This window comes from Gordionus sp. m RMFG-2023, chromosome 1 (assembly GCF_954871325.1).
Source record: "Gordionus sp. m RMFG-2023 chromosome 1, tfGorSpeb1-WG-v2, whole genome shotgun sequence".
NCBI lineage: Eukaryota > Metazoa > Nematomorpha > Gordioida > Chordodea > Parachordodidae > Gordionus > Gordionus sp. m RMFG-2023.
In genome coordinates this window covers 17528501-17579453 of record NC_088775.1, presented here as the reverse complement: position 1 = coordinate 17579453, position 50953 = coordinate 17528501, and the positions used below count along the sequence as shown (strand labels likewise).

At 27.5% G+C, this 50953-nt stretch overlaps 1 protein-coding gene and 1 long non-coding RNA gene across 2 annotated transcripts; one reads left to right on the top strand and one right to left on the bottom strand.

The window, feature by feature from the left end:
- Positions 1-25455: 25455 nt before the first annotated feature.
- On the bottom strand, positions 25456-26718 carry LOC135932080 (large ribosomal subunit protein bL28m-like). The gene is made up of 5 exons (XM_065469426.1): positions 26492-26718; positions 26341-26451; positions 26155-26296; positions 25956-26111; positions 25456-25912 (listed from the first exon to the last, which is right to left on the bottom strand). Exons 1-5 carry the CDS (start codon positions 26677-26679, stop codon positions 25733-25735), a joined length of 777 nt encoding a protein of 258 aa, XP_065325498.1. The 5' UTR covers positions 26680-26718; the 3' UTR covers positions 25456-25732.
- Positions 26719-33133: 6415 nt separating this feature from the next.
- Positions 33134-33933, top strand: LOC135922268 (uncharacterized). Its single transcript, XR_010570821.1, has 4 exons — positions 33134-33209; positions 33254-33603; positions 33648-33758; positions 33798-33933. It is a non-coding gene; the product is annotated as an uncharacterized LOC135922268 (long non-coding RNA).
- Positions 33934-50953: the final 17020 nt, after the last annotated feature.

Sequence of the window (50953 nt, the reverse complement as noted above, 5' to 3'; positions counted from 1 at the left end):
GTATCATAATTTGAATAATGCATTTTTTTGAAACGTAATAATACAACACCCTTCCACTTAAGTTAGACCCATCATTCTGCGAATGACCAATTTTCTTCGATTCCGGCCTTAATCTTGTATCTCTATATCTATTTTTCTTAGTCCTTAATGTCTTCTAAGTTCTAACAACGGCTGTTCCTTGTCTAGTATTCTTAGTTTGAATTCTATCTTCTGTTGCTTGTCAACCCCTGGTAAACGATTAGTTCTTTATCTCTGTAGGCGATTGACAAATTCATTTAACGCATATTTTTCAACAATCCACAATTGCTAGACAACGATTAACGATTGATACTATTCTTTCTTTACAACTTTCTAAAGTCCATCTTAAATTCTATTAACAAGTTATTCTAGTTTTGGCTTGTTCCTAACGTTCTCTTGTAACTAATAGCTCTTTATCGCAGTAATTGATTATAAAGGGTAATTGATTACTATTGCTTGTAACGATTATCGATGAATTCTAATTTCTTTTTCAACTTTTGTATTTTATAGTCCGTCTTAATTTCTTTTGATAAATTATCCTAGTCTTTTGATTTTAACGGTCTCTTGTAACTAATGATTAGTACATTATCTCGGTATTGACGATAATTGATCTGCGATTCACGATTGTACGAATTCTTGTGCCTATGATTTCGACTTCTCTTACACTAAAGTTTCGATAAACAATTGGCGATATTTGTAAGCGATTAACGATTACAGCATGAGCGTCTTGACAATTTGTTCTACCTAGTCGCTTCTTTCCAACGTTCTCTTGTAATTGATTAGCTCTTTTTACCTAATTTTTGTAACCGTATCGATTTCCGAGTCTTCTACGACAGTTTTCACTTGCCGAGATATCGACTTTGTCTTAAGGTCTCTTTATTCTCACTTGATCTTTGTCTTAAGGTCTCAGGTAATCGCATCTAATCTAGTTCTACCTAAAATAATCTATTTAACCCTTTATAACTTCAGAATCACTTTTTCTTACATTCATTCTCTAATTTTAATACATTGTCCAATTTACCAATAAAATATATAATTATGTCAACTTCGTCTTAATGTATAAGGTAATTGCCTCTAATCTAATTCTTCCTTACATAATCTATTAAATAACTTAACTTCGAAATATTTGCTCACTTTTTCCTCTAAATTAAATCTTAAAATTATAATACGTAGTCAAAATACGCTAAATGAATTATACCATTATGTCAAATTCTATCACACCTTTACCCTCAATGAAGCCCAGACCCATATCTTCATTGAGTCATTTGCAGGTAATCGTTCTTTAGCTATAAATTCACATACTTTGTCAACCAGTATACAGCTGAATCTAAATCTAAAATACTCTTAAATATCTTGAATCTAAAAAAATCTTATTTCTAAATTTTTACCCAAAAATCTTCTCTTCTTGTGGTATTACTTATTTATTTCGTTTATAAATCTTTGTATATGCCTGTCTAGAAAAATAAAATATCTATTTCTTTTCTTCTTTATGCGGTTCACGCCCATTATTTGAAAAAATAATATCTTTTTTTTATTTTTTATTACTCTTTGTAAAACAATTTAATTAAGTTTATCATCACTTTTAACCCAAAATTATGATTCTCATAACTCTCGCAGACCTGTTAAAAAACAAATCCATTGTCTATCATCAACACCTAAAATTATGATTCTAATAATTTGTTACAAAAACAAATCAATTATGTTTATCAACAATTTTAAAACCCCCACAGTTATGATTCACAACAAATCAATTATGTCTATCATCAACACTTAAAATTAAGATTCTCATAATTATCACTTGTTACACCAAACAAATTGATTATGTTTATCGTCAATTTTAAAACACAGAAATTTATGATTCTCATAACTCGAGCACAACTTGTTAAAATAATCTATCTATATTTCTAACGCACTTTTTATTTCACAATTATTTCATTATTTTATACTCAATTCTTCTTTTTTAAAACTTCTTAAATTCTTCTACTACTTTTTTTCATTTTACACTCTACTAAATAGTCTTATTCTAATTAATTATCAAAAAAAATTTATTTTTCTCTTCCGAAGTATTTCATATCCATATCATCATTATTCAAAAAAAATTATTTCTTCATTCTGAACAATATTTTCTTATATCTAAAAACCACATTAAAACAATTTAAAATAGATATCATTTCTTTTTTAGTATTTCCCTATTCTCCTCTTGTTTTTCTTTTTACTATTATTAGAATAACGTTGCCTAATTGACTTCAAATCTTATTAATGATTCAAAATAAAAATCCGATCTCTAAATGAGCTCGATTGCGGCATAAATTTTTTAATGACGAAAACTGTTTCTCTTTATGAAGATTTTTGGTTAATCAACAACCTAATATTATACTACATTCACATATCAGATCCTTGAGGCGGTTTTATCTCTCGCAGCCCTTAAAATAAAAGTTAAACGTAAATCTTGATAAATGTATATTCGTCTTAGTCTCTAATCTTATTCACCGAATTTTTTAAATTATCATTTAGCAAATTATTTGTTTAATTTTAATCTTCGAAATTTATGTTTCTTTTTCTTTGTCATAATTATCTCTAGTAATCAATTATTTAATAACTTAATAATTCTAAAATCTAAAATATCATAGTCTTAGTCAGGGATGTGAACCCTTCGACAAAAAAAAGGGTCCGGGTTCGTAACAGGAATAAAATTTTAAAGAACCCGGGCCCAGGGTTCGGGTCCGGGTTCAGGGAACATAAAAATAATGACTCAAAATAATATTTTTTTAAAATTCATTTATTATTATACTTCAATATATACATATTCATAATTTACAAATGAAAAATTTAAAAATGAAATAATTAATATTTTAAATGATTTATTCTCGCACCATCATAATATCTTTTAAAATATCATGCTTGAGATTTCCACGTAAAGTAGACATATTTCAAAGATGAAAACACGTTCTACCCTTACCTAAAATTTTATAAAATTATTGTACTTGTGTCGCCGGTACAGCCATGAAGATTCTAGATAAGATATATAATTCTGAATATATTGAAGAATTTTCTTCCCAGAATTTTAAAATATTTATATCCTTATTTATTCTCTTAACTTCTGAGAACTTTACTATTAAACAATAGGCATTTTTTGATCCTCCTTTCTATTAAAAGTAAAATTTCAAGATCATCAATGTTGCTATCATTATTATTATTATTATCCCTACAACCAATAGGTATTGTCGTAGCCTACAATATATTGTAAATAATGGAGTTTTGCTTATACCATAAATCCACAAGATGGTCTTTAGCCATTTGTTTTTGCTCAATACTCAATAAAACTTGATATCGAGGGTCTAAATATATAGGAGCGTATACAACACATTTTGTAAATCACTCGAATTTTCATATTTTCGAATATTTCATATAAAAAGGACTGTTAATTTTTCTAAATCTAATCGGCATCTAATCCATATGCCTTAAAATCAAATAAACCTAATTGTTCTGATTGTAATCTTAATATTGTTATTTTTAAAACAACTAATACACTAGTAAGGTCCTTTATTTGGCACCAATCATCTTCCGGCAAAATGACTTCACATGCTCCTCTAATAAAATCATTACAGAAATCTTTCAAACTTAATAATCGTTCTAGCATCATATAAATTGAGGACCAACATGTTGTGCATTATCATTTAAATTAAAATATTATTACTTGTACTATAAAATAATTCACTTTCAAAATAATCAACGTATTTCTATATCATAGCATATTAATAAATTTACATAATAAAATATTATTACACTGGAAAATAATTTATGATATCAATCTCTAAATAAAATGGAAGTCCAGGAAGAAAATTGGAATAAAAACGCTAAGATAAAATAAATGATTCCACAAAAAAAGTTAATAAAATTTAAAAAAATTTATATATTTTTAAAAAATTTTATGACACCTAGAGCCCTTGGACCCTTCACTTTTAAAAAGGGTCCGGGTTCGGGTTCAGCCAAAATACGAGGGTTCAGGAGGGTCCGGGGTCGGGTTCATATCCCTGGTCTTAGTTAGCTTTTATATTCAACTGGTTTTTAGTTTACCAGTAACTTCTAAATATAAAATTTCTAATTATCACCTTTAAATAACTAAAACACAAACTTCTATCTTATCTACTATAAATGCTACCTTTATAATTCTTTGTTTTTAATTTTAGATCTTATATTCCTACACAATTTTGTATCATAATCTTATCAATATTTACAAAAATTAGTTCGAAATTTAAATGAGCTACCTTAAAATAATTTTTCTTTTTTAACCTACATCTTTAAAAATAAACTCTAAATCTCTTTCTTATCCAGATATAAATTTTAAACGCTAAACTTTCTTCTTTTGTTCTTCTCAAAATTTTCGAAATGTTTTTATTACATTATTTTTCTCACTTCTTTATTTTTTCGAATTTTTGCTTTAGAATGCGCGTTTCTTCCCATGTAACCATTGTTTATTATTAGACTGAATTAATTGTTTCAGTCGCCCCGGCACATCCACACTCCAATACCATTGTAGTAAAGAAAATTTTGTACCTAAAAATAAGATAGAAGAAAACTAAAATAAATAAAAATTCTAATTTTTTTTATAATTATATATAAATTAATCAATTATAAATTAACATAAAAAGAAAAATTAACAAAAATTAAAAGAAAAATAATATAAGAAAAAGTAAAAATTTTAGAAATTATTTGTGAAAAATAAAAAGTGAATAACTCCAATTGTTAAACACTTAAAAAAATCTACAATTATCACGTGTTTTCATCTCATTTACTTAGACTGGATGGAGGCTTACCACCCGCCATTATTCCACTCCTTTATGGAGCTAAACTCATCGCCCTCCACAAACCTAATAAAGATATTCGCCCTATCGCTATTGGAACCACTTGGCGCCGATTAACCGCAAAGCTAGTAGTGAGCAGAATATTGTTCACAGTATCTAATCACCTGTGCCCTAATCAATTAGAAGTCAACGTTAAAGGGGGATGCGAGGTATCCTTACACATGACCAGAATGTATTTACAAACAGAACCCAGTGACGATATCCTAATTAAGATAGATTTTTCAAACGCTTTTAACTCTCTAAAACGTACAGCATTTCTTAATCCCATCCTTACCCTTTACCCAGAATACTCGCAATTCATCTTCGATTGTTATGCTAGTCCATCGCATCTTCAATTTGGAGATAGATTGATTCCTTCTAGTAGTGGAATACAACAAGGTGACCCTCTAGGCTCCTTCTTATTCAGTCTGGGCATTAATAGCCTAATACAAAGCATAAATGACCAATGTAAACTAAACCTTCATAACTGGTATATCGACGATGGTATACTAGGCGGCTCACCCAGCGAAGTTATGAAGGCGGTCGAAATAATAAAATCCAGCGAGAGCAGTTTGGGACTGCGAATCAATCAAGACAAGAGCGAATATTGTCCTCTTGGAATCATCGACCTTAACTATGATCCTATGTTCAATCATACACCATTGAACTTCTTAACACATCTCGGATCTCCAGTGGGTAAAGACGAGTCCTTTGTCAAGTTCTTCGCAGACACTCTACTAGAGATATCCCTTATGCGCGGTACACTATCTCGCCTCCCAGCCCACCAAGCGTTCTTTCTATTAAAGAACTACCTCCTAATCCCAAAAATTCTATATACACTCCGATCGTCACGTATCTTCCAATACGACGTCAACCTCGCTGCACACGAGCTAGAGATTAAACACCTTACAGAGGATATACTCAATCTCAAATTCGGAGACCTATCTTGGCTACAAGCTACATTGCCAACCAAATCCGGAGGCATTGGCATACGATCGCCTTCCCTACTCTCTGTTAGTGCGTTCATATCCTCTCGCCTGTCCTGCGAGCCCATCATACACGCACTCACAAAACATCCTGACCCTTTACTTCCCCAGGCAATTGATCTATGGAAATCTCTTTCATTAGTTGATCCTCCCTCATCGACACTGCAGAAGGACTGGGATAAGCCTCTAGTTGGCAACTCCGTTGCATACCTTAAATCGAGGAGCCAACTCGAGGACCATTCTCTACTCTTCTCCATTTCCGCAGACAGCGGGTATGAATTTCTCGAAGCTTTTCCATCGCGAAAACTTGACCAGCTCCTAAGCAATGATGAGCTACGTCACGCCATCGGTCTAAGACTTAATTGTGATATGGTAATACCCTATCACTGCATCCTTTGTCAAACGCCGGTCAACTCCAAAGGCCATCACTCTTTACACTGCAAGCGCTGTAGAGGCAGATTCATTAGACATTCAAAATGCAATAATACTATTGCCAGGGCCCTAAAATCTGCCGGTATCCCATCAACCCTAGAACCCACTGGACTCTACAATTCTGATGGTAAGCGTCCCGATGGCTCTACCATGATCCCTTGGAAGAGGGGGGAATTTCTAACCTGGGATTTCTCATGCATCGATCCCCTTGCCCCTTCCAATATAAATGAGATGCTCTAGTAGACGCCGAGACGAATAAACTCGCTAAATATTCGCCATCGCTTCCGGCCAATTACACATTCCTACCACTAATCGCCACGACTCTAACATCGTTCGGCTCTCACGCCCTTGCCTTCTTTAAAGAGCTGGGGAAACGGATCTCTACTAGGACCGAAGATCCCAACGAGGGTTACTACCTACGCCAAAGATTAGCCCTCAATATAATAAAATCCAATTACCTCAGCTTCATATTCTCAATGACTGATACCCCCTAATTACTTACAATTTATATCTAAATTTTATTCATTAATTAATATTGAATTTATGATTTTATTTTTATATTTAGTATTACATAAATTACTAATATCTTAATATTAATTTATCAATAAATTACATTTTTTCTCTGTAAAAAAAAATAATAATAATAATAACTTAATAATTTTAATAAAACATTATATTTGTTTGAATATTATCATAATTTGAATAATGCATTTTTTTGTAACTCAATAATGCAACAACATTATTTTCATAAATATTTTCTTTGATCAAATAAATTATCCATAATTTAAATTGAATATTTTTTATACTTAATATAGTAATTTCCTAAAAACTTTTTGCAAAGGTGTAATGCTGAAATTTTTTTTTAGATGTCTAAAAAATTGAAAGAATGGCCATAATAAAATTTTATAAAAGCTGGTTTAGGTTAAAAAATTTTATAAATAATATGTGAGCGGGTAAAAAATTTTAGACAAATGGGCGGGCTGTTGGGCCGGTAAGGAAATTTAGACTAATGTGCGGGCGGGCTGGTATATTTTTTTGAAAACATGGAGCGGATGAGCGGGCGGATTAATTTTTTTTAAATACTGGGTGGGTGGGCTTATGGTCCAAAAACCCGCGTAATGCAGACCTCTACTAGGAGTATTCCACCTACCAAGTTAATGTTCACTTATGAGACTCGGACTAAATAGGATTTATTGAATCCTACATCTATTATTAATAACGATATTAAAATCAAGACCACGATTTCTTCAAATAGGATTATTGTCTTAGGGGATAAAGTATGGTTTAAAATATTTGGGGATAACAAATGGGATAGTATCAAACGATAACATAGTGACCTTTTATACGAAGTTGACACAGGTAACCACATCATAAGATGTCATCAGGATATCTGATAGCATGAACAACATCAATGATCATGATCAGGAAGACTCATCAACTAAAATCTTCTTCAAGGAGGAAAAGGATAATGTTAGTATTCCAACAGAGAGACCAAAACACTAAAAAAACCTGAGAAGTTCAGAGATTTTATCTTGTCTGTTGAGGAGGCCTTAAAAAGTTGTCAATAAGTAAAATATTTAGAAAAATGTATGATAAGCAATATATTTCATTAATAAATTAAATTTATATATAAAATTTCGACGTTATCAATATTTAAATGTAAAATTGAGAAAATATGATTAAGCTAAAATAAAATTCAATTTACTAAAAGGTAATATAACTAACACGCGCCAAATAAATATTAAATAAACGTTTAGATAAATATAAAACGCGAATACGTATCTTTATGAAATTCTTATTACAACATTCTTATCTGATTTATTTAATCCAATATTCATTTATTCCAATTCAATATTATTTCAATACATTATATAAAAATGACTATAATAATAACCACAAATGATAATAAACAATGATGATAATAACAACTGAGTATGACAGCAGCTTATTAAAGGAGTTGATAATGACAATTTGAAACATAACTACGAGGAAACAAAACGTTATGATCAAGCTGATGATATAAAGTTAACGTTAAACAAAATGGACAAGAGGCAAACCGTTAAGCCAAGAAATAATGATTTTTATGCCCAAAGAGAACATAGGCGGGGTTTCTTTGGAGGGTGGAATGTTAGATATAAGTTTTCGTTTTAATCTAAAATATTTATTTTATACCTAACAGCAATAACAAAAAAAAATTGTTTCTTAACTTAAAAAATCAGTTTATATTATCGATTTATTTTATCGTTACAATTTACATTTTTTATTATTTTATCACTTAAGTTTAGCGTTGCGTAATCGGAAATACTACGCCTACGCCTAATTAGGCTTAGCCTAATCGGCTAAAACTAAATTAGTCAAAAATTCTGCATCAGCTAATCATATGCCTAGCATTAATTATTATTTATTTCTAGTTAACTAATTTATTTTATTTTATTTATATTTAATGTTAATTTTTTATATTATCAACAAATAAACATATATTATTTAATATTTTTTATTTATATTATTATATTATGAAAATGGATTTATTTATTTGATGTTTTTTTAATTAAAAAAATGATATGCTGCTATTGTAATATTATTTTTGTTACAATTTATTTATTAGTAATTTTCACGCCCAAAATTTTAAGCAAAAAATATTTTTGAAGTTAATATATGCTTAGATAAGAATTTTAAATCTTCTTTGTAAATTGTTAATATGGTTCCAAGGTTAACAAAAGAAAAGTAAGAAAATTGCGTTTATTGAGTTTATTATATTTTTAAATTAATCTAAAATAAGCTAAAAAACTATTATCAAAAAATAAGGTATATATATCTTTCATATTAAATATAAATTTGATTAAACAAAAATAAAAAGTATCAAAATATATTACAAAAATATTTTAAACAAAAGCAAGGTTACAAGCTAAAATCGTAAGTTTTCATTAACATATTAAATAAGGTTATATTCAAATAATACCAATAGTTATTTTTTTTATATTTTTTTTCTCTTTAGCTTTCACCTTTTCTGGTGGTAAGCTCCTTCAACATCTCTCTCCACTTTATGTTATTAATACAATCTCTTTTATCTAATTTATACTTCTTTATATTGGCTCTAACTTTATGGCCCCATTGAAGTTTTGGCCTTCCTCTTTTACGTTTGCCCATCACTTCCAAACTCTTAACTTTATTTCCTATGTAGTTCATAGGCCTTCTCATTGTGTGCCCATACCACCTAAGTCTGTTTACCATTAACTTAGTCTTAATGGGCCTTTAAACTACTTAGTATTCTTGTACTGCGCACTTTATCCTTTCTTGTTACCCCAGCAATCATCCTCAGCATTCTCATCTCCATGGTTTGTAGACTTCTCTCGTCTGATTCTTTGGTTGGCCATGTTTCCGAACTATATAGAATAGTTGGTTGTATTATGGAACTGTAAATTTTTCCCTTTAATTTGTGTGGGATTCTTTTATCAAATAGCACTCCAGATAAAGATCTCCACTTTAGCCACCCTTGATTAATCTTACTCTATCTCTTTTTCTATTGTGCCGTTTGTTTGTATAGTGGAGCCCAAATATTTGCAGCTTTCAATTGCGGATATCTGCCATCATTCATTTATATCAATACTCTCTGTTTCATCTCCTCCTATCACCATATACTCCGTCTTTTCTCTATTTACTTTTAATCCGTGCGTTTCTAGGATATTTATCCAACTCACTAGTCTTTCTTTCATTTCATCCTTAGATTCGGCAAGTATCACAATATCATCTGCAAATATCATATTCCATGGGACTGTTTGAGGTATAGACTGTGCTAATACATCTATTACTGTAATGAAGAGAAGTGGGCTGAACTCCTTCGGCTATTGTGAAGCCTGCTGAAGTACCTGTTGTGCTGGACCATTGTTGTATGGCCCATAAACATATCCTGTATTATTCTTATATATTTTTCGGGAACATTCTTGTGGCGTAGCGCCCACCAGATAAGTTTTCTTGGGATTCTATCAAAGGCCTTTTCTAGATCGAGAAAGACCATGTGTAGCTTTTTGTTCTTTTCCCTGTATTTTTCACTCATTTGCCTAATTGCGTGGATGGCATCGGTTGTTGATCTTCCAGGCATAAAGCCAAACTGAGTCTCTCCTATTTCGATTATATCTCTTAATCTTTTTTCTATTATTTTTTCGTATAGTTTTAGACAGTGTGACATTAGTTTTATGTCCCTGTAATTTTGACAATTATGTGGATCCCCTTTATTTTTGAAGATAAGAACTAGATAGCTCTGCCTCCATTTTTGGGGAACCTCTTCATTTCCAAGTATCTTATTGTATAGATTTGTGAGGAGATGTATTCCATCATCTCCTAGTGCTTTAAGGCTTTCTATTGGAATATCGTCTGGACCCCTAGCTTTGTTGTTTTTCATATGCTTAAGGCATGTGATTATTTCTTGTTCTGTTATAGGTTGTACAAGGTTTTGACATGGGGAGTGTTCGTCTAGATGTAGTGTGTGGGGATTAAAGTTGAGAAGCTCCTGAAAATATTCTTTCCATCTATTCATTATTTCTTTTTCCTTTATTATCAATTTCCCATCTTTATTTTTGATTACTTTCGGAGCTCCGTTTATATCCCTAGAGTTCTTTTCTCGCTGTTTGGCTAATCTGTATATTTTATTTTGCCCTTCTTTGGTATGTAGATCTTCGTACATGTCATCGTATGCCATAGATTTGGCTCTAGCCACCGCTTTTGTAGCTAATCTCTTGGATTTTTTGTATCTTGTCTTGTCATCTGCGTTTTTGGATTTGTACCATATTTTATAAAGGGCTTTTTTCTCCTGTATAGTGGTTTGTACCTCTTCATTCCACCACCATAGTTCTTTATATGATTTGTTGCCTCCTCTTGTCAAGCTTAGTGTCGATTTGGCAGTGTCTATTAATCTGGATGAAAGGTCTGTCCACATTTTTTCACTGACTTGTGAGGAATCTATTGTTTCAATGTTTGCATTGATTGCAAAGGCTCTGTCATTGTTTTTAATTTGCCCCATTTGATGCATGGTTCCAGTTTTATCTTGTTTTGAGTGGATTTATTTGAGATGTGCAAATCCATGATTAGTAGCTTGTATTGTGCGGCGATATCTTCTCCTGGGATGACTTTGCAGTCTATTACATCTTTTAATCTTCTGCGAGAGATTAGTATGTAATCTATCTGTGTTTTCCTTGTACCACTTTCGTATGTTATTAAATGACTATCCTTTTTCCTATAGTAGGTGTTGGTTAAGGCTAGGTCGAAGGCTTGCGCAAATTTCAGTATATGCTCTCATTCATCATTTCTTTCTCCATATCCAAAACCACCATGATGCCTTTTGTAGCTATCTCTTGCTTTCCCCACATGCGCATTTAAGTCACCACCAATTATGACTAGGTCATCCTTAGGGATTTCCATTACAGCTTCATCGAGGATAGCTCTAAAATCATCTTTCTCTTCTTCCTTGCAACCCGTTTGAGGAGCATATAATGAAATGAAAGGATGTGTAGTATTGATTGACCAATGCAGAGTTTTATCTTCATTAGTCTATCAGAGATCCTGTTGACTTCTACAACTGAGGAGGTTAGATCTTGACTGAGGATGATGCCGACACCGTTCCTATTGCTAACAAGTCCATTATAGTACAATTTATACCCATCTCTAATCATCAAAGTCTTCTGTCCTTTCCATTTCGTCTCTTGTATGCACGCTATATCAACTTTTCTCTTGTTCAACATTGATGCCAATTCTCTCGTCTTACCTTTAAGCGTCCCATCAAACTTGCTAGTCTTGTTTTCTTTGCTTTGACCTTTACTTTACTTTTCACAGGATAGAAGTCTACACCCGCGCGTCCCATGGAGGGAACGCCCTAGCTTTCATATTCATATTTTCATTTGTGTCCTTCATTTTGTTTATTGGACAGGTATCCTTAGCACCCAGCTGTCCAGGCCTGTCGGTGACCAGGGTGTCATCTCTAAGCTCCGAAATTCATCATACCATATGTCTTTACACATCAGTCATCGAAGAAAAACTTGAAAGTTTTTATGGTTCTTACCAGGATTGAACCTGCGTCCTTGTTCATACTCGTGTTTCCAAGCGTGCATCTTACCCATTAGGCCACCCCGGCGATACCAATTAAAATTATATAGAATATCAATACAAATTTAAATATAAAAAATCAATTTCATTATTTAACATTCTCCCTCTTCTGAGATGTGAGAGCTTGTTGTTCAAATGGTCTGTAATTTTGGCTGTTTTAGTAGTAGCAACCATCATGCGTTATCATTGGCTTGATTCTATCACGTTGGTTTGCTAACATCGTTTTATAGTTGTGCTTTGGTTTATTTATATCGATTTGAGTACGTTGGCTTGTCGTCGTGCTATATCGTTATCATCATCAATTATCAAGATTGTTATTAGAGATCTGCAAAGTTAGGCCCGGCCCGTACCCGGATTTGTAAAAAAATTCGGGTCGGGTCTGGTTGGACCTTGGAAAATGTTTTAAATATATCTAAATTTATCAATTTTATATTAAATTTTTTATGTAAAATAAAAATATTTGATTTTATTTATTGAAACTAAACGACATATAACATATGTCTTTTATTTTGAGTAATTATAAATATTAATTTCTATATTTAAATAAATTAGGCCGGGCCGGGTCGGTAAATTTTTTAAAAAAAATTTGGGTTCGAGCCGGCCCGGCAAATCTTTTTAAAAAACTTTAGGGCCGGGCCGGGCTTGAAAAATTAGGCCCGATGCAAATCACTAATTGTTATTATTATCAATCAGTTGTAAAATTAATATTATCAAGTAGGATATTGGAATATATGAATAATCGGAATGATGTATAGAATTTTGAATAATTGAATAATTAGATATTGGAATAATAAATCAACAAGATCGTTATATCATATTTTAATGTTTAATTTATTTTTTGCGTTTTAGTGTTAATTTTTTTTTATATTTGACTTTCATATCTTAAGTAACATAATCATTTAAATAATTAGGTTTTGACTTAATTCTTATTGGTCTAGTTATTGGTGTTACATTTTCATTTTTATTGACGTCCACACTTCACTCTTTTAAAGAATTCTTAAGTTGAGAGTCGTGGTATATAAATGTATTGTAGCATTTTCTTTTTCTTGACTGGTCCAAATGTCTCCTTGTAATGCCTTTATCTGTATTAACTTGGAGCATGGTGTCACTTTCCTTCAATGTGATTATCCCACATGCATCATTTCTTTGTACTTTATACCACACAAAATTCCCTACTTTAAAAGTTCTATTAAATGGTAACGTTTTATCAATTCTAATTTCCTTTTCTTCTATCGGTTTTAATAAGTCCCATTTAGTTTTAATATTACGATTAAACATTCTTTTACAAGGTGCAACTCCTGTTATATCATTTGGTGTATTTCTGTAGTTGAATAAGAATATGTCGAGTGAAGTGGATGATACTAAATTTAGTCCCAATTAAATATTCATGAAATCTTTTAATTGCGAACATTATGGCAAGAGCCTCGCGCTCAATATTGGTATAATTATTTCAGATTTTGTTAAGGTTCTTGACGCAAAAGCTATAGGTTTTTCTTTGCCATCTTTTTCTGTATGAAATAATACAGCTCCTAATCCACATTTAGATGCATCAGTAGCAATTCCGATAGGTAATTCCGGATTAAAATAAGTCAATGCTGGCGTAAGACTAATCAACTTCTTTAGGTTATTAAAACTTCTGGAATGTTCTAAGTTCCATTCCCATTTTTTTGTTAACAATTTTGTATAAAGGATCAGCAATTTCAGCAAAGTTATTCAAAAAATTTCCATAGTAACCAGCCATACCCAGAAATGTTGATAACTCAGCAGCTGATTTTGGCTCTGGCATGTAAATTATTGATTCAATTTTGTCATGGTTGAATCCCTTTGTCATCAATATCGTGACCCAGGAACCTAACTTTGTTTTTAAAACATAAGCTTTTGGCGAAGTACTAAACCGTACGATTATATCCTCTCAAACACCTTTTTGATGTTGTTTAAATGGCTTCATCGTCTTTCATATCACCTAATATCTGATCCATGATTTGTTGAAATATAGCAGATGAAGTTTTTAGCTCAAAAGGAAGTCTGGTAAATTGGTAGTATTTCTTATGTGTGGATATAGTCAAAAGATTTCTGCTATTTTTATCTATCGGAATTTGTAGAAAAGCATTTTTGAAATCGATTTTGGTAAATTTCTTTCCTTCCCGAAAGTTAAGCTATTAGATCATTTATACGTGGAAGTGGGTATCTGAAATCTTCTAGAGCTGGATTTATAGTGACTTTAAAATCAGCTCAAAGCCTGATGCTCCCATCATCTTTGTAGAGTGCGGTTGGACTTGCCCATCGAACGTCTTTTACCGGCTCAATAATTTTTTCTTGTATCCATCTATTAAGTTCTTTGCCCACAAGATCAATCTTTGCTTAGGGTATACGTCTAGGTGGTATAATTTTAGGTTGGACGTCACTTCTTAAATGTAATTTAAATTTTGTTAATTGGTTTACTGGTCAATTTGGATTCACAATTTTTAATTAGTTTATTAATTTCGTCTTCATAATTGGTGTCGATATTTGCTATGAATTAATTTAAAATATTTTTAAAGGCATTGATCTAGGTTCTTCCTAACAACACAATCTTTCTTGACGCTACAACTACTGTTAGTAAATATTTAGTGATGCCTTCATTACCTACTTTGATTTGAGTTGTCCCGATGATCTTAATTAAGTTTCCATCATAGGCTGTAAGTTGCAATCTGGATTTCTTTCTTTCTCTTATGCCAATTTTCTTAGCCATCTCATGAGGTATGATAGTGAATTTTGATCCAGTATCTACTTGCATAGTTGTAGCAAAATTATTTAATTTTAAAGTAGTCATAAAAGCACTGTCATCACCTTTGTCTGTATTTTCAGCCAGGTGACATTGAAATCATTTTCATTATTGTCTTTGGCAGTGTCGACTTTATTTTCCCCAATTTCTCCAATGTTCATATTCCATGTTAAATAATGGAATTGATTTTTTATATTTAAATTTGTATTGATATTCTATATAACTTTAATTGGTATTATTTGAATACAACCTTATTTAATATGTTGATGAAAACTTACGATTATTTTAGCTTGTAACCTTACTTTGTTTAAAATATTTTTGTAATATATTTTGATACTTTTTATTTTTGTTTAATCAAATTTATATTTAATATGAAAGATATATATACCTTATTTTTTGATAATAATTTAATTAGTGTTTTTAGATTAATGTAAATATATAATAAACTCATTTATTTATAAATAAACAATCTTTTTTGGTGAAATCTTTTAATATTTTTTTTTATCATTTTTGTAAAATTATCTATTATTTTAAGTATATTAAATGGGGTGGTTTTTTCTAAATAATATTTTTCAAAATATTTATATTAATTTCTTTATGTTATTTTATATGATCTTTTTAAGGATAATATTTTACTGTGACAATTGTCACATTTATTTTATAAGATATTTGAAATTTTTTGACACAAAAGGTTAAAAATATAATTTATATTGTAAAGATGTTAAATTATAAATTAAATGAGGATGTTTCTTGGAAAAATGACAATGATCATAATCGGTATTTTTAAACATATTAGATTTTAAGACGCTAATGGGCATAATAATATATTTAAACATGTTAACTTAAAATTTCAATTTAAAATGTACTAATTAAAGTGACAATTGTCATAATCATTATTTTTAAAGTTTCTTGACGCTAATGGGCAAAAATAAGTATTGCTAACATGTAAATCAAAAATTCAGTAAAGATGTACCATAGATAAGTGGCAATTATCATAATTGTAAAGTATTTTAAATTTTTTAGACTAAGTGAGCTAAAATTAGTATTGCTAGCATGTTTAAATATATCTTCAGTGAAGATGTACACTAGATAAGTTACAATTGTCATAATAATATTTTTTAAAGTTATTTGAATTTTTTTGATGCAAAGGGGCAAATATATAAATTGATAACATGTTAAAATGAAATTTCAATGAAGATGTACTCTAGATAAGTAGTAATTGTCATAATAGTTATTTTTATTTAAAAAAATTTGACGTAAATGGGCAAAAACATAAATTGGCAACATGTCAAAATAAAATTTCAGTTAAGATATATCAAAGATAAGTGACAATTGTCATGATCGTTATTTTTAAAGTTTTTTGTATTTTTTTTTGACGCGAATGGGTAAAAATATAGATTGTAAACATGTTAAATTAAAATTTCATGAAGATGTAGCGTAGATAAGTGACATTTGTCATAATTGTTATTTTTAAAATTTTTTGAATTTCTTTGACGCTATTGGATTAAAATATAGATTAAAATCTTTTTTCACAATATGTTTATATAATCTTAACATTAAATTTATAGGATGTTGATAGTAACATATCATATTGATAAATAATATTCGTATGGTTTTTATGTTCTTCTCATAAAAATCTGACCATGACTTCAGACTTAGCATGATTTCGCAATGATTTACAAAAAAATTTTGCCAACTGTGAATGCAGGGTTATACATTTTAATAGGTGTAGAATTATAATTTATTAATTAAAGGCATTTAGATTGTGAATCTATAACTTAAAAGTTTAGAATTTAACATGAGTTACAACCCTCTTTATTAATTTCTTTGAATATTTTTATCAAATTATAAGCATGATAAAAAGGACAACGATTATGAGCATGAAAATCGCAATTTGTTTTTTTGTTCCGCCAAATGGTACCAACACATTTCTCAAAAAAATATAAAAAAGATAAAGAATGAATATTGTCATAATTGTTGGCATTTTTTTGAATTATTTTAATAAAATTTAAACAAAATATCTTTTTTGAATGGTTTCTCAAAAAAATATTGGAACACTTTAAAAATAACGATTATAACTTGTCACTTTCCTATATTAAATATTCATGAAATTTTAATTTGACATTTTTACAATCTATGTTTTAACCCATTTGGGTCAAAATAATTTAAAAAACTTTAAAAATGATGATTATGACAATTACTACTTATTTAGAGTACATCTTCACTGAAATTTTATTTTAACATGTTAGCAATTTATATTTTTGCCCATTTCCATCAAAAAAATTTAAATCACTTTAAAAATAACGATTATGACAATTTTCTTTGGTACATCTTCATTAAATTTTAATTTAACATGTTTAAAATCTATATTTTTACCCATTTGCGTCAAAAATATTCAAAAAACTTTAAAAATAACGATTATGACAATTGTCACTTATCTATGGTACATCTTAATTGAAATTTTAATTAAGATGTTAAAAACACATATATTAGTCCAATAAGGTCAAAAAATATAATGTTTAAAAATACTGAGTATGATATTGTCATTTTTCCAAGGAACATCTTCACTGTTATAATTTAACATTTTTACAATATAAATTATATTTTTCTATGTCAAAAAATTTCAAAAATCTTAAAAAATAATGAATATGACAATTGTTACATTAAAATATTATCCTTAAAAGGATCGTATAAATTAACATAAAAAAATTTAATATAATTATTTTAAAAATAATTATTTAGAATAAACCACCTCTTTTAATATACTAAAAAAATAGATATTTTTACAAAAATGATAAAAAAATTATAAAAGATTTCACCTAAAAGATTGTTTATTTAGAATAAAATTCACAAAATAATTCTCAAAAAAGATTTAATACAATTCTTATCAAATCAAAATATGTTCAAAAATCTTTGAACTTCAAAAAATATTTTTTGCTTAAAATTTTGGGCGTGAAAATCACTAATAAATTGTAACAAAAATAATATTACAATAGCAGCATATCATTTTTTTATTAAAAAAACATCAAATAAATAAATCTATTTTCATAATATAATAATATAAATAATAAATATTAAATCATATATGTTTATTTGTTGATAATAATAAAATATTAAATAGAGGTGGGCGCGGGCCGTGAAATTAGGCGTGACCCATCGTGTCACGGTGGGTCACGGCGTGAGTGTGAATAAATTTTGAATTCCAAGGCGTGACTGGGCGTGACGGGCCTTTCCAAAATTTTCCCCGGGCGTGATCGGGCGTGAACATAAATTTCCCGTGAATCATAGAAATTTTAATTTTTTAAATTGTTTTTTTATAAATATAAATTTGCAATTTTATAATTATATTATATATTTTCTTATTTAATTTAGTTCTTTTTTAAAAAGAATAATTTATGAAAACTAAAAATCTTCCCCATTTAAACAACATCCGGTATCATTTAGTTAGTTCTATTTTCTTTTTATGTTTAGGTGTTTTTTGTCGCGAGACTTTATGCTAAATTTTGCTTAAACTTTTTACAAAAAAGTCAGTTATATTTTATTTATAAAGATCTTCAATCTTTAAATGCAATAGAAAGTGAAGGATTTTACAAGCTAGGCCAAGAGATAAATGTTGTTGTTACATATGTAGAGCAAAATATAAAAGTTGTGAACCGGAAAACTCTCATGAATACTATAGGTCCAAACATGAAATAAAATTTAAAATTAAAAGTATGATCAATAATAATGACTTGTCCATAATCACTGATATTTGGAATGATGACTATAAAAATCTAAGTTTTTTAACCATTATAGGACATATTATCATTAAGGATTTTAAATTAAAAACATTTGTTTTTTGCCACAAGGGCAATGGATGAAAAAAACGTCAAAATAAAAGTGTAATCAATTCAATTTTAGGAGAATACAGAAGTAGAAAATACTTAATTAAATGTGTTGTGAGTGAGCAAATCTTATAAGTGCATTCAAAGATGACGAAACGCTTGCATGTACATGCCATATACTAAATAATATTATGCATTATATTTTTGACAATTGTTTAACTGAAATAGCCATAAATATAAATGGTGTAAAAAAATAGTACAATATTTCAAACAATCTACAGCTAATAGCAAACTAAACCACACCCTTAAACAAAATGTAATAGCGAGAATAACTAGATGGAATTCTGTATATCATGATACAGAGTTTCTTAAAATCATATTCTGAAATACCACTGTACTTGTTTAGCAAGCAAGAATTAAATAGATTAGCCACAATTGATATCAGCATCATATGCGAGTTAGATAAATTTTTATCAATATTTAAAGAATGCTCGGATAATCTGAGAGCAGATTCTCGTCCCACAATAAATGAAGTTTGTCTATGGAAACAAAAATTAATAAAATTTTGTTAACCTTCTGAACGTGATACAATAATAATCAAAACCTTAAAATACAGAACAAGATTTCTTTTAAAAGATTATTATGCAGCCATAACATAAGGTAGGCTTAATTCTAGATCTGAATTTCAAAAGACTTATGTTTTTGATAAAATAAGAGAATTATATATATAAAACAATCTTAAAAATGAATTAGATGAAATGCATAAGTCAATGCCAACTATCATTTATAACTTCCCTAACTTATCCTAAACTCATAAAAAACCGTATATTCTAAATGGTCAATACCAATATCACTTTCCTAATTCATCCCACACTCATAAAAGACCGTTTATTCTAAATAAAAAATTTAGATAATTTCTAGATGATTCTGATGAAGCATCAACATCACCGATGAAAGCTGTGAGGATGAACTTAAAAGATTCATATAAGATAAATAACAAGACAATATTTTGAAGTTTTGGAAGCAGGAATATTCATTTCCTTTTTTGAGAAAATTATCGAGTAAAATTTTGTCAGCTGCCAGTTCAGCTTCTAGTGAAAGGTTATTTTCTGTAGCCAATCTCTTATTAGAGGAAAGGCGTACACAAATGAAATAAAAAAAGATGGACATTCTTCTTTTTCTAAATAAATTTCGATTTATAGATTGTATTTATTTTTGTTATTAATATGGATTATGAAATTAGAGAAATAAATAAAATGAATTCAAAAAAGTGTGAAATTATAGCAATAGTTTTGAAAAATTTAAAAACACCGTGAATTTTCGGGCGTGACGGGCGTGAATCAAAATATTGCTTGTCGTGAGCGAGCGGATCGGGAAATTTTTTAGTGGTAAGCGTGAATGGGCGTGAATTTTTTTATTGCCACCGTGAGCGGGCGGGTTGTGAATAAAAAATTAGGACCGCGCTATTAACATTAAATATATAAAAATAATTTTACTAAAAATTAGTGTTGTAAACGAACGCGTTCGTGAACGAAGTTCGTTTTTTTTGAAAAAAGGTGATGAACGGCGTTCCTTTTTTTTTGACGAACTTTGAACGTGAACGCGTTCCTTTTCTTTAATGAACGCGTTCAATTTTAAGTTCGTTCAATTTTAAAAACACTTTTTATTTTTATTTATTTGAAAAATTAATATTAATCCGCATTTTTTAACAAAAAAGTCTTATATTTTTATTTATTTGAAAAATTAATATTTAATCCAATTTTTTAACAAAAAAGTCTTATATTTTTTAATCAGCTGTTTTTACTTTTTCCTCTTTCATATTGCAATTAACGTACCATAACGTGCTACTGCTAGAGAAGATAAGATTAAAGTTTATTAATTTGAATATTTTATATTTTAATTTAATAGATTAGCATTTGCATGGATATAAATATTTCATCATCAGATTCTGAAAATCAAAATTCAATATTAGATGAATTAGAATTACCATGGCCCAAATATCAAAAATATTTCACTGTTTTAAAATCAAAAGGTAATTCAATAGTTACCAAATGTAAAATGTGTCCAAAAAATATTATATCAGTGTCAACATCTTCAAGCTCCAATTTAAAAAGACATCTGATTGTAACATTAATTATTTTATATTATATAATATGTATAACTATATAGCCAGTTAATAATTTATTTTAATTGTTCTAAGTAAAAATAATTACATAATATATATATATAGTTAATTATAATAAGGCATTTTAATATTAGTATTTAAGAAAAAAAATTTATGAATTTATTTTTTTATCGCTCTATTATATTGTATTTATAATTATATTATCAAAATAAAACTATTATTTTTTTATCATGGCTAATATATTGTGTTGAAAAATATAAGGCATTTATTTATATTAAATTAAATTTTAAAAAAAATTTATCATAAAATTTTGTTCCTTTTTTTGAATTTGAACGTGAACGCGTTCGATTTTTTTAAAAATGTTTACAGCACTACTAAAAATAAACAAAATAAATTATTTTACTAAAAATAAATAAAAATTAATACTAAGCATATCTTACGGAACGCTAAAGGACGATTAGCCAGTGCAGAATTTTTGCCTAATTAGGTTTAGCTGATTTTTTCCCTAAAATCTTGGCTAAGCCGTTTTACAATCACCTAAAATTAGCCTATTAGGCAACACTACTTAAGTTAAATTCAATTTTAAACGAAGAACATTTTATTTTTCGTTTTGCGTAACTTAATAATTGTTTTTTTTAATGATTATTTATATTTTTTAATGGATATATAAAGAACATTTTTGTAATTTCAAAGATTATGAATTGTTTATTATGAATGATTTATCATGTATTAGACTTATTTCGTTTACTTTGGATTACTCTTTGTGCGTCTATGATTATTGATTACCTCTTATATCCTATTATTCGCTAATGAATAAAATACAGAAAAATATTTTAGACTACAATTTTGATTCCAATTCAGCAATATTGAAAGATTCTTTATTTACAAAACAAAACTTATCTAAACTTCAATTTGGGTCAGCTGGGTAGATAGTTGACATAAAAAGATTTGATTATTTAAATTAACTAATATAAATTTTTTTAAAGTATCTGTATCCTTTTACATATAAAGTTGATTGATACTGATACTTTTCTTTCCAATATTTAAATAAAGATACAAAAATATCTTGTATCTTAGAAACAAATATCCAGAATACTGCCCAACCCTGGGATGTGGTTAAATTAAAATCACTATATTTTATAATTATTGTTACATGTTTGTAACTATATATTTTTTTAACGATATATTCGTTTTATATTAGTATTCTTTTTTATTTTAGAAGGTTTAAGGCGATTGTTTTTTAGTAACAATATATTATTATTAACGATATATTCGTATTGTAATGTAATAATATATTATATGTTTGTAAATTATGTTATAAATCAGCTAATTCTATTTATAAAAATATTGAATAAAAGACGTTATTCTAAAATATTAATTCTCTCAAGACCGTTTATTGACAAGACTTTTTCCCATTTGTCAACAATTATCACTCTATTAAATATCAGAATTTATCTATATTACCAAATATGTTCTATAACTGCCAATAATAATTTGATCTTTATAAGAATTACAATTTATAGTTAATTTTCTCTAAAAATTGTCCTAAATGGCCAACTATTATTATGAACTTTGGGAAAATTTATTAATTCTTTTTTAAATATATTGATTGGATAAAAGGGCAATGATTAGAATAAACAATATTTAAATTATGTTACTTCCATGCGAGATATTTTAAAAAATCAAATTTCAACCCCAAGTTTTCTCTTATTTGAATAGTAATAAATACTCATCCTTTTTGAAAATAAAAAATAAATTGTTAGTTTAAATTTAAAATAACGTGAGAATAATTTGTCATTACTAAGATAAAAAATATTATTTAACAAAATTGGGCTTTAGAATAATTTTTTTAATTCTCTAATCTTTAATAAGAGAGCTGAGTCTCTACTTTTTGACCAGCCCAGCCCAAATTTTTTTTTAGATATTTCCTAACCAGATGAGCTTAGAAAATTATTTGAAGATAAAGAAGGTCGAACATTAGATTGGCAGTGCTAAAGCAATCGGGACAAAATTACATTCAATGACGCTTTAAAAACTCTATATTCAGTTAGCCTTTAACCCTAATATTCCTAAACCTCAGGAAAAAGAAATCAATATCAAAATTGCAAGAAAAAAGAATTTTGGAAAAATATTTTACAAACAATAAAAATGTTATCCAGAAAATTGTATTAAATCAGATCTATTATAATAATCCTCAAAAAACATCAATCAAATTTAACCAATAGTGTTCTTTTAAAAAATATTTGTCCAATGATAATCATCATAGCAATTTTAAGCCTAATTTTAGATTTTAATATATTTTTAAATTTCACAAGAATACTTTGATATGGATTTCCAAACTGCCTTGGCTCATTACAATTATAGATACAATTGTTTGGTTTAGCTTATTTAAGATGTGAAAATAAAGTAATGATGGCACTTTCAGAAATAGAAGTTTATATCAAAGTAAATTTTTCATATTTAATAAATAATTTTTAATTAACTTAGAGTTAGAAAATCAAACATTTTTTTATTCCTCCTCCTAAATCTATGCATATTATAGTTCCATATGTAATTATATGAAAAATATCAGTCCAGAAAAACAACAATGTGCATTGAATGCACTGAATACACACCTAATATTATACATATTCCTGAATATTTAGGGATCAGTAGAACTTTAAATGCATCAAGTACCAATTCAATAGGAATAAGAGATTTATTTAAATACTATTTTAATACTTGAATTTATGTATAATTTATAATTTTATACCATTATATTGGGGTTTCAGAAAAGATAAGAGAGATGCAAATATTTATTTGTGCATAAAAATTACCTAATTGAAAGATGTATAGTTGTATAAATTCAAATATTTAATAGATTATGGAATGGATCTTTTCTTAAGGGCTTTTAATAAGTAAGGCACAAAGAACACCTTGGTAACACAAAACTCTCATCTAGCAGGAATAATAATTTTAGATTATAAATTACAAATACAAATGAATAACATATAAATAAAATTACTAAATATATACTTCATTAACATATTTTATAAAAATAATGGAAAATTTTAGAATAACCCCAAATAAATATAAATTTTTAAATAACACCTCATAAGATGGGAAAATTTTGTTTATTTTCTCATAACTTCATAATTGTAGAATGTATGTTATTCATAACTTATTATAGAATTTTTAAATGTATAACCTTTTTGTTTTACTTATTTGACTATGATAGAAGTTAACCTCCTATTATTTGTTAACTAAGACATATCTTTTTCTATTGTAATTTAATAACAATGTATTAAATTTAATTTTATATTTTGTAACTAAGTAATAAATTATTTGGAAGGGTGGGTGATTTGTTTAAAATTGAAATTAAGATGAACATATTTTCAGCTTGCTACTTTAATATGTATTCATGAATTTCATATAAATACCAGGAGCTAACCAGTAGAATGATAGGTAAATCAGATATTTACCCTTCATTTGATAATTTAAAAAAAAATTTCATATAAAATGGCAAAAATATATGTATATTTTAGACAAATTTAATTCTTATAAACCCCTTAAATCAGACCTATTTTTCTGGATCCAAGGAAAAAAACAAATTATTTTGGGTTTTCCTGGATTTGGGAATATTTTTCACCATTATTATGGACTTGGACATAGCTTGAGAAACATTTTTCATAATTATTATAGTCTTAGATTCCTATAAATTTTTTAATTTTAAATATGGGCTAGAAATTGGCCTGAAAATTTCTTTTGAAGACATGGCAAGGCCTGATCAAAACCAAGGCACATGCAGCTTTCATATTCTGATTGTATTTTTAATTGCATTGTGACTTTTTATATATATTTTATTTCAGTTCTTAACTATCAAAAGTCTGGCGAGTTTGAGAAAATTTTCCCAAGTGCGAGGAGCTAGTTTGGGAATTTTTTTTAATATTAGGCATATATTTAACACAGAATATTTATATGGCTCTCAGGTAAAAGCTAATTTAAATATATTTTTATTCAAAAAAATAGTATTCACTCTTAGTCTTAATGGGTTGGCCTTGATCGGGGTGAGCTGGGTTAAAATAGAATAAAAAATAAATATGGTTTTTAGAGATTTACCTATCTCCAGGTTTGGGAAAAATTTTTGAAAATTACTGGGTTGGCCAGGTTTGAGAAAAATTTATTATAAAATTATTATGAGTTGGGCTGAGCTTGAAAATATTTTTATATTTGGCTGGGCTTGGGGAAGATTTTTGATCAGTAATATTTAACAAATAATATTGGTATTATCAAGTTAAAGCTCTAAATTTATTCTTGCTCAAACCATAGTATTTACACATAGTTTTAATGGATTGATATTATATTTAATATTATTATTTTGTGACACTATAGGCATAGACAATGACCTTAAAAATATAAATGGTGTATTTCCATTCCATTCTTCTATTTATGCTTGAATGAATATTATTATTATAGAATGAATTAAAAAATTGGTTGGTTTGATCACACAATTTAATGAGAAAAAAAGATTAGATTTGTCATATAAAAATTACTTCAATGAGATTTGAGAAGAAAAAAAATTATGCAGGAGTAAACTAAATATGGACAATATAAAAAAGTAATTTTTTTGATATTGATTAAAATTAATTTTATTAATAAAAATATTAATTTGATGCAATATATTTTTCTTTAGAGTCTTGTATATTCAATATTTTTTCTAAAATTTCTCTCTTGTAAATGTTTTTAAAAGGATTTGGAAGATTTTTAGGATTTTGCTTTTCTAAAGATATTTGTTTTTCATAAGCCTCTTCAAGTGTTAATCCAAACCACTCTGCTTCTTCTACCTATATATAAATTAATTAATAATTACATAAATATACTGCATACAGAATTGATGTCATTGATTTTTAGATAATGCTGATATGTTTGATAAATTTTTTCATTTAAATTTTTATCTTCAGTTATTTGTTTGGTAATTAATTTTATCAACATGCTCCTTTTTAAAGAGACACCTAATCTTGATTTTAAATCTATTTCATGTGTCTAAGAATATAAAAATGGAAAGCTAAGCTATTATAACTGTAACTTGTAATATATAATGATCAAATCCAAAGAATTTATCTATTAAATCTTCAGTTCTCTGTGTACATTGAATTAATAGATGTTTTTGAAGAATTTCACTGCAATATATTCTTTGGGATATGGTTGGAACCCATACATATGGAATTCTTAATATGATTTATAAATCTATAAAAAAAATTTAAATTCAAACCTAATATAACGATTAGTTTTATAGCCTTTTATAACTTCTTCTCCTCCCCATAATCCTTTATCAGCAGCAGGTGGAGAGAAGGATATAATAGGTTGATTATTTACAGGCTTTCTATATTATAATAATTATTTTAAAAATATTTTTTTTATACCTGACTCCATATTTATCAATTTTATAAAGATTAACATCTGGCTTCCAATGAACTGGAATAGGTTTTCGTATTTCTGATTCAAATTTTCTTAATAAATAATGTTTCGGAAGTCGTCTAAATAAAGGCTCATATGGCCAGTGCTTAGGCCAACATTTCTCTAACAATTTTTCTAATTGCAATTTATTCATACTACATGTTCAAAATATAACTATCATAAAATGTGACATGCAGATGTTAAAACCTTCAATCATTTTAGATTTCGTTAATGACCACAGACAATTGCCACAGACAGATTTTCCTGCTTATGGTCTTTATAGCGATTAAAAGTTAGGTCCGTGATTTGTAAAAAATAGAGTATTTTAAAGTAGTTTTTTTTATTTTATCAATTTCTCAAATTTGACATATGATAAGGAATCTATCTTTTGAAGAAAAAAAACTTTCGTAGGTATAGAATAAAATTATCCTTTCCAACCACCCAATCGGAACTTTGGCAAAATGGATATCAGTGCCATTCAAAGAAATCGATGGGATATTTGCGGAACTCTGGAAAATAGATGCGGATCTAAGTGCTAGTCTACTGCTTCCCCTTTTTGAGATATTGAACACAAGCAACTTCGCAGAGGAATGGATGACATCGATAATACTAAACTTTCTCAAAAGTAAGAACTTGTTTAGCCTGAAGGACTACAGTGATGTTGCACAGATCCCAGTTACCCTAAAAATGTTCACGTATATTATAGCAATCAGGATCAAACCAATCATCGATAAAAACTTCTCAAACGCTATCACATCGTACAGGAAGGGTAGAAACACGACAGAACTAACCATGGCGCTTAAGGTTATTCTGGAAAAAGCTAAAATGCATTAGTCCCTGTAATATAAATGTAATTGTAAATTGAATTTAAATTGAATATAATATAACTTTTCGTTTGTAAATTACATAACCTGAAGGATTGAATTCATTATATATATACGTAATATTTTGTATTAAATATACTTTGACTTACTTTACTTATTTTACTAATTTAATAAAACACTTTATTAGCGACGATTTTTAGAGAAGATTTATTTGATTTATTAAATTTAAAGTAAAAGACTCAATGGAAGTAGCTCCTATTAAAGTTGAAGATTCAATGGAAGTAGTTCCTATTAAAGTTAAAGACTCAATGGAAGTAGTTCCTATTAAATTCCATATTCCAGAATTCGTCAAAGAAAAAGTAAATATTCAGGACTACTTATTTAACTTGGAGTTAATTTATAAAGTAAGAAATATTATAGATTTAAATACAAAAAAAGACCTGCTTTTAGCCTATATCGGAACAGACAATCTTATCAAAATTAAGAACTTTCACTTTCCAATAAATTTAGAGATGATAAATTATGATACTTTAATAAAAAGCTTAAATTTGGTGTTCAAGGATAGTTCGAGCATTTTTGTAAATAGGAAAATTTTTTTTACGTTAAAAAGATGCAGTGAGACGATTGTTGACTTTTCAATTAGGGTTAAAACTGTCTGCTCTCTTTGTAATTTTAAACCGTCTTTTGATGAATATATAAGAGATATATTTATCCTAGGAGTTGGCTTACCTGAGTTGGACAAAGAACTTCTGTCAAAGTATATCGAAGGCAATATTACTTTTGAAGAGACCTTGCGTTTAGCGATCGCGCTGTCTTCGTTGGAAAATGAAACCCAGACTGAAGTTAATAAAATAATTAAAAATAAGCCAACACAGGGTTCGAAAAATAATTATTAGAAATAATAATTATACAAACGTCAATAGATTCAATAATAATAAACACTTTAGTAACAATTATATTCCTAATAATAATTATAGACCTAGTATCAAACCTAACTCTATTCAAAAGAAAGTGATATGCTTTCGTTGCGGTAAGGCAAACTACATAGCGAAAGATTGTAGAACCCATGCCATACAAATGATTCTGCCACGGACACCTCGCCTGTCATTTTCAAATAAAGCTACCATCGATGCGAAGATAAATGGGTTGCAGCTAGCTATGGAGTTTGATACCTGCGCCGCGTGTAGTGTGATTAATGAGGTCACCTGGAATCGTATTGGCAGACCACAACTATCACCGGCTTATAAATTAGTAGGATATAATCATATCCAAATCGAAGTACTAGGTAAATGTACCGTAGAAGTCAAAGTAAAAAATATTTCGAAATTTTTACTTATTTGGGTAGTTAAAGGGGAGAATTCCATTATTTTTGGGATGCCTTTCATTAGAGAATTTGATATAAAACTACCGGAAGAAGTTCGTATTAATAAAATAAATATGAATGTTCCCTCTTTAAATACGATTGCTTCAAAATTCCCTCAAGTTTTTAAAAAAAATTTAGGTGAAATCAAACTGCAAAAGGCAGTCATCCGAATAGAACCGAACACGTTACCGATTGCATTACCAGCAAGAAGAGTTCCTTTTCCGTTGCGTCGAACCATTGAAGATGAGTTGGACAGATTTTTAGACGAAGGCGTTATCGAGAAGGTGGATCCAACAATAACTCCAATCACTTGGGCTACGCTAACGGTTAATATCTTAAAGAAATCCGGTGCCGTACGGATATGCGGAGATTTTCGTTTAACAATCAACAAATATCTAGCGATCGATAACGATTTACTACCAACTTTCGTCGACCTAACAAATAAAATCGCGGGTGGTAAAATATTTTCAATAATAGATTTAAGAGATGCATTTTTACAATTCGGAGTTAGTCCAGAATGTAGGGACCTTTTAGTAATTTCGACACATGTCGGTTATTACCGATACCAAAGAATTTCATTTGGTTTGACTAGCGCTCCGATAATATTCCAACGCTTTATGAAAAACCTATTAAAGGGAATTCCTATGGTTAGTGTATTTTTAGACGACAAAATTATTGCAGGTGAGAATAATTCCGATCACATAGTTAATTTGGAAGAAGTATTAAGAAGATTTGAGAAGGCTGGACTGACCACAACGACTGATAAAATTAAAATCGGAGAAAAGTCAGTCACTTATTTAGGTCATGTTATTGACAGTTTCGGAATTCACCCTACAGAAGATAAGATTAGCGCTATAAAAAATTTTATAACACCTTCCAATGTTAAAGAACTACGTTCATTTCTTGGAATAGTGAATTATCATGAGGCATTTATTAAAAATTGCATTCTATTTGTGGGCCTTTACACCGACTAACGAGTAAAAATGTTGGTTGGTTTTGGTCAGCTAAAGAAAATGAAATATTTACTAAAGTTAAAAATATATTGTCAAAAGAAGATACAATAATTCCTTATTCAGCCGATATCCCTGACGTGATTTCTTGTGACGCTTCTGAAGATGGTCTAGGAGCTGTTATTGCACACCGATTTCTTACTGGCCAGGAGAAACCGATTGCTTACGCATCGAGGACACTTTCGGCGGCTAAAAGAATTATGCCACAATTGATCGGGAGGCTTCGGCGATCATGTTCGCTATCGAGAAGTTTCATCAATATATTTTTGGAAGACATTTTATCTTGGTTACTGATCATAAACCATTACAATATATTTTAGGTGATAAAAGAGATCTTAACAAAATAACAAATAACCGTTTAATACGGTGGGCGACGAAGCTATTAAATTATGATTATGAGATAATATATAGACTAGGTAATCATAACAAATGTGCCGATGCTCTGTCCCGTTTGGGGGTAGAGAAAGCAAAAACCAATGATGTTACAAAAAAATTCGAAGAAGAAATCAGAGGATTAAAAATTAATTTAATAGAAGATTTATCTTTCACTCGCAGTAAAGTCGTAAGTGAAACGAGCAATGATATAAACCTAAATGAGATTAAATTAATAAAAAATCATTGGTATATTGATAATATAAATAATTATTCGGAGATTGTAAAAAAATATATTTCGATTAAAGATAATATTTCGTTCAAAGAAGGATTATTATTTTATAATGATAGAATTATTATTCCAGATATTTTAAAAAAAGGAGGTTTTATATGTGATTCATCGAGGACATCCTGGGATAGTGGGGATGAAATCATTGTGTAGATATTACGTTTTTTGGACAAATCTCGAGACTGATGTTGAAGACTTTGTTAAATGTTGTAAGAGTTGTCAAGAAGGCAGGCCGAGAGTTAAAGAAGTGCCATTATACAATTGGAACATTCCTACCCGACCTTGGGAACGATTACACATTAATTTGACAGGCCCCGTATCTGGAAAGTATTGGTTAAATTGCGTAGACGCTTTTACCAAATGGGTTGAAGTTGCAATTTTAACACATATTAAATCGGCGAGTGTAATAAAGAATCTGCGTAATTATTTCGCTAGATTTGGGTTACCTCGCTTCATTGTCTCAGATAACGGTATTCAGTTTACTGGATCTGAATTCAAAACGTTTATTTTTAAAAACAATATAAAACATTTTAGATCGGCCCCTTATAGCCTTAAATCGATTGGTTTGGCTGAACGATATATACGGACGATAAAGACGCATTTCTATGCTGGAAGGAGATGTGGGACTCCGGACCAGTTAAATTTAGCGAATGTTTTAATTACTCACCACAATACTCCCAATCCAACTACTGGTAAATCCCCTGCCGAGATGATGTTTGGAAGGTCGCTTAGGACGACATTAGATCAGTGGAAATTATCAACGAGAGAAAGGACGGAAAACGCTCTATAGAAACAAAAGTACTACAAATATAGAAGTGTTAAACCTCGGGAGTTTGTAGAGCAGCAAAAAGTTTGGATAGCAAACGAAAGGACAGCAGGGTGGCATGAAGGAAAAGTGTTACAACGAAAAAGCGCAATATTGTACGATGTGGAATCAGAGGGGATTGTTAAAAACAAGCATGCAGATCAATTGAGGGATGCACATACACAAGAGAAGGAAATACCCGTTACGTTGACCGAAGAAGTGGAAAAGGCAGAACATGAGAATACAACTTGAAAAAAGAGTTTCGAAACCCCCACTACGTTATCACGATGAATTCAATTTATAGTGGGGAGAACTGTAATATAAATGTAATTGTAAATTGAATATAATATTAACTTTTCGTTTGTAAATTACATAACCTGAAGGATTGAATTCATTATATATATATACGTGATATTTTGTATTAAATATACTTTGACTTACTTTACTTATTTTACTTATTTAATAAAACACTTCAGTCCCCCATTTATGCCTTAATGATTGATTTATGTCAAGCCTTTGATTCCATTATAAAGCATGAGGTTTGGTTGGAAGGCATGGGAATAGATAAGCATCTAATTTCGCTTATATAAATAATTTACGACAATGATAGCTTAGTACCACACATCTGAACATAAAATCACAACCATTTAAAGCCAACAGAAAGGGTTACATTCTGTCCGATGTTATTTAATGTAATAATGAACGATATTCTGAATAAATCCTTCAAACAAGAATATGCTCTTAACCCTCGCTATCTAGATCAACAACACGAAAACAACATTCACAACTCGCTGAATTTTCTATGTTATGCCGATGATGTATGCATATTATCGAACTCTGAGTATTAGCTAAGAAATTTACTGTCATTGTTAATAATTGCTATAAATACGGATTAAAAGTTAACTACTCGAGGACAAAATTCATCGCGTCATATAAATTTACATCTAACATAAATGATAATGATGTGGTAGAAACGTTGTTATTAAGTACCTAGTAACCAGGATAATGACATTAGGCACCACATCAGTGAATACGAAGTTGAGGAAAAACAAAGCCAAATCCCGTTACCATCAGCTGATGATATTATGGTCTTCCAACAGATATCCACGAACCAAAAGATATTTCTATCCATCTTAACATATGGATTAGAGATGTGGCAAGAAATCAAAAGCAATATTAACACATCCCAGACCATAATAAATAAATATCTAAAAAGAATTACTAAAACAAACTACTCATATAACACCTCAAACTCAACTCTCTGGAATAGGTGCAACATACTAACCAATGAATCGACTCATTCCTTTGAGGAAATTATAATTACTTGGTCATTGCTTAATACATTCACAAGAGAATATGATATTTTCGTCCATGATATGACTCCAGATTATGGGAAGCAGTGAACTCATACTATTGGCTGGCAAAATGTCTGAAGTACATGGACTTAATCAATCTTTCGTTTACAGATTTTTTGGCACTCAGCAAAAACAAAAAACATCTAAAGGAACATCTACAATATACAATACATGCTTAGACATGGTCTGCATAGCAGGAATCGTTAGGATAAAAGGAATGAGACTATTCTCGCACCGGCTTTTTCCTTCTCCTCTTCTTTCGTAGTTAAATGACAATTTTGTTTCGGCACAGGTTATTTTGGAAACTATGGATAGAATTATTGCATTGTGCCCTTGAGAACATCCATTTTTCACAATTTCAGAATATTTTCGGAATATATTTTATTAATTTAAAATAAAAAGAAACTAATCCCCTTTAATTTCCACAAACGGCTATTTTATATAATGAAAATAAGAAAAATAAAAGAATAATTCTTACAAATCCGAATAACATGACTCATTATGAGTCTTACAATCCCAAAACAAATCAATACGCTAAGGTTAACAAACCGGATTATCGCGTGATAAAAATACATATAATGAATTTACAAAAAAAAACAAAATATATTTCAATACAATAATAAAAAAACGCCTAATAAAAAAAACGCCAATTAGGACAAGAATAAAGTATGATTACCTTATATATTATAGTATATATGAATCAAATAAAGGTCACTACTGAATATGAAGAAAAGAAAGTTAGATGTGATATCTGTTTACATTCCCTAATTGATAATTCCGCAAACGACAATAATTATACATTAAAAAAAATTATGAATTATGGTGGATTGATAATACCATCCCAAAGCGTGTCAAATTTATGCAAAATAACAGAGAGCTCATTCAGGGCTTTTGAAAAAGTAGATGAAATAACCAAAAGACATGCTGTTAAAAAATTAGAATGTCTAATATTGTCAAAAATATTAGGCACAAATATCCTTAGTGACCTGCAAGATCATATGTTTGATCAAGAGGCAGGGTTAAGTCATTATCAAATTATAATAAGACTTATAATAAAAAGGTATATATAATATTTACTTGATTTTAATAAAAATTAATTTTCAGATACCCGCACATAAGAATGCATCATTTAGGTAATAAAGTAAATCAAAAATTACAATTAAATATCAGGCAAAAACTAAACAAGGCTGTACTTTTTCAAGGGCAATAAACCAAGTAATATAAAAATAATTTATTTAACTTAAATATTTATAGGTGAAGAATAAATTATCTGAAAATTTCTAATGACTTTATTGGTTATAATAAATTAATTTTATTAGACATAAATAAAACATATATATATTATTTGTATTTATTATTGATTTATAAGATTAATATTTTCTTTTCGCGATACATATTAATTATAATAATACAATTATTTTATTTGATGTAAATATAACATAATATATATTATTTGTATTTTTCATGATATATATTTACATTATTGATTTTTATACTTTAGTGAATTAAATTTAAATAAAGAAATATATTTAGAAATGGATAGTTTATATTTATTAAGGAATAACATAATTATAAGCAAACATAAAAGACATAAATTATAAAAATACAAAAGAAATCTAGAATTGATTTCTATAAAAAAAAATATTCATGTATTTTTGAATTAATCTGGCTTCTAGGAAACCTGCATGTTATAATTTATTATTCATTATTCATTATTTTGTTACTTTTAGAAGATGCTTTGGAAAATTAAAAATTGGTGGTATTGCGCCCTCTCTTAATTGAACATGATTTGTAACAGATGGAATAAATGAATCTGGTGTAAAATGCTTTGAACATAATTTACTATATTTTGTTACATTGAAGTTCTTTCTCTTCACAGCATGGGTCCACTTTTGTAATAATATTTTATCTTTCATAGGAAATCTGCCATAAATAATATTTACAATAGAATAATTAATTTGAGATATCATACTTATGAAAGGAAATTTTGCTTCCTCAGCAATATACTACCATTTTAAATCTTTTAGTAATTAAAAAATATTTAATTGAATTCTTATAAAAGATATTCATTATTAAATAATAAATTGCAAATGTTAATAAAGAGCAGAAAAGTAAAATATTCAGTAGTAACCTTTATTTAAAAAATTTCTTTCTCTTTTATTTATTAAAAAAATAAGCATTTTTTTATTTGCTTCCCCAATGCTTATTTTTTAAAGGTAAAATTATACAATACCATGGCATGATTTTCTCTTTATTTATTAAAAAAATAAGCAATATTAAATTTGTATTTTTTTTATCATAGTAAAAATAATAGTAAATTTTTTAACGTAGTAAAAATAATAGTAACATTTTTAACGTAGTAAAAATAATAGTAACATTTTTAACGTAGTAAAAATAATAGTATATTTCTTAATATTGTAAAAATAATATCAATTTTTTAGCGTATAAAAATTATATTAATCTTAACGTTATAAAAATTATATTAATATTTTTAACGTTATAAAAATTATATTAATATTTTTAACGTTATAAAAATTATATTAATATTTTTAACGTTATAAAAATTGTATTAATATTTTTAACGTTATAAAAATTATATTAATCTTTTTAACGTTATAAGAATTATATTAATTTTTTTAACGAAATCAGACTAGTTTATTTAGCATAGTACAGAGATTATATTAAGTTTATTTAAAATTTTTGTAAGAAAAATTTCAAGGGAAGCAATGCTTCCCTTGCTTCTATGGACGCTTCGTCACTGAAATACAGGGAACTAAGATTCTGGAATAGGACACGCTATATAGAAATAGTGTTATCTTCCATGTATATATTTACCGAAAATAAGACTTATTTTCTTCTCTTAAAGAATCTAACCAGGCGTCAGGTACATTATTATTAATACAATGATATATTTTTACAACTATTCTGCCGGTAATGGAAATAATAGATCACCTCTTTCTTACTCCTCTCTTTTTACTATGCTAGCTGACTACATAGTGATACCATCCACTATAATAAAAAGGGAATACATCATGTATAGGGAACTATATATTAGTGAATATGCAGATGCACGCATAACTCCTGGGTGGCGTGGTAATGAATGAATGAAAAATGAAATACACGCGATATTTATATTCTTTTAAAATTTTTAAAAATTATGATTTAGGTCACGAAATAATTTTGAAAAATCAGTCATTTTTGGCTGATTCTCATACAAACCTAACAAATAATATTCTTTCTTTGACAGAAAGGAATTTGATTCATCAGCCATATCATCCATTGAACCTAATAAAATCAAGGATAATAAATTATTTTTATAAAACATTTATAAATTACAAACAAAGCCCTATTTATTCTATATGTGATAACATAAATCCGATAGTTAGCTTAGAAGAAAACTTTGACGATATATTAATACCAAAAAATCATTCATCCCGTAAATTATCAGAAAGTTATTACATTAATTCCAAATATCTCTTAAGAACCCATACATCTGCTCATCAAATACCCTTAATCAAATCTGGTTTAGATAGGTTTGTTTAAATCTATTTAAATTTAATATAAGAACTTTGATAGTTTCTTAATTGCTGGTGATGTATATAGAAGAGATGCTATTGATTCGAAGCATTACCCAGTTTTTCATCAAATGGAAGGGGTTAAATTGTATTCAAGAGATGAAGTAAATATACAATCAATTTTAGTATAAGTTTTATTTTAATTTGTGTAGCTATTCTACAATATTAAAGATGATTCTATGATATTATTTCCTTTATCTGATAAATTACAGCAAAAAAGAAATGAAATACACCAGGAATGGCACACGATAGAGGCATCAAAAATATTGGAATTTCATTTAAAAAACACTTTACTAGATATGATCAAATATTTATTCAAAAAAGGTTATAAATGATTAATTTTTTAAAAATTTTTTAACCACTCCTCAACATCTACGAACATTTTGATTGGTTGGTATGCTCCTTACTATTTTATTCAAATATATTTTTGACTTAAAATATGCTATAATTTGTCAAGAATTCATTTTTAATCCTTAAAATTCACCTCAGAAGTGAGTTCAGTATTTGTAATTTTTTTCATTGTTTTTTTACTTTTATATATTATATATAAAAAAAAATTTCCTAGTTAAATCTATTTTATAAAGATAGATTAGTAAAAATATAAGTTTGACAATATAAGTTTTTTTAAGAAATATTTTATAATATATATGTTTCAAGATTAAGTTTATTGTAAGTTAGATGAAAATATTAGTAAATAATATTAAAGAAGAATCTGAAATGTGTTGGATTAGCAAAAAATTGTTAAAAGCCGACCCAAAACATAGGTTCATTTCATTTGCTGATGCTGACTTTTCCTTAAATATTACTGTTTGATAAATTATTTTAAGTTTTATTAACATTCCAAGATGGCTATGCATAAAAAATTAGCTGCCAATCTAGTGCCAATTCTTTAGATGAAAATATTTGAATAATATTAAAGAAGAATCTGAAATGTGTTGGATTAGCAAAAAATTGTTAAAAGCCGACCCACCACATAGGCTCATTTCATTTGCTGATGCTGACTTTTCCTTAAATATTACTGTTTGATAAATTATTTTAAGTTTTATTAACATTCTAAGATGGCTATGCATAAAAAATTAGCTGCCAATCTAGTGCCAATTCTAAGATATACACATTTATAAACAGGTCATTTTAATATTGGCACAGCCCTAATTTTGATAATATTTATAAGAAACCAGTATCTAAAAGAAATTAACACATAGATTTATATAAGAAACTCTTTATTTTTTACTTTACTTTAATTTTATTTAATAAATGGCATAATATACAGTGTTATGTAGATTTGAGGAAAACACTCCATATTTTTTATTTATTTGCCAGTAAAATTATTTAACTTTCAAAAATTATTAAGAACATGGAAGGAATGAAGCCTTCATTGTTTTCTTTTCTTTGTATATGACCAAATATTTTGAAAGGAAAAATTCTGTGGTTTAAAACAGACAAACAAAAACTCTAAGGTATATAAAAATCTATCAAATATATTTTACAGAACATTGTATCATAAAATTGACCTAGTTTTTGTTCAATTTACTGCTAGTTTTTTTTTCAATTTATTACTAATTTTCGTTTATTGCAAAGTTATAATATTTTTTTCATTTAAACACCAAGTAGAATTTAAAAACAAAGCATGATCATAAATAAGATTATAATATTTATGGGAACTTATTTTTTTTTAGATTTTATTATTCTTCAATTTTGGTTAATTCTATTTTGACGCAAAAAACAAATTCTTAATATTCTATTTTTTTTATAAAAACAAATTCTTAATTTCATTGTATAAAGATCTCTTAATTTTTTCAGTAGTGTAACACAAAATTAATAAAAACAAACTCAAAAACCTTCAAGCGTCATTATTGTAAGAAATTTGTTTAAGTGTTAGAGTAAGAAGTATAATCTGAGAGTAAGTTATATAGAACTTAGAAAAAGAGAGCATATTATGAAGAATCGATTCTTACTCATTTAAAATTTACTCTTCGATGAGGTTTATGATGACAGCCGAATGTCATCATTGCAATAAAGGAATGTATCAAAATCATTAAGTAAATATTACATTACTTAAGTGTTTCTTCAATTTTTATTTATATATTTGTTGTAACATAAATAGTTATGTTATGCTCAATTTAGTCAATTTTTGAAAACTGCAAAATCTAGATTTAATAATATTACCTCAAAGATTTCACTAATTGATGTCCAAACCCTTCTGCCACTTCTGAGAAAAATCTCCCAACTTTTGTAAAAATTTTGTTGACTAAAATCTTAAATTGATCATTTTTTAAATTGGCTAAATCGAGCTGTATAACAGCTCTAGTTATAATTGAAGAGTTTTTTTTCAATAAAAAACTTAAACTTTGTAAATTTTATATAGTATATAACTCGTATCAGGTCAATTCAGCGAAACTTTTATCGCGAATGTCGTTTATCGCGAAACGTTTTTATAGCGAAGGTAAAATCGCGAAACCAATTCTGCGAATTTATCTCCGCGAAACATTTATAGCGAAAACAATTTCGCGAAGCTCGCGAATTTATTTCCGCGAAACCTTAACCGCGAATTTATTAGAGCGAACACATTTTACGCGAACACTTTACAGCAAATTTTTTATCGCGAATATGTTTGCGCGAAGTCATTATCGCGAGCACATTACCGCGAAACAATAAATATATTGCTAATGCATTTATTTAAAAGAAAACAAACAACATATTATTTATTATTAAAAAATGATATGCTACTACTATTGTAATATTATTTTTGTTACAATTTATCAGTGATTTTCACGCCCAAGATTTTAAGTAAAATATTTATTGAAGTTCAAAAATTTTTTTAACAAATTATGATAAAAATTTTAAATCTTCTTTGTAAATATATCTTTTTTAAGGAATTCTTTTGTGAAATTTATTATAAGTATACAATTTTTAGGTGAAATCTTTTATAGTTTTTTTTATCATTTTTGTAAAATTATCTATTTCTTAAGTATATTAAAAGAGGTAGCTAAATATTTTTTTTTAAATATTTATATTATACTTATTTATATTATTTTATGATCTTTTTAAGGATAATATTTAATGTGACAATTGTCATATTCGTTATTTTTAAGATTTTTGAAATTTTTTGACTCAAAACGGTTAAAATATCATTTAGATTGTAAACATGCTAAATTAAAATTTCATGAAGATCTACCATTGAAAAGTGACAATTGTCATATCGTTATTTTTAAAGTTTTCTGATTTTTTTTGACCAAAATGCGTTAAAATAAGTATTGCTAGTATGTTTAAATAAAACACAGTGAAGATGTACCCTACTAGATAAGTGACAATTATCATAATCATTATTTTTAAACTTTTTTAAATTTTTTTAACGTAAATCGGTAAAAATATAGATTGTAAACATGTTAAATTAAAATTTCATGAGGATGTACCATAGAAAAGTGACAATTGTCATAATCGTTATTTTATAACTTTTTTGACGTAAATGGGCTAAAATAAGTATTGCTAACATGTTTAAATAAAATTTCAGTGAAGATGTACCATAGATAAGTTACAATTGTCATAATCGTTGTTTATTTAAAATTCTTTTGTTGTAAATGGGTAAAAGTATAGATTGTAAACATGCTAAATTAAAATTTCATGAAGATGTACCATTGAAAAGTGATAATTGTCATAATCGTTATTTTAAAAGTTTTTTGAATTTTTTTGACCAAAATGGGTTAGAATAAATATTGCTAGCATGTTTAAATAAAACTTCAGTGAAGATGCACCCTTTAAAAGTGACAATTATTATAATCAATATTTTTAAACTTTTTTTGACAAATGGGCCAAAATAAGTATTGATAACATATTTAAATAAAACTTCAGTGAAGATGTACCCTAGATAAGTGACTATTGTCAAAATCGTTATTTTTAAAGTTTTTTGTATTTTTTAACGCAAATTGGTAAAAATATAGATTATAAACATGTTAAATTAGAATTTCATGAAAATGTACCATAAAAAAGTGACAATTGTCATAATCGTTATTTTATAACTTTTTAAAAATTTTTTTGACATAAATGGGCTAAAATAAGTATTACTAACATGTTAAAATAAAATTTCAGTGAAAATGTAAGTGAAAATTGTCATAATCGTTATTTTTAAAGTTTTTTGAATTTTTTTGACGCAAATGGGTAAAAAAAAGATTGTAAATTATAATTTCATGAAGATGTACCATAAAAAAGTGCAATTGTCATAATCGTTATTTTATAACTTTTTGAATTTTTTTGACGTAAATGGGCTAAAATAAGTATTGTAAACATGTTTAAATAAAATTTTAGTGAAGATGTACCCTAGATTGTCATAATCTTTATTTTTAAACTTTTTTGAATTTTTTTTGACGCAAATGGGCAAAAATATAAATTGCTTATATGTTAAAATAAATTTTCAGTGAAGATGTACCATAGATAAGTTACAATTGTCATAATCGTTGTTATTAAGGTTTTTTTGAATATTTTTGTTGCAAATGGGTTAAAATATAGATTGTAAACATTCTAAATTAAAATTTCATGATACCATTGAAAAGTGACAATTTTATAATCGTTATTTTTAAAGTTCTTTGGTGTAAATGGGTTAAAATAAAGATTGTAATCCATTTTAACCATAATAAAATCTTAACATTAAATTTAGTGTTGTTAATCGACTGAGTCGAGTCGACTGAGTCGAAAACTGAGTCAAGTTTTGGGTCAAAAAAATCGACCCAAACTGACTTGAGTTATAAACTCAGGTCATGAACTCAAGTCGACTCGAGTATTTTTTGTATTTTACATTTCCTACTTTAGACCTTTATGACTCGTTAAGTTATTATAAATTATATAGTTGTGTCGGCTAGAGGACCAATAGTTCTATGAACTTGAGTCGACTAGAGGACGAATATTTGAAATTAGTTATTATTATTTAAGATATTTGTTGTTATTTACTTTTTACTTTATAGACCTCCAACTTAAGTTGTGAATACAAAATATATAGTTGTCGACTAGAGGACGAATAGTTCTCTGAACTTGAGTCGTCAATTTAAGCCTACTAGAGGACGAATATTTCAAATTAATCATTATTTATTTAAAATATTTGTTCTGTTTTTTACATTTTTTTACTTTAGACTTCTAATTTGAATTGTGAAAACTGAAAAGAATTATATAAATGAGTCGACTAGAGGATGAATATTTCTATTAACTTAAGCCGTCTACTTGAGTCGACTAGAGGACGAATATTTGAAATTTGGTATTATTAATTAAGATATTTTTTGTATTTTACATTTCCTACTTTAGACCTTCATGAATCGTTAAGTTATTATAAATTTTATAGTTGTGTCGACTAGAGGACCAATAGTTCTATGAACTTGAGTCGACTAGAGGACGAAAATTTCAAATTAGTTATTATTATTTAAGATATTTTTTGTTTTTTACATTTTTTACTTTAGACTTTCATGAGTCGTTAATATAAATTATATAGTTGTGTCGACTAATCAATAGTTCTATGAACTTGAGTCGACTAGAGGACGAATATTTCAAAATAGATATTATTTAAGCTATTTGTTCTGTTATTTACATTTTAAGACTTCCAACCTGTGTCGTGAATACAAAATATATAGTTGTCGACTAGAGGACGAATAGTTCTTTGAACTTTTGAGTCGTCAATTTAAGTCGACTAGAGGATGAACTTCTAATTAATTATTATTTAAGATATTTGTTCTGTTATTTACATTTTTTTACTTTAGACATCCAACTGATTTAGGAATACAAATTATATAGTTGAGTCGACTAGAGGACCAATTTTTCAATGAACTAAAATCGTCAATTTAAGTTGACTAGAGAACGAATATTTCAAATTAATTATTATTATTTAAATATTTGTTCTGTTATTTATATTTTATTACTTAAGACTTCCAACTTGAATCGTGAATACCAATTATTTACATAATTATCTTATTCCTCATTTTATTTTATCAAATAAATTCTTATTAACATTTTTTGATTGAATAATAATCTGAAATAATAAAATATTTTGCAGGTATCTAAATATTTTGAAATTATATCTCAACCGTATTTTGAATTTTATATAAGACAGACGTGTGATAATAATCAAACTATGAGATGACGGGTGAATCTTCTTTATCACTCCTCCTCATCTGTATTTAATTTATTTTTAGTATTTCTAGTCCTTCTTTTAGGTAATTATTTTTTTTTATTTCAAATTAATTATTATTTAAGATTCATATACTTCATTATCTTATTCCTCTATTTATTTGATCAAATAAATTCTTATAAACATTTTTTGAATGAATACTATATTCTCAAAAAATATTTCGCAGGTATCTGAATATTTTGTTTATATCTCACCATGATTTAAATTTTATATAAGAAAACCATACGTGTGATAATAATCAAAATTACGAGATGACGGGTGAATTTTCTTTAAAACTCTTCCTTAGCTGTATTTAATATATATTTAGTATTTTTATAGTCCCTCTTTAGTCATTCTTTTAGATAATTATTTTATTTTATAATTAATGGTTAATAGCTTTTAAAATATTTAAAAAATCACCTCTTTCGTAAAGAATTATCTTATCTTAATCTAATCAAACAACAATTACATAATTTACTTTATTTTGCTGTTTCTAAATAAGATATAATAATATAAATATAACATAAGAAAAAAATATTATATGGTATAACATAAGAAAAAAATATAAATATTATTGCCATATATCGATATCCCAGTTATTCAAGGATAAACAATGCTTTAAGGTGGATGGTGACATCCTATTTATTTTTTTCGTCAGGAAATCCACTGTCTTGCTAAAGGCTCTCTCACTCGGCACACTTGATGATTGCTGGGCAAGAAAATCTTTTGCAATCAGCGACAATGTAGGATAGATAAGGCTATTTTTTTCCCACCAATCTAGTATATTCGTTGTAGGGGACGCTACTTTATCATCGAGATAATCCTTGATCTCATCTTTTATAAGATCAGGGAATTCATATGCCTCCCTAAAAATTACAATATAATATAATATAATATATTTTAATTACTTTCTCAATTCGTGACGCATGCAAACAGAATACGGCTGAGTATCCATGTCATCAGGAGAAAATTCGTAAACAATAGATCTATTAGATGGAAATTCAAAACCTTTATATAATATTTTAAATTTTTCCATATAGTCCGCCTTAACTAATATTTTAGGCATATATTTGATTTTAGTTTTAGGATCAAGTAATGTAGCAACATAATTACTAAATGTGCTTACATAACTTTTATATGTCATACACTTTGTTAACATTTTATTCGCAGCATTCTTAATGGAATCATCATTATGATTTTTGGAAGTCTCCTCCAAAATCTTTTCCATCCTTGAAATAAATAAAACCGCCGTTCCAATCGTTGTAGTATTGGATGATATTTCCAACGTCATTTTGTAAAACGGTTTTAAAAAAATTTCAATATCCTTCAAAATATTTGCTTCTGTATCATTGATATAGTAAGCATCCGTCATATATTTCTTGACAAGTATTTTAATGGCATCTAAATTCTATAATAAAATATATTATACAATATTTAAATAATTATGTTAACACTTACTTTGTTTACTGTTGCTAACATTAAATATTTTGAGTTCCATCTGGTGATAACATCCAGAAGGATTCTTGTACCACCAGAGAGCTTCATATATTATTGTAGGAGCTTAGGCGATAGATGTAACTTTTTTACTAAATTAGAAATTTTTTCCAGTTTTACATCTAATGATGATAACCCTTCTTTTACAATTATGTTAATAATATGGGCCATACATCTATGGCTAAAGAGAGTTATATTATATTTTGAGTTGAAAATGGTATTCATTTTCGCGGCAGCACTCACTATATTTGGTGCATTATCGTGAGTGATTGATATTATCTTGTCTTGAATTTCAAAAGCATCAAGTGATGCTAACAATGCTTGGGAAATATCATCACCACAATGTGGGTGCGGCAATTCAATTAAATCTAGAATGAAACTTTCCATTTTCCATTTATTGTTAATAAAATGGCATGTGATAACTATGTATGATGAAGAATTATTGGCGGTCCACATATCTGTTGTTAATGAAAATTTACTATGAATATTTTTTAATTTAGAAATTATCTTTAATTTGGAAGCTTCGTATAATTTACTAATATATTTACACGCTGTTTGACGCGTCCAAATTTTTTCATTCTTAAATATAAAAGAAAATATGTTTCTGAATGATTCGCTATTCATTGAATTGAAGGATATATTATTCTTTATTATATATCTAAGAATTAATTTGTTTAAATAGTTATGAACTTGCTATACATTTATTAAATTCCCATTCATTAACAATAGTAGGAACTTTAAGAAAAAATAAAAAGCAGTTTCCAACATCATTTAATTTTAAAAAGAAAGATATTTGTTCAAGTTTATTTGCCTGCTAAGATAATATGACATTAGTATCATATGTACCAAAAAAATATAAGCATGATGCTTTCTACCCTTCACTATGATAACAATATTGATACATCAACTGGGGATTTGAAAAAACCAGAAATTATCACATTTTACAATCTCACCAAGGCTCGTGTTGATGTTGTGGATCAGCTATGTTCAAATTATTCAATATCCAGAATAACAAATAGATGGCCTATGCTATGGCAATTTTTTTTTTATTTGTTGAATATATCTTGCATAAATTCTTTAAAAATTTATAAGTCCAATAATTTAAAGGAGATTAATAGATCAAAGTTTATAATATTAGTACAAAAACCCACATGTAATAAACTGCTAAGGGATAATTTTGGGAATATGCTTAATATAGAAGAATTAAAACCTATATCAACCAAACAAAAAGGAAGGTGCTACTCTTGTCCAAGGGTTAGGGACAAGAAATCCTCATTTATTTATTCAAATTGTTCAAAATTTATATGCGATCATATGTATGTAACATGTCGTGAATGTTTTTAAAAAAGATGCATTTTAATATCAAATATTTTTTTTAATATCTGATGTTTTATTATAAAATTTATTTAATTATTACTATAAAATATTGAATTAATAAAATATATAATCAAATTTGCTTCCTTTCATTTATTTCTGGTCATATCATATGATTATGGAAAGTTCCAAAAAAAGATTTTTTTTTGAGCAGCTTTAGTAAAAATACCATAACTTTATTTAGAAGTAAATGGAAATCTAGAAATTTTGTATTTATTATCTCTGATATTTTTACAATAAGTGTGTAAAATTTTAGGTCTTAAATTTTATTATTTTCTGAGATATAGCTATTTAAAATTTGGGTAAAATAGACCCCACCTATGTAACCGCGGGAGTTTTTTCCACCTATGTAGTGAAGGGTTAATCATTTTAAATATATATTATGTTTAACTAATTTTTTCTATTATAAAATAATCAAAAACGAATTAACGCACAATTTTTTTATTTATATAAAATGACTATATGAAGTTTTTAGAAATATATCAAATCATTGCCTTCAAAAATAGTTGGCCATTTTTTCAATTTTGTTTCTTTTGCTGATTTAGAATATAAAATATTTTGTGTTCTATGCACAAACTTGATATTTATCATTAGTTGGCATAAATAATAGCATATTTTTTTTATATTATCTAAAAAACCAGGAGCTATAGCCAATTTTATAAAAATCGGTTCGACTAACCCCAATCTCCCCTACCTTATAATGTGGTTAATTAGTCCAGCAAGGAAATCGGTATAAATATTGGTTATTAATTTTTTTTTTATTTATTTTGTAAAAAAAATATGAAGAAATAATTAATATGAACAACATTCAAAATCATTTCTATTTAATCATCCTTTTTTTTATACTAATAAATTTATAATAAATTGCAACTATATTAGATACGCGCCGAATTGACGTTGCGCCGAGTTGTCTCCGCGCTGAATTGACGATGCGCCGAATTAACGCCGCGCCGAATTGTCGTGCGCCGAATTTTCCGCCGATTGACGTGAAACTTATAATTTTACCTCCGAATAAGGGTCTATATCATCAGGCATTAGGTTAATGTCGTTCACGTCCTCATTTTTGTCAAAGTTACTAACATTTTCTGAGTCATTCACAGAGTCGAATAAGAAATTAATATACGCCGCAGTCATATAAAAAATAAATCTTCAAGCTATCAATACAAAATATGGAATTTTAAAATACTTTTAATTTTATTTTATAAGTTAGAATTTTAATAAAATAAATATTTAAAATTTAATTATTATTGTTTATTTTTTTTATATCAGTATTTATTCGAATAAGATTAAAATTAGTAATATATGCTGCAGTCATATAAATAATAAATCTAAAACAAAATATTAATACAAAATATGGTATTTTAAAATACTTTTAATTTTATTTTATATCTTAGAATTTTTTTAAATTAATTATTAGATTAAATATATTTAATTAAAAAGATTCAATACCATGTATGGTATTGTATAAAATATATACAACACATGCATGCATTTTTGTTTTTTTTATATTTAAAATTTTTTTAAAAAAATGTCATAAAATTGACTCAACTTCAACACATGAGGATCGATTGAATCAATAAAAACACACAATGCCATCCCAGATAAAAATATTTTGTTTAAAAATAAAATATATTTTCAATCTAATATGGTAAATAATCATAATAGAATTTTTTTTCTTATTTTTTATATTTATAAATTTAAATATAATAAATCTTCTATTTTTGGGTTTTAAAATAATTTCCGGTATTAGAAAAAGAGGATTCAAAACAACAGACCAGTCATGACACCTTCATTAAATGTGTCAGTATGTCTAGATTTAATAGTATCGCTATGTCCTATCATAGTTCAGAATTAAGTACGAACTTTCTGGCCAGATTTGTTTAATTTTATCGCTATTTTTTAAATACGTATATTTATTTTTTTCTTCTAATTTTATATATGTATCTTGGACAAGTACATTTGATATTATTAAAATATTTAAATAGTTATTAACCATTAATGACTAAATAAAATAATTACCTAAAAGAGGGACTATAAATATACTTAATAAATATTAAATACAGATGAGGAGGAATGATAAAGAAGATTCACCCGTCATCTCATAGTTTGATTATTATCACACGTCTGTCTTATATAAAATTCAAAATACGGTTGAGATATAATTTCAAAATATTTAGATACCTGCAAAATATTTTATTATTTCAGATTATTATTCAATCAAAAAATGTTAATAAGAATTTATTTGATAAAATAAAATGAGGAATAAGATAATTATGTAAATAATTGGTATTCACGATTCAAGTTGGAAGTCTTAAGTAATAAAATGTAAATAACAGATCAAATATCTTAATAATTAATTTAAAATATTCGTCCTCTAGTCGACACAAATTGACGACTCAAGTTGAAATTTTTAAGTACAAGAATCTTAAATAATAACAATTAATTTGAACTATTCGTCCTCTAATCTACTCAACTATATATGTATTCACGACTCAACTGGAAGTCTAAAGTAAAAATTGTAAAAACAAAAAATATCTTAATTAATAATATTAAAAATATTCGTCCTCTAGTCGACTCATGTTCATAGAACTTTTCTTCCTCTAGTCGACTCAACTTCAAATATATAATTCTTATTCACGTCAAGACTCAAGTTGGAAGTCTAAAGTAAAAAAATATAAAAAACAAAAAATATTTTCATAATAACTAATTTGGAATATTCATCATATAGTCGACTCATTTATATAATTCTTTTCAGTTTTCACAATTCAAATTAGAAGTGTCAAGTAAAAAATGTAAAAAGCAGAAAAAATATTTAATAAATATTATTAATTTGAAATATTCGTCCTCTAATCGACTTAAATTGACGAGTCAAGTTCAGAGAACTATTCGTCCTCTAGTCGATAACTATATATTTTGTATTCACAACTCAAGTTGGATCTAAAGTAAAAAGTAAATAACAACAAATATCAATAATAATATATCTGAAATATTCGTGACTAGAGGATGAATATTTTAAGAACTTAAGTTTACGACTTGAGTTCACAACTTGAGTCGACTTGAGTTCTCATAAAATATTCGTCCTCTAGTCGACTAGAGGACGAATATTTTAAGAACTTAAGTTCACGACTTGGGTCGACTTGAGTTCACGACTCGAGTCGACTTGAGTTCATGACTTGAGTCGACTTGAGTTCATGACTCGAGTCGACTTGAGTTCATGACCTGAGTTTATAACTCAAGTCAGTTTGGGTCGATTTTTTTGACCCAAAACTTGACTCAGTCGACTCGACTCAGTCGATTAACAACACTAGTCACTTATCTAGGGTACATCTTCACTAAAATATTATTTTAACATGTTAGCATTTTCTATTTTTGCATATTTGCTTCAACAAAATTCAAAAAACTTTAAAAATGATTATGACAATTGTCACTTATCTTGCGTACATCCTCACTGAAGTTTTATTTAAACATGTTATCAATACTTATTTTGGCCCATATACGTCAAAAAAGTTTAAAAATAACGATTATTACAATTGTCACTTTTCTGTGGTACATCTTCATGAAATTTTAATTTAACAAGTTTACAATCTATATTTTTACTCATTTGTATCAAAAAACTTTAAAAATAAGGATTATGACAATTGTCACTTATCTAGGGTACATCTTCACTGAGGTATTATTAATACATATTAAGATTACTTATTTTAACCGATTTACATCAAAAAAATTAAAAAACTTTAAAAATAACGATTATGATCATTGTCACTTTTATATGATGCATCTTAATTAAAATTTTAATTTAACATGTTAAAAATACATATTTTATCGTAAAAAAAATCTAATATGTTTAAAAATACCGATTATGATAATTGTCATTTTTCCAAGGAACATCTTCAATAACGAATATAAAAATTGTCTGATTAAATTATTATCCTTAAAAAGATCATATACATAAATAAGTTAAATAATATTTTAAAAATATTATTTAGAAAACCCACATATTTTAATATACTTAAAAAATAGATAATTTTACAAAAATGATAAAAAAAACTATAAAAATTTCACCTAAAAGATTGTTTATTATTATAAAATACACAAAAGAATTCCTCAAAAAAGATTTAAAATTTTTATCAAAATATGTTTAAAAATCTTTTTGAACTTCAAAAAATATTTTTTGCTTAAAATTTTGGGCGTGTGAAAATCGGTATGACTAAATACTGAATTGCTAAAATGAATTGCTAAAAAGCAATTAATCATAATCAATCAAAATTTTATTATGTATATTTTATTTAATGAAAATTTTTAAAACTTTTTTTAAAATATACTTAAATTATTTTTTTATTAAATGAAGGATACTAATTAAATATCATATAATATATAATTTTATTTTGAGTTAATATTATTATAAAAAAAATATTTTCATAGCTTATTAAAACATAAATAAATTTTTTTCAATTTTAAAAATTAACAAATATATATCCATAAGTGGGCGTTATATGCGTAAATATGTAAGTATCATTTTAGGAAACCGGAATGATGATTGGATAGCGCTTTTTTTATATTTGGGTATATATACATATGAAAAACCTAAAAATTAAAAAAAAAATTTAGGTTTCTTTGATGTTTAATCTATGAGTAGGTTTAGAATAGTAAAATAATGGAAATTTTCTAAGGTAAATATTGCTGGCGTTATTTATCAAAATCTCCTAATTTTTGTTTTATATGTGTATATTTACGTGCTAAGCATTATCCTAAAAAATTTTTTGAAAATATTATGATTTGACCGAATGCCGAGCTTAAAACCGACCACTTACTAAATATTCGATTGACCAAATTTACTAGTAATACAATTTGAAAAATGTTGATTTTCGTTTTATGTATCTATAAATACGTGTAAAACATAATCCCAAAAAATATTTTTAAAATATCGCTATTTGGCGGATAACCGACTCGTAGCCCACCCAATGACTAAATAATGAATTGCTGGCGTTTTAAATTAAAATATCTTAATTTTTGTTTTATATGTGTATATTTACGTGCTAAGCATTATCCTAAAAAATTTTTTGAAAATAATTTGATTTGACCGATTGCCGAGCTTAAAACCGACCATTTACTAAATATTCGATTGACCAAATTTACTAGTAATACAATTTGAAAAATGTTGATTTTCGTTTTATGTATCTATAAATACGTGTAAAACATAATCCCAAAAAATATTTTTAAAATATCGCTATTTGGCGGATAACCGACTCGTAGCCCACCCAATGACTAAATAATGAATTGCTGGCGTTTTAAAACAAAATATCTTAATTTTTGTTTTATATGTGTATATTTACGTGCTAAGCATTATCCTAAAAAATTTTTTGAAAATAATTTGATTTAACCGATTGCCGAGCTTAAAACCGACCATTTACTAAATATTCGATTGACCAAATTTACTAGTAATACAATTTGAAAAATGTTGATATCATGGGGAGGGGGTTTAAACGCCCCTTTTTTGAATCTCAATTGCTTATCTCTTAGATAATTAAAATTATCTGAAATATTTGCACATACACAATTTTAGAGAGTATTATAGATTTTATTTATTATATAAAAATAAAAATACTTTAGCATATAGTATTGCATAAATTTTAAGTGTTAATACAAAAATTATATAAATGTTATAACTAAGAATTTATAGTAAATTTGGTCAATCGAATATTTAGTAAATGGTCGGTTTTAAGCTCGGCAATCGGTCAAATCAAATTATTTTCAAAAAATTTTTTAGGATAATGCTTAGCACGTAAATATACACATATAAAACAAAAATTAAGATATTTTGA

What these genes read in the sequence shown, in the direction of transcription:
- LOC135932080 (XM_065469426.1), bottom strand. Translation starts at nt 26,679, where the DNA reads ATGAATAAATTGCAATTAGAAAAATTGTTAGAGAAATGTTGGCCTAAG. An exon ending in ATTGATAAATATGGAGTCAG is followed by an intron (nt 26,452 to 26,491) that starts GTATAAAAAAAA and finishes ATTATAATATAG; the next exon opens with AAAGCCTGTAAATAATCAAC. An exon ending in AAATCAATGACATCAATTCT is followed by an intron (nt 25,913 to 25,955) that starts GTATGCAGTATA and finishes ATTTATATATAG; the next exon opens with GTAGAAGAAGCAGAGTGGTT.